The 72,089-nt window shown below is 33.1% G+C and overlaps 2 protein-coding genes and 2 pseudogenes across 2 annotated transcripts; 2 read left to right on the forward strand and 2 right to left on the reverse strand.

Moving 5' to 3' along the window:
• Nucleotides 1–24,912: 24,912 nt before the first annotated feature.
• On the forward strand, nucleotides 24,913–26,655 carry LOC143611081 (vacuolar protein sorting-associated protein 22 homolog 1-like; annotated as a pseudogene).
• Nucleotides 26,656–33,057: 6,402 nt separating this feature from the next.
• LOC143611089 (uncharacterized) lies at nucleotides 33,058–35,275 on the reverse strand. Its single transcript, XM_077085388.1, has 6 exons — nucleotides 35,155–35,275; nucleotides 34,969–35,039; nucleotides 34,463–34,860; nucleotides 33,954–34,157; nucleotides 33,354–33,877; nucleotides 33,058–33,251 (listed from the first exon to the last, which is right to left on the reverse strand). The coding sequence occupies exons 1-6, from the start codon at nucleotides 35,273–35,275 to the stop codon at nucleotides 33,058–33,060; spliced, it is 1,512 nt and encodes a 503-aa protein (XP_076941503.1).
• Nucleotides 35,276–47,776: 12,501 nt separating this feature from the next.
• On the reverse strand, nucleotides 47,777–49,060 carry LOC143611097 (pentatricopeptide repeat-containing protein At1g80550, mitochondrial pseudogene; annotated as a pseudogene).
• A 15,514-nt stretch (nucleotides 49,061–64,574) lies between these two features.
• On the forward strand, nucleotides 64,575–66,884 carry LOC143611104 (uncharacterized). The gene has a single exon (XM_077085400.1). It carries the CDS (start codon nucleotides 64,575–64,577, stop codon nucleotides 66,882–66,884), a length of 2,310 nt encoding a protein of 769 aa, XP_076941515.1.
• Nucleotides 66,885–72,089: the final 5,205 nt, after the last annotated feature.

Raw genomic sequence — 72,089 nt, forward strand, 5'->3', positions numbered from 1 at the left:
ATAATTGAATATAACATCTTTTTAGATAAGGTCTGGTTTTTCGTTAGTCAACTAACATGTTCATAGGTGGCGCAAAATACTTTGCTTTTGGACCGTTGATGCCATGTAAGTTTTTCTAAGCACCTTTTTAGTGGAGAATTTTCTATTTTGTTGTAGTGAAAGTAGTATCTCATGAGCAAGGCTTTGTGAATATCACAGCAGAAATGTATTTAATGAACATGGAACCATCAAGCGTTTACCTTTAACACACACACACACGACGGCTTTTATACCGGGTCCGCAAAGATTCAATTCAAATCTAGAAAAGGGAAACATCCAAAAACTTTATTAGTTTAACATCCATCCGGTACCAGTTTGACTTCCATCATCATCAACATAAAGACACTAAGCTGCAAGCAATAAATATAACTTTCAGACAATGCTACTTTAGAATTTACCATCAGTAGTGTTCCAACATCTGGCTTCTCTTTCAAGTTTTCCAAAATATCCTCAAGTTGTGTCCTAAAATAATACAAAAATAGCAAATAAGTCATCTAAGAACGATAATGTGAACAATAGTATTACAGTAATGATGTTTGTTTATGTATCATGTTGAATAAACCACAACATGTTTCACGTAAACAGTATAAAAAAGAAACCAAATTTACACACCTGGAGAAATCAAAAAAGGCATGAGACTTGAGAATCTGTTTGATGTTCTTGAATTTATCTCCTACCTCAGGTGCACGAACAATCTTTTTAGAAGTCTTGGTATCCCTTTTCTTTTCAGCCATAGAAGGTACACCAATCTCTTCGAAGATAAGAGGAGGACTGACCCACGCATAGCCCTTGTGACCCCAATCTTTTCCGCAAGTATTTTTCGTTTGAACACTTATTTTTAATGGCTTCACAGAAATAACGTATATGCTGGTAATAAGCACGACATGGTAATAGTCTTCTTCTTCGTCTATGGGCATTCGTGTTCTAACAAAGGGTTCTCCTTTTTGCCGCATCCGAATCCAAATCAAATATATTTATAACGCCAAAAACCGGGAATTTAACGTCACCTCTTCTAGAGAAGTTGTCTACGAGAACTTGTGCAAAATGTTTTCTTTGTCTCAAGCGATACTTGTCAAAGCCGCGAATTTTAAAGCATTCTGTTGATATATCTTTAGGCCACAGATCACGTATTCGTAGAAATTGTCGATTTTTTAGAGCAGATAATCCTTTCATAAGACAACATTCCACGGCGTCCATAGTGTGACATTGAGAGTTTACTAAATCATAAGGCGAAATTACAATTCTTTCATAACCAGGTTGCTGAAGACATATGATTGTCATCAGCTGTGCTCCTACGTGGGAACAGCAGTATGGAGTATCCTCCTGGTCCCATACTTCTTTGTAGATATGTGCAACTTACCTTTTGAATCCCGCATTGTGAAAAAACCATTCATAAGTTAGTCTGGTTAGTTACTTATTTGTACTCAATTCGGATGTTTGACCAGGTAGGGTTATAAATACATAGCCAAGCTGGTCAATGGTTATGTATGAGTGAGTTATTGTAATTTAGTTTTGAGATGGTTTCCAAGTTATAATAAGATTCAATCATATATTGTGTGATTATTTTGATATCAATTCTAAACTTGACTTTTAATGTAATGATCAAAGTGTTACTGATGTTGTTAAAGCTTGTTTTTTTAATATACTGAAGTGCTTATATCACCCTACTGATTTAATTGAAACAATTACATAGAACCAAATAGGTAACTATATACACAAATACATGAACCAAAAAAACAAATAGCTTTCAAAGACTCAAAAAAAGTCTTCCAAAAGTTCTTATTTCAATGACATGTACCAAAAAACTTTATTTCCAAACTTTATTCGTTCAATTTACCCGAATCTGTTCTTTGCCTATTTGAAATGCAAATTGAGATTACAAACAAACACACAACAAACTAAATACTTGTATATATAAACAAGTTTTTACTTTTTTTCTTTTGCTTTCAAAATTATGCTTATTTTTAAGTTTTAACTAAAAACACTTTACTAAATACAATTGATTTTTGGTTTAAACGTTTATATAACAAAGAGGATGCTTGTATTTGTTTACCAATAACTAATCACCAAAAAGCTTTCTTGGGTTGGGTTAACCCATGATCAACAAGACTGCATTTTGTTAACAAAGTAGTTGTGAAACCAAATATTCATTTCAGATTAAAATCAAAGCAGAATATCTCTTTTTATTATTTCCCTTCGAATTACACCATTTTTTCATCAAATTAACAATCAAAGAAACAGATATGAGAAACCAAAAAGAAAAACAATAAATTATATAAAATATAGAATAAAAGTTAACAATTACAAACATTAACAAAAAGAAAAACATATGAAATCTTTTGAATTCAAATTTCATTACAAATTTAGGATTAAGTCTATGGCAATTCAAACGAACACATAGTATAAACACAGCAAAATTAGGTTCAAACTCACACAAACACAAAGCATAATCAAAAGAGTTTTGAAAAATCAGGGTTTTGAAGCAACTAACCAAAAGAAAATAGATCAATCAAGCAAACAATTCAATAATGAAAAAAGATAATGTCTTTAAAGCTTACATATTAAAGCTTCAAAACACGTCATCGTTGTAACTTTCCTTCAAGTAGGTTATGCCGAAGAGGATTCCACTCATAGTTGGCTAAACAAACTCGTTTATACCTCATGCTTGTGATGAATCAATCTACAACATAAATGTAAAGTAATTATGCGTTAGGATTTTTAACCAACATCCTTTGTTAACCTTATATAAAAAAAAATAACTAAGACACGTTTTCAAGTCTTAACAAAAAAAATACACCCTAACATGATGTTAATAACTTTGTTTTCCATATCCTTTAAAAAAACAAAAGGTTCTTGAAGTAACAGTATGTATTTTTACATAATCATGATAAATTTTAATGCTAGGTTTGTATACTTACAAAAGACATATATCAAGCTTTCTACTCTATCTTTGAAAAAGAAAAAAAAAACTTTAAAAAAGAATTTCTTTATAGTTTATAGAAGCTTTTGTGTTTGTTGTTGAAAACTTGAAACAATACAAACTTTGTGGAAATTGGAGGAAAATATAAACTAGAGGAAATAATGGAGATTTGAAGTTGTGCTTCTATTCATTAAAATTATACTTATATTCATTTCCTTGTAACTTAAATTATCGCAATAAGAAGTTGTACTAGAAATACCCCTAGCTATACTTATAACCAACATAATTGCACCTACACATAGCACTTTGTGTTTTCATAAATATTACAAATTCATTAGTTATCAAGCAACAAAGAAATTCATAATTAACAAACATATTAGTGTGTTTTCCAAATGTTACAAAGATTATCACAACATTAACAAAAACTATCAAATTCTAATATATTAGGGCATGTTTAATAGCATATTAGTCGAGTTATTGATGTTTGTAGGCAATCAACGAAAAAACTACCGATTCCGTCACAACAAGAGCGAAACCGATTGAACTCTCAAACCCGTGTACCAAACGAAGACCCCAATTAACTCATAAACTAGTAAGAAACATAACAGCTGCAGATCTTGATATAAAACTTCACATAGGCATTTCATCGAACACTTAGTAGGCAACCAAAAATTAAAGCTTAAAAGTAAAAAAATCAGTACCTGGTTGTTTAGAATCTTGGAAACTTTGTGTGAATGTGTGATAGATAAGCCCCAATTCTCTTGATTTGAGTAATTAAGAAAAGGTTCTTAACTTTTGGAATATGTCAAGTTCCTCCATCGACAGTTAAGAGAGATGGATGGATAAGTCGACATAAAATACAAAGACACAACTAAAAGGTTTTGGTAAAAGTAAAAGGTGATGCAGTTTATATGAAGTAAAAGTAACTAAAATAGTAGTCCATCGTATGGGTTTTTTTTTTAATTTGTTTCAAAATCTATTACATTCTTTTCTATTATTATTCTTTGCAACAATATACACATTTTTATCAAGAGTTCAAATAGTAGCCTGGCCATGGTTCTCGTGTAAAAATTTTTTATTCGACCCTTTAGTTGAAAGTTTTAGTACCGCCACTGTTAACATTAACATCGTCCAACAATGGTGGTCGGAAAAAGATAAAGGTTGTTGGGAGTTGATTTGCAAGAGAGATGGAGAGGTAGTTATACGAACAAGAGAGATACGAATCAGACACCATGAATTGTCGCCATCAGTACTTGCCGATCAAAATTACCTTGTAAGTGAAAACCCTGCATTTAAACCACCCTCACACTGAAAATTCGCCATCCAGTTCTCATATTTATCGTCAGTCGTCATATTTTATCATTTATAGGCTCGAAAATCATTTTTATTTACTCATACAGGGCACACAAATAAACTTTTGTCCTTGAATAAACTTAGAACCACAAACAAAACCCCGTCAATAAGTGGGAACAATAGTCAATAGAACAACAAACAATGCGGTGGCATACTGAGATGTACAAACCATTAGTCCACTAGGGCAATGGCAGTTCTTTTTTTAAAAGAAAATGATATAAGTTTAGCTTGCCTTTATAGAAAATAATAATGATAATAACAAAATATGAAAGGACTATACAACGTGACAGAAAGCAGGTGAGTAAGCCACACACACATATGTTGTGTGCTGGAATGTCTTTACTCTTTGGTCTTTACTCTTTGGATAAAGATAGAGTAAAAAGGTAAAAGGTAAAAGCAAATAAAAGTTGTGAAAAATAAAGTATATGGTTTTGGATGGTGATGGTACGTATAGTATAGAGGTGAGAATTATTACATAAAACTATGATAATGTGTGTCCATTGTACAAATAGATAGATTAAAATCCAAAAATTGAAAATTTCACATGAAAGTTTTAATCATTAATTGATAAAAAAAATATGTTTAAATTACTGATTAAAAATTAAAGAATTCTGAGGAAATTAAAATTATTTTTTATAAGTGAAGCTCAAATGGTTTGAAAAATATATGATCTCCGACACACAATTATAATTATTCCATTTAATGCCTCCTTTTCCACAACTCCAGGCTTGGTGGTCTTGTGTAACTCTAACAAATCTCTAACCGAAAAGCCGAAAATTAAAGGAACTTTACACTAACGGCTTATATCCCAAACCTTCGCTACTATCCCACAACCCGTCATGCTATCATCCACCGTCTCCCCACCTACTTCGAACAAAGCACACGCACTATCTGAGACCCGAATGTTCCTCCATTCAAGAGCTCATCAGGAAGGCATCCATTATTTTCTCCCTTTACCAAATCCGTAGTAGCCTCGAAATCACATAAAAAAATTTCTTTAGAACTCTAAACGCTTTCAACCAGCAGGTTAATCGTTATCCTCCTCACTTCAAAAATAAGGTCGTCTTTCTTGGAAGAATAGGATAAAAAAAAATTTTCATTGCATTTTTGGTTGATTATGGAGAAAAATGAGTAGAAAGAGAGTTCTTTTAATATATTATAAGATATAAGTAATAACACGGGTGAGTTTTGATATATACAATAGAAACTCGATAAATTAATACTCGATTATTTAATAAACTCCCTAAGATAATATTTTTTGCCGGTCCCGACTTGGGGATAGGGTGCTAAATTAATAATTCGCTAAAATTATAAGATAATACATTTTTGATAATTTCTTTAGACCCCATATAAAATATAAATTAATAATTCATTATATATAGCATATTACATGAATGATTTATGAAGGTTTCTTGAAAAATGACTCAATTGTCTTTTGTTTTTTGTTGAAATCAATTTCCCCTTGAATCTCGTCTCTAATTTTCCTTAGCATGGTAAGAACTTCTGGTGTTGTTTTCTCATAGCTCAACAAGAAATTGTTCAATGTGATTGCCGCTTTAATAGCTTCAATGTGATTGCCAATTCTTGCAATTGCTTTTGAGTGAGACTTGGATTATCCTTGTTGTGCTTGCATAATGCTCTTCGAATCTCGTCTGTCGTTGTTGTTTTTTTCACACCTTTAAGATGGGAAGCCATGTTGTGTGTATGATTTGTTTATGTTAACCTATTTTGATCTTGTATTTATATAGAAAATATTTTTAATGTCCATAAAGTGATACATTGAACACAAAAAACATAATAAGGTGGGAGATTGAAGGTTTCTTTCAAATTGAGCCGTTCATTTGATATACATGCATTGTATACAATAATTAAGTGGAAGCTTGAAAGGTGTTTGTAAACTAAGTATTCTACTATAAATTAATAAAATATTAATTAATATATAAATTAATAATTATTAATTTATCGATGAATTAACTCTTTTAATTAATAAATTTTGGTAGTCCCAAGTGTATTATTTTATAGAGTTTCTACTGTATAGGAACTTTAATTTTTTTTATTGGTCCAACGATCAACAACACACTCCCCCACACATTCCCTTAGCCAGCGACTAGTTTTCTCACGCGAGTTGGGTCGCGGAGGCCGTTCACACCACACGCTGAAGCAGTGGTGTTGTGGTGTGCGCGACCCACCTAGATTGCGGTAGCCGTTCACGGCATGGTTGGCAGACCACAACAATCAGTCTAACGTATTAAGGCAACTATAATAACATATTAGTGCCCTTCCAAGTTCCAAGCCAGTTTAATAACATATTAGTGTACTTTCCAAGTTCCAAGTTATGACAAAACAGATTGTTAATTGCTTGTAGAAAAGAGGAGAATTTCTTCCAAAGTTCAAATCGTGAAGTTCCAAGTCTCGGTCTTTTCCTAGCACCCTACTATGGGTGGTTTTGTTTTTTCTTTTTAATAAAAGGCCGATGTTCAAAAAAAAATATGGGTTCGGTTTTATTTTTTAATCACTTGGCTTAGGGTTTTTGAAGAGGTAGGTCCCAGCAGAGCCCAGTTGGACCCACAGGACTCACTTTGAAGAGAGACGTCTGCGCAGAAACCAACTGGATCCGCAGGACTCACCATGCTCAGAGACTTGACGTCCTTACGCGCAGTACGCAAGCTGTTCCCGCAGGAAATACCTCCCAATGGTGAAGTACTCCGCCTGTTCCCGCAGCTGCGGATACAAGCCATCAGGGAAGGCCACCCGCGCAGCAAGGCTACACGCACAAGGCACTTAGCTCTCAATAATTCAGTAGTCACCTGAAGGAATGAGCAAAGCAGGGAACAATCCCGCACAAAGACGGTAGGGGGAATACTCCCGCCCAAATGAGCCAGTCCGTACGATACTGGAAGATCTTTTGTACTGTACCTGACGAGGTATGGGCAAAAGATTTGACCAGAGATACGACAGCCCATTGACAACAGTATGGCGAGCAGCATGCTCTTGTACTGTATGTCACTATTAGCCGCTACCTACTCACCAACTCCTGTCATACCACGTGCATAGCCTGCAGTTTGTGGAAAAGGAATAGTACACAGCAGGCCTGGTCACTGTCAGCTGCTGCCTACCCACCAACTACCAGCATGGCACGTGCGTAGGCCACAGTTGGTAGAACATGAATACTATTCAACCGGCTATACCCTCTTGGAAACCTACCTTCGGCTATAAATACCCCAAATGGTATGATCATCTCATCTTATCTTGTATCTTACATCTTATACATGATATCTGCTCTAGCAATCTCTTAATATACACTTATATTCAAGAGCAATCTAGTCTGATTCTCACGCCGGAGGGTGGTCACAAGGAGGTACCCCCCCCTTTCTCAGTGACGAGCTCACGGTGTCTGTTTTGCAGGTTATCAGAAGAACCATCTTTGTCGGGTCTAACCCCTCGTGGGAAACATCTATTTAACCCCCAGATTATCCGTAATCTGCCCGGAGTCGATTAGTGTTTCTTCAGTTTTGATATTTTCAAAATCATTACCAACAATTTGGCTTGTGTAATTAGATGTACATATAAGCTAGCTTCCATAATAAATGGAAACCGTACTCGTGTGCTCACATCTCTATTTAATTATAGCTTTGAGACAAATGTTTTACAGATGATAATTGATGTCACACCCTGGCTCGGGGTCTGGGCGTGACACTCGTAAGTTGGTACCTGTTTGTAAATATCAAAGTTTAAGGTTGTAAAGCGGAAGACTTTAATAAAATATTGTTATATTCATAAGACGGGATTTTAAAACACCCGTTTGATTTATACCAAAGTGTTTGGAAAGAAAAACCAAGGTTTATATTATTTTAATAATAAAATATCTATTGAGCCATCAGATCGTCTAACGACTATTCCTTGTCTCCAAACACCTATTCTCCATTACCTGTAAAATAGGTATAAAAATACGTCAGCAACACATACTGGTGAACACGCTGACACAAAACAGTTAAGTTACTTAGTTATCCCCTCGGGTATCTTATGACCCGGCCCATCGTGGCTTAGGAAACAACCAAGTTAAATATACTATTATAAACCTCCAGTTATACTTGAAACCTCTCAGCGATACCGCAGCATCGAGGTCTTAGCAACTATTCAATATACACGAGATAATCCCCTCTCGGACATTACTTAGGTCCGGCCCAACGTGGCGGAGACATTAGCAAGTGTGGTGCGGTGTGCCCACCGTCTACCCACATATGTAAGAATCCAGACAAACGTATACAATAACCTGAGGGCCAGCATTACTTTTGTGCATAAAGTTTTAGGGATATAGTCCCATGCAAACATTCACATACTTGTTTTAAAAAGTTTGACGTATTCACCTTTCTTCTTGGTTAGTGTTTCTCACCAATTTGTCTTGTTACCTCGGACCTATAGTACTAGAATAACGTTTTATAAGTACTAGATCAACGATCTAGCTTCAGACCTTTAGTCCGATTGCATAACCTTTACCTTGACATTTGTCTCTTTATAAATATAAGGACCTCTAGTCCTTTCTTTTGTTAATCACTTATAAACCTTTGTTTCTTCTTCGTGAAGAAACGTATTTTTCAAATTTCTTTTATTATAAGAAACTTTAATAAAATCTTTATATATAATAAAGAAGTATTATTTTATCTATAATTTCGACTTTATGAAATCTATTTCCACTTTATAAAATCAAGGTACGGGTTATATCCCTGACTAGGGTCTAAGCCACTTATAATATAATAATCGGGTAGAACCCCTACCTTGAACAGCTTAATATCAGGTATGCCTAAGCTTTACTTGGACAATACTTCTATTTGACGGTGGAAGATCGAAAGAGTATTTAGGTAGGGTTATGGCACGAACTTCGAGGCTAAAATTCTTGGGATATCGACATATCGGGATCGTGACACGCTTTTCGAGGTTAAGTAGGTGTTTTTGGAGTGTGAGAGGATGAGTGAGAACACCCCATGGCCGATCTATTTATAGAAATTTTCTTGCAACTTCGCGTATCGCGAAGCTGCTTCGCATATCGCGAAGCTGCACTAGCTTCACTAAGTCGCCGCGTAGGCTTGCCACGTGTCGCCACGGTCTCGCCACGCAATTCATTTTTTGTCCCCGATCTTTTGATAACTTGCCATATCATTATCCAAAAATACAAAGGCAGCTCGCCGCGATGCGAAGTGCAAAGTGCGCCATCAAAGCGCCACATTGCGCCCATTGCCCTTCACCCGAGCCCATGCGCTTCGGGTGCTTCGCACCCTTTGCTAGGACTAGGTAGAGTGGTTGGCTACTTAAGAACATTATCATAGAATGTCCTCTCCTTATAAAGTGCTTAATATTTCTTTCTTCCTCCGATGTGGGATGGAGTCTCCTTACTTCATTCCTTAACATAAGTTTATTTCCTTATTTTACCCATTATTTATATCATGAATATTTTTAGTCCTTAAGTTTTATTAGTTTGTCAAATTTGGACCAAAATTTTCGTGATGTTACAATAGATGATAATAATGACTAAGACCATTAATGAAACAAAAAGCTTACCTGGCTTTAATCCTTTTCTTGTAAGAAGATGGTTTTTAGATAAAGGAAGAGTAGCTAAAAACAAATAAAAGCCGGAACTCGTGATTGTATTGCGTGTACATTGTACAAAGCATGGATATAAAGGCCGAAACCGGCGTAAAAAGGCATGTTTATCCAGTATTATTATTTTATGTTGTTAAATTTATACTTTATTTTACAATTCGGTGAACTTGAGGATCAAATGTTAACAAATAGGTTATGGTTGGTTATCTTTTCTAATTGCATTATAATTAAAACTAATAATGTCTTGACTAGCAATTTTCACTTTTGTGTTATTCTATACAACCTATTATCTCTGGCTCAAGTGGTAGAGGTGAGACTCCCTAGTACATCAATTTAAAAGCGGAAAGGTTTTAAGTAAAAGTCTCACATGTGATAAAAAATAAAAGGTTTCAGGTTGGGGTAGTGAGTTTTTGACTTTTCTCATTTATGGTGGGTTTCCTCCCGAAGGTGGTCTTCGGTACTTGGGGAATGAAGATGAGTGAGCAGGCTAGTGGCCCGTCAGCGATTCAGATTAGTCATAAAAAATATGTTAGTCTATATAAACCGGTGTTGTGTAAGTTTGTGTTTTTACTCATATGGACTTTTGGAGTTTCGTCATTATAGTATGGTACCGACTTCAAATTTTTATTAAAGATATAATATATTTTTATATATATTCCGATTAAAATTTTATTTAAAATCGAGTTGCCGCAACACAGAAAAATAACCCACTAGATATTCAAACAACTTTGATTTGTAACCGTGTGGTTTATAAATACTTCACTTAATAATCAATATTGTAAAAGTCGTTAGGCGGTTGAATGGGGAGTTGCGAGTACTCGAAAGTAGTCGGGGATTACTCGGAAAATACCTAAGGAGTACTCTGCCGAGACAGGGAGTACTCGATCTAGGCGGGGAGTAATCGGGGAGTGCTCGGCCGCCTACTCAAGAGTTTTACAACATTGTTAATAATTAAAAACATAATATGACAATAAAAGTTGTGTTAAAACATAACCAAAATGCCAATGTGTATATGTACAAAGTTTGACCAGGAGGCATAAATCTATAATATATATAAATGAAACCCTTAAAATCTTATGTGTCGTGATGCGGTCGCTTCCTCCTTTTATGAAAGACACCAGATTACTTGATTTTTAAATGGAGATCTCTCATTAATTTAACCCAATTTCATGGGTATGGGTTTTACCAAAACCAGATAGCTCTTAAACGGGTTAAAGCGTCTCATTAAATTAAAAATTAATCTTACCAATTATTTTATATGAAAATCCTATAATATAGGGATATACTAAAATTTAATATCCAATTTAAAAAGAAAAATATATTTTATAATTAATAAACAATTTTATAGTAAAAAACATAAGCGGGTCATGGGTCACCAAATCCAGATAGCTTTTAAACAGGTATAACATATCATTATTTATGAAACCCTTTCATCATCAAACCCTAAGTATATTATTAACTTTCTTACAATAAAGAAAATTAAAATCCAAAAAATAAATATTAAAAAAAGAAAAACGTAAAACTACCATTCTCTCAAGCCATCAGATTGCTTTATTTGTAATGAAGGCTTCTCACGCATTTGACCTTAATTCACGGATAAAGGTCTCATCAAACTCAGATAGCTCTTAAACGGGTTATAACACCTCATTATATTAAAATTTAATCTAATCAAATATTTGATATGAAAAGCCATCAGATTGCTTTATTTGTAAATGAAGGCTTCTCACACAATTGACCCGAATTCACGGATAAATGTCTCACCAAACTCAGATAGCTCTTAAACGGGCTATAACATCTCATTATATTAAAAATTAATCTAATCAAATATTTGATATGAAAATCTTATAAAACAGGGATATACTAAAAATTAATATCCTATTTTATTTAAAAAAGATATTATTTATGATTAAGAAACAATTTTATAATAAATAAAATAAACGGATAATGGGTATCACCAAACCCAGATAGCTTTTAAACCGGATTATAACATATAATTTATTTGTGAAACCATTTTATCATCAAACCTCAAGTATATTAATTATTAACTTTATTACAATAAATAAAATTAAAATCTATATATATATATATATATATATATATAACGAATAATGTAAAACAACCCTCGTAATACGGGGGATAAAATCTAGTGAAATAATAAAGTAAATGAGGCATCACTTTTATAAATATTATTTTTTCTAACAATCTCTAAATGAAATTCAAAACTCAAATTTAGTGCACCAACGACCGACTTCAAGTTGATTGTTCACTTGCAACACACCAAACACTATTTGCAATCATACTTGAATTTATTCATGTCCAAAGTCAAAATCTAATTGTATTATTAATATGATATTATTATGAGAAAATTACTGTTTGCGTCCCTGTGGTTTTAAGGCGGAGGCATAATGAGTTCCCAGAAAAATTTTTTGAACTGATTGAGTCCCGGTGGTTTCAAAAACGAAGAATTTGAGTCCCTGTTGTTTCAGAAACAAACAATTTGAGTCCCTGTGGTTTCAGTAAAATAAAGTTAGTTAAGTAATAGCAGGGACTCAAATGGTTCGTTTCTGAAACCACAGGGACTCAACCAGTTCAAAAATTTTTTTGAGGACTCATTGTGCCTCCGCCTTAGAAACACAGGGACGCAAACAGTAATTTTCTCAATTATATTATTTTACAATTAAATATTTTAATTTGATTTAAAAAAAAGCAAAACACAAAAAAAAATTCTCTATTTATATAGCGATAGCTTTTTTTTTTTTTTTAAGAATACAGAGATTTGACTAGCTTTTTTATTTTTTTTTTCAATTTTGTAATATAGATGTTATTTGTGATTAGCTTTTTTTTAATGAAATAATAAGTAACATACTAACATTCATTTTGTTAAAAAAGTAATTGATGTAATTTCATAAACAATTGTTTCTTTACAAACAGTTTAACATTCATTAATAAAAATAGTAATTAATTATTGACAATTGTTTTTTTAATGAAATAATGAGTAGCGTACTAACATTCATGCATCAAGTAGCTACTATCATTATATATTTACTTAACAAATTTGTCAATAATTAATAAGAAACTACCTATCAACTTCACTTAGCATTGAATTATTTCTACAACTTTGTTTAGTATATGTCAAAGGTATGCAGCTTTTTGCAAGCGATAGTATTTCCTTTAATAAAGTATAACCTTTGCTTGTGTCAATAGAGAAATTGAACCATGGTTCTACCATAGTTTTGTCACAACATGCCAAAATCTAAAAAACTTAAAGATGACAGTTTAAAGAGTTGATAGTTTAAATATGAAGTTTTGTTCGTTTCTGAAACCACAGGGACTCAACCAGTTCAAAAAATTTTTTAGGGACTCATTGTGCCTCCGTCTTAAAACCACAGGACGCAAACAGTAATTTTCTCTATTATATTATTTTACAATTAAATATTTTAATTTGATTTAAAGAAAAACCAAAACACATAAAAAAAATTCTCTATTTGTATAGCGATAGCTTTTTTTTACGAGTACAAAGATTTGACTAGCTTTTTTACTTTTTTCTTCAATTTTGTAGTATAGATGCTAGATATTAGCTTTTTTTTTAATGAAATGATGAGTAACATACTAACACATTCATATTGTTAAAAAAGTAGTTGATGTAATTTCATAAACAATTGTTTCTTTACCTACAGTTTTAACATTCACTAATAAGAATAGTAATTAATTATTGACAATTGTTTTTTTAATGAAATAATGAGTAATGTACTAACATTCATGCATCTAGTAGCTACTATTATTATATATTTAATTAACAAATTTGTCAATAATTAATAAGAAACTACCTACCAACTTAACTTAGTATTGAATTAGTTATACAACTTAGTTTAGTATATGTCAAAGGTATGCAGCTTTTTGCAAGTGATAGTATTTCCTTTAATAAAGTATAACCTTTGCTTGTGTGAACCATGGTTCTACCACAATTTTGTCACAACATGCCAAAATCTAAAAACTTAAAGATAACAATTTAAAGAGTTGATAGTTTAAAGATGAAGAGTTATTCGTTTCTGAAACCATATGGACTTAACCAGTTTGAAAGTTTTTTTGAGAACTTATTGTGCCTCCGCCTTAGAACCATAGGGAAGCAAACAGTAATTTTCTCTATTATATTATTTAACAATTAAATATTTTAATTTGATTTAAAGAACAACCAAAACACATAAAAAAAATTCTCTATTTGTATAGCGATAGCTTTTTTTTTTTACGAGTACAAAGATTTGACTAGCTTTTTCACTTTTCTGTTTTTCAATTTTGTAATATAGATGTTAGATGTGATTAGCTTTTTTTAATGAAATAATGAGTAACATACTAACATTCATATTGTTATAAAAGTAGTTGATGTAATTTCATAAACAATTGTTTCTTTACCTACAGCTTTAACATTCATTAATAAGAATAGTAATTAATTATTGACAATTGTTTTTTTAATGAAATAATGAGTAACATACTAACATTCATGTATCAAGTAGCTACTATCATTATATATTTACTAAACAAATTTGTCAATAATTAATAAGAAACTACCTACCAACTTGTGACATTCGTTAATTTCGGGTCTTGTTTGTATTCGTTTTTGTATTTGTTTATTATGTAAACCGACCCGATTTGTAAACCGAAGCTTATGTTATAATCAAAATGATGGATTTATGTTACAATATTGTTTCACACTTGTTGGGTCTTGAAAACATCCTACCTTTATTTTTATTTTTATTTATTTATTATTTTTTTTGTTGCTTTGTGTTTTTGTCTTGATCCATTTTGCATGAAAACTCTTGTGTCTCACACCCATATTTGACCACCAACATTACCTATATATACACCACATTTCCTCTTCATTTTCCCTTGCTACAACTCAAAAAAAAAAAACTCTCTCAAACATCAAAGATTCAAGGTTATCTTCTTAAGTGTTCTTGAAGGTTTTTAGTCTTTCATTTTAATTAGTTTATGTAGCCTTATTAATACTTGTTTATGGTTGTGCAACATATATATAATATACACCCCTTGTTTACCTTTGGTAGTTACTTCTCCGATTCCGGTCGGTGAGGTTTCGGACCTTATAAGGCAAGGCTTCATGGAGGACTTCGTGTCCTTGATATATATACATCAATATAACTTGTTCATACATATTAATCTTGCTTATTTTAGTTTGTTGGTCATGTTTACAAGTTCCATGGTTATGGGTTTTTAAGAGTCTATGCTTCGGTTTAACCGTAAATAGCTCTAAACCGTAAACCGAACTTTGTTACTAGTTTTGTTAAATAATTGTTTAAACATGCTTATTGTTAGATCTAAGTTTCTAAAATCATTTTTACAAATTCTATGGTTATGGTTTTGTAGAATCTTACCTCGGTCTTAACCCGAAACACGATCCGAACCGAAAACCGAACTTTTGTTTAAAGACTTTATTGTTAACTTTTGGTTGTAAAACTTAAAGTATTTTTTTTATTTGTACATTATTATACAAGTTCTTTAGTGGTTGGACATGTGGAAACCAAACCGATTCTTACTCGCTTAAGACAACAAGTGTGTTTTTTTTAGCCATCAAGACTTGTATATTTATTTAAAAATAGTTACAAATTGATTTTTAAATATTTTCTTAAGTACTTGAAAATGTTGGATCCAACTTGATCTCATAACAAAGTTTGGACCAACAAAACCGAACACTCGCTTAACGTGCGTTGTTAGTTCTAAAACAATGGAACTACATACTTGGTTAAGTCTTATTAAATTTTATTGAGTTATCTCATAACATTCAATATTTTGGAAAGTTGACTTTGGGTTTGACCAATTATCAAGACCCGAACCGACAACCCGAACACTTGATAAAAGAAAACCGTTTTAGTATCTTTATTCCAAAGGGATTTGCATTCTTGCATTTTATCCACCTTATTACTTAACATAGATTGAGTAAATATTAAGGTTAGATACTTTAACCCGGTTTCGAGCAAACTTACATTTTTAAAGGGTTATTAATATAAATTCTTAAATAGTTACATTTTAAAACTTGAACTTTAATTATTTACATTTCTCAACATTTATTTTGTTTAAAGACTTTCAAGACAACCTTTCTAAATTCAAGACTTCTTTTTTTTAGGCATTGTGCGTTAAACTCGTCGTTCTGACAAATCTCCAAGTTATCATCTTTCAAGTTTACTACTTGAAGGTGAGTACTTCATACCCCATTTTTCATCTTTTATTTTGGGGGTGACATTTCATACTTATTCAACAAAATGCTTTATATTTGAATCTTAAACCACAAACGTTGTTGTATACTTTACCTAAATAATTGCTCGATTTGGTGTTCTATGCTTATATGCCTATGTGTTTATCGCTTTTGGTTGGTGGAACTATAAAATCCTAGACTATTTGGCACCCCTTTATAGCAAGGTGTCGTTAACGTAATGCAATTAACGATAACTATAAAATCCTAGACTATTTGACATCCCCTTATAGCTAGGTGTCGCTAATGTGTTTAGCGATATCTATTTATCCAAATTACCACTTTTATTTATCGTTTCGTATGCAAGTTTTGTGGCTATCTTTATTATATACTAATATGATTAAACTTATGAATTGCTCACCGACCTTTGTGTTGACAAACTTTATTTTATGAAATGTTGCAGGTTTGCATCTTGGTTGATTTATGATTGTGAAGAAAACGACATCAAAGACCTTAGGATATTAGTAAAAATGAACAATATCAAATTTGCCATATTTTGTGATATCTTGTTTATGGTTATTTTATGGATAATTGTTATGTGACATTTTCGATGTTGTGAAATGAAATGAGTTTATTAAATACTGTCACTTTAATTAGTGTCATGTGCTTATGGATAATCGTTACACCTCGGCATGTTCCGCCGCCTTTGATCGGGGTGTGACACCACTTAACTTAGCATTCATATTGTTAAAAAAGTAGTATATGTCAAAGGTATGCACCTTTTTGCAAGTGATATTGTATTTCCTTTAATAAAGTATAGCCTTTGCTTGTGTGAGTAGAGAAATTGAACCATGGTTCTATCACAGTTTTGTCACAACATGCCAAAATCTAAAAAACTTAAAGATGACAGTTTAAAGATGAAGAGTTGTTTGTTTTTGAAATCATAAGGACTTAACCTGTTCAAAAATTTTTTTGGGGACTTATTGTGCCTCCGTCTTAAAACCACAGGGACGCAAAAAGTAATTTTCTCTATTATATTATTTTACAATTAAATATTTTAATTTGATTTAAAAAAAAAAACAAAACACATAAAAAAATTTATCTATTTATATGGATAGCTTTTTTTTTACGAGTACAGAGATTTGACTAGCTTTTTTACTTTTTTTTTCAATTTTGTAATATAGATCTTAGATGTGATTAGCTTTTTTTAATGAAATAATGAGTAACATACTAACATTCATATTGTTAAAAAAGTAGTTGATGTAATTTCATAAACAATTGTTTCTTTACCTACAGTTTTAACATTCATTAATAAAAATAGTAATTATTGACAATTGTTTTTTTAATAAAATAATGAGCAACATACTAACATTCATGTATCAAATAGCTACTATCATTATATATTTACTTAACAAATTTTTCAATAATTAATAAGAAACTGCCTACCAACTTCACTTAGCATTGAATTATTTATACAACCTTGTTTAGTATATGTCAAAGGTATGCAACTTTTTGCTAGTGATAGTATTTCCTTTAATAAAGTATAACCTTTACTTGTGTCAGTCGAGAAATTGAAACATGGTTCTACCACAGTTTTGTCACAACATGCCAAAATATAAAAAAACTTAAAGATGATAGTTTATAGAGTTGATAGTTTAAATATGAAGAGTTGTTCGTTTCTGAAACCACATGGACTCAACCAATTCAAAATTTTTTTTTGGGACTCATTGTGCCTCCGTCTTAAAACCATAGGGACGCAAACATTAATTTTCTCTATTATATTATTTTACAATTAAATATTTTAATTTGATTTAAAGAAAAACCAAAACACATAAAAAAAATTCTCTACTTGTGTATCGATAGCTTTTTTTTACGAGTACAGATATTTGACTAGCTTTTTTCCTTTTTTCTTTAATTTTGTAATATAGATGTTAGACGTGATTAGCTTTTTTTTAAGAAATAATGAGTAACATACTAAACATTCATATTGTTAAAAAAAGTAGTTCATGTAATTTCATAAACAATTGTTTTTTTACCTACAGTTTTAACATTCATCAATAAGAATAGTAATTATTTATTGACAATTGTTTTTTTAATGAAATAATGAGTAACATACTAACATTCATGTATCAAGTAGCTACTATTATTATATATTTACTTAACAAATTTGTCAATAATTAATAAGAAACTACCTACCAACTTCACGCAGCATTGAATTATTTATACAACTTTGTTTAGTATATGTCAAAGGTATGCAGCCACTACAAGAAAATGAACCTAACGCAACCCTGGTAAAATGTTGCATTAGGCCTAATGCTGCATTTTAAGCCTAATGCAACATTTTTAAGGCCTAATGCAACCTTTTTTTAAAAGTGTTACATTTAACCTTAAAATGCAAATTTTTTAGTATGCAACCTTTTTAAATTCTAATACAACTTTTTCTTCCCATCAAATGCAACTTTTTTAGAAGTCAAATGCAACATTTACTATATTCTAGTTGCAAAAATGCAACGGTTTCTATATTTAAATGCAATCTTTCTATACTTAAATGCAACCTTTATTACAATTTAGTTACAAAATTACAACTTTGTTTAAGACATAATACAACCATTGTTAAATTTTAATAGAAAAAAATGCAACCTTTTTTCCATTCAAATGCAACTTTGTAATATAAATGTAATTGCTATTATTTAATATATGCATTCATTCACACGACCAAGAGAGTAATAAAAAAACACAAATTTCATTGTATTCAAATAATGTACTTTAACATGCATCTCCAAACTCAAATTATAACATAGTCAATACAAAGTGTCAATTACAATAATATAGAGAAATTAAAATGGTCTATATCTTGATCTCCATGTGTTAGTTGTTTCATCACCTTCTGCGTCATAGCTTCCTAATTTTTTCGTTGGATGTCAATATCTTTACGCATAGTTTCAAGCTCGGATTTTTTTCTTTCATGATCCTCTTCAATCTCATTGCGCATTTCCAACAACTTGTGGCTTTCAACTTCAACGTTTTCTTTGAATGATTCCATTAGCCCCTCTGGAAACACGTATGACATGCAAGCACCATCGACCTTTTTAAGCAATGTATTTGTAACGCCTCTACCATAAAGTCGGCGATATCCATGGTTCTCCTTGTTCATTACAGCCAAAAAAGGATCTACTGCATAGCTTCCATCATTTGTAGGCTTGTATTTCTTCATTTGTTCCTACAATTTTTTCCAAAAAAAAAAAAAAAATTGTCAAAACGGTTTTTGAATTACCAAATTCATATTTCCTGTTAAACATTATAGAATAACAAACTGCAAACATATTCATAAAAAGAAATCTAATTGTAGTATCAAATGTCTAGGAATCACAAATCTAAAAAGTCTTAAATATCACAAATTACAGACAAAATTCACAAAAAAAGAATCGTCAGCTAAAATTGAAATTATACAAGAAGTAGATTTCAAAACTAGGAATCTAATCAAGAATCCAAGCATGTGAATTGTCAACATATATAAAGATAGATTCTACAATAATCTAAGTATCAATGTCAACATATTTCTAATCAAAGAATTCAGATTAAGGTGTAGTAGTGTACATTCAAGTTTCAAATAGCAAAACGGGTCGTATTAAAAGGGGTTATACAAAAATTTGATTTAAAACGGGTTAAAACTTATCACTACAAAGTTCACTACTAGGTAATTCAGTTCAAATTTAAGGATACATATAACTTTTTGTTGTGAAAGTTAAAGTGTGCATCAGCAACTTAAATACAGTTCAGTTTTGGAAATTGAGGTTACATGTTGTGTTACGGGTGAAAGTGTTTCATGAGATTCAAAGATTGGCCAAAGCGGCGATTTAGGATACTAAAGGATTTTTTTTTCCTCACTTTGATTCGTTATCGGGTAAAAGTGAATTTGTGCAGATTTGGTATAATAATATTTTCCTCACTTTGATACTTTTGTACTAATATTTTGCTATTATTTAGTTAATGGTTTAAGAACTAGACTGTATGTTTTCAACTAGTTACGGGTCAAGGTCATTTTAGGAACTAGGGAAGTTTTGATTACATTTGTGTGAAGAGTTGACTTCTAATAGTCAAACAGCATATTTCTTATTAGATGAGCTGATGCAAAAATTGATTGGAGTCAAATTAACATATCTGGGGTGCAGGGGGTTAACACTTGAAACGGGTCACGGTATCAACAATTAGTTTCGAGACATTACATGGAAATCGTCAAGGGTATTTTGGCCACATCATTAGATAACCACACAGTTTTGAAAGTTGCAAAAGTTTCCAAAAAAAAAATCTGAAATACACAAACTAAACTGAAGATATCACAAATTTCAGTTTGTTTGCTGTTACCGGTCAGTTTACGGGTCAAAAGGGCTGCGTTTTTATTTTGGGTAAATTTTGCTACAGATTCAGATCAAATTTCTGATAACAGGTCCTTTCGGGTCAGGTTTGTTAAACTCAACGACAGATTTAAGTTGTGAACGGGTCAGGTTTGTATTTAGAGGTAGTTTAGGAATCAAGTAAGCTTTGGTTCAAGTTTGCAAATTGGTTAACATCGTTGTTACTGGTCAAAAGTGTGCATAGTTTATTACGGGTTTCAAGTTCAAAATCTTGGTTCCTGTTACATGTGAGCATTGGATCAAAAGTGATCGTTTTGGCTTCCAAGGGCAATTTTGGTATCTTAAAAAATATGAGAAAGCAGATTGATTTTAAGTAACAAAAATAACATCAACTCAAAACGGGTCAAAGGCATTTTGACTTGTTTTGAATCGGTATTAAAGTTTGACTTTGAATCAAACAAGAATTTCTGAAACTTTTGAAAATACCGAAACCACCCTTTGAAGCCATAACGATTACTTTGATATGATAGTCTCCTGTAGCCGAAACCAAGAATTTGAACTTGAAACCATTAGCAAACTATGCACACTTTTTCCAGTAAATATGTATATAACATAGTGATTACAAAGTTAATACTTTATGACTAAAATTTTTTTTATAGGTTAGTGCATGCATATGCAATCGGGTATTATGTAAATTGCTAAAACAACGGTCAAAGTTTCAACTAAAATTCAGAATTTTAACCTGATAACTAAACCGATGGTTTTGACCCATTTACCAAAATGACAGTTTTGTCAAAAACTGTCAAAATGGTGGTCAAAGATTTGACCATTACTAAAATCGGAATTTTTGGCCCGTTAAGGAAAACCGATTAGAACTCTTATTGTTGCTATTATTTAGTTAACGTTTTATGAATTGGATCATATGTTTTCAATTAGCTACGAATCAAGGTATTTTAGAAACTAGGTAAGTTTTGATTACATTGTGCAGTGTTACAATTTTCATTTTTGATCATAACATTTGGTTGGAAAATTTTAAGCTTCTGTTAACTTTTATGTAAATTTATAATATATTTTGTAATAGGGTCGACGAAGAACCAGTTGACCATTGATCAGAAGAAGTAATTTGAAGATTCTTGCAAGCCCAAGTGTGTTAGAGCTTGGCTCGAGTATTAGGTTAACCGTTGAGTCATAAGTTTAATGTTTTAATCTGCTAGTTGTGTTTCTTTTATATTTCAAGTTAGGCATTGAGGCTTTATTTATATAATTTATTGACAATGTTATTAGCGGTGACATAAAGGTTAATGCAACTCGTATTAGCACTTTCACTTTTAGTTAGTTAACACTTGTAGTTACTATAGCTCGTTCGGTTCCCAGGGCCGGTTTGAATCGGTTCGCCGGTCTGATTGGGGAGCCGGACCGGTTGAACCGGTTTACTATGAAAACATTTTTTTTGGAAAGTCTTTTTTCAGCCTTAATGTCATTTTTGGAGCAAAAGTTGTACGGCCGGTCCAACCGGTTCGACCAGTTGAACCGGTAAACCAGTTACCCGTCCAATTCGTTGTCCGATCCGGTTATGAAAAATTGCATTTGTATGAAGAGTTGGCTTTTAATAGTCAAACTGCCTGTTTAAAGTCAAATTAGAATATTTGGTGCAGCAGGTTAAGACTAGAAGGGTCACGGTATTAACAATTTGTTTCGAGACATTACAAGCAAATTTATATTGTCAAGGGTATTTTGGTCAAAACATTAGATCGTTACATAGATGTGAAAGTTGCTAAAGTTTCCAAGAGTATTCTGAAATGCACAAACCAAACATGCCACAAATTTTAGTTTGTTTGCTGTTAAATGCCAGTTTACAAGTCGTAGTACGGGTCAAAAACAGGTTAAAAGGGCTGGGTGTTTTTTTTTCGGCCAACTTTATTACTGTTCGAATTAAGTTTCTGTTAATTGGTCTTTTCGGGTCAGATTTGTTTTTAGAGGCAGTTTTGGAATCAAGTAAGTTTCATTGTCTCTGTTTTCGGTCCAAATTTGAGACAGTTAACATACTACAACTAGATGTGTACACGAAAAAGCGCCGAAAACTAATGGAATTTCATTAGTTTTCCTGTACATTTCATTGAACTAGTAGTATATAGAAGTGCTTAGAAAAAAAAAACACAATTATAGACTATAGGTTAGTGGGGGATTCGGGGCTTTCATCAAAACTTTATTAATCCTATGCATACTAGCACACATGAAACATGGATATTTACATAAGGTTAAAGTAGAAAGAACTTACAATTTTGCTTGCCGTGTCATCATATGAGTCAGCATATACACGTCCTTCTGTCCTTTGACGTGTACGTTCAAACATCTGGGCTAAAGTAGGTAATTCTTGGTTTGGATCATTATTTTTCTATAATCATAATAAATAAACATCAATAAAAAACATTAGCATATTGAACAACAAAATGATACAAATAACGAGAGAAAAAAAAAGTAATTGTACCATCTCCTCACGAATCCTAGCAAAACTTTTTGGGCCGGCTGTGTGCATATTTTTTTGAGACATGCGTGATTCCGTGGCTCGTACAAAACGTTTCTATACACACATTAATATATAATATATAACTCAGCTAATAGATAACTGTAAAAACTAAATACTATTAATGGAAAAATTGTAAAGAAAAATACTGCTTCATCTTTATCATTCCATAAACGCAACAGTTGTAAGAAATCATCTTCTGGAATAATGTTAGGTCGATTCTTCCACCTTGTTTTGTTATCCTTAAATTGAGAGAAGTGTTTATTCTTAAACCGAGATTTGTGTATCTTATTTGCATGTCCAATACTCTTTAAAACCCATTTCTTAGCAGCCTCAGGCACATCGTATTTTTCCTTTAAAAAGTTAGTATTTAGTTTAAAATGAAAATCTAACAAATAAGTAAAGGGAAAAAAAACAGCCATAAACTTTACCAGGACATACTCCCACATTTTTTCTTTATGTGGCACCTTGTGCCATGAACGATAGATCAACGATGCATAACTATAATTACGACCTATAGTACCCAAAAATCGAGTGAATTTTCCTACTACATCCTTCTCCTCTGATGTTGGTCCAACGGGTTGTCCAAATTTATTACACAGCCTCACGCTCGTCAACTTTTCGTGTGTGCACATTATGCAACATCGTTGGTCCTCTTTTCTTGGTTTTAGTAACTCCTGTACTCCGATATAGATTAGTACATATATATCGTTAATCAATAACACGCCAAAAGTGGCATTACTAGTTAACTCAAACCTTTTGCTTTTTCTAATTCGGGGCATTGCAGGTCAAATTCGAGGCGATGCACATCATCCTCGTTTTCTAATTCCTCACTGTGATCATCCATATGTATATCATTGTCGTTATTTGCAATTGTCATATCTTCCATGTCTTCATACTCTTCATCCTTATCAGCCTTGTCTTGTTATTTGAAACAAAATACCGTCAATAAATAACAACAAATATATTGAAACATTAAGTAATGATATGCTTAAATCACTAACAATACGTACCTTGAGATCTCATTATATCCCATTCATTCTCATCATTTTCCAAACCATCTAGTTCAGCATCTAATCCTTCAATATGTAAAGCATAATGAGAAAATTAATATAAAAAATAGTTTTAACAATTTAGCATCAACAAAATAATACCTTGAAATAGCCCATCATCCTCATCATAATTCTCATCAACAAGAAGAAATTGTTCTTTTGACCCCCCTTTAATACAATTAGGCTCGTCGCTTTTTTATTCAATACCTCCCTTTGATTTTTTGAGATTAGTTCACCCATGGTAATTGCTGATCGACATTGATTCTCTTTCGCTGCATTTGAATCCAATGAAAACTTTGGAGCAGTCACTCGATTGTTCTTCGCTAAACTAGCAACCCTATTCATGGATAGTGGCGGAATATATTGGGAACGTCGTTGCTACAACAAATATCATGTTCATTAGAAAATAGGTATTTACAAAATAAAAAAATATATATATTTAATATTGAATTACCTTTTTGGATACTTTAACCGTTGTATCAATTACTTGGTCATCTTCTTCACTATTATCACCATTATAGGGAATATAGTCTACGTCTTTCACATTTTTGTGTGTTGATCTGACTTTTTTTTTCTTCACATTTTGGGAATCTACCAAACTTGTCATCGAATTTGCCATTCTTTTCAATCCCAAATCTTGCATTATCTTTTGATTTTCTTCAACCCTTAATAGCCTACTTCTCTCATAATCATTGACTGATCTTTGTATAGAATGATTTTGCTTGCTATTTTTCACCATTAGACTTGTAAATCTTGAATTTGATTTGTTCATTGTTGTTTAAAAGATGTTGCTGATGTGTTAAAAAAAAATTATATGTATTGATGTCTAAGGGGGTGTTTGAAAAGGGCCTGAATGAAACCCTTTATGAACCGATCTTATGAAAGAACAACTCTCCACCTTTCGGTCTCAACTAGAAGACTTTGCTCGCAAACACAAGGTATTATTATTATTATTATTATTAATTCTATTGATTTCATCAACATGATGAGCTATAATATGTTTTTTTAATGATTCAGCTGTGGAACATTGACCTTAGTTAGGTTACAGTTTAGTTTAATTTTGCTTGGTTAAACGAAACGAACGTTTGAGAAGGTTGTTTATGCTCGTTTTATTTAATAATAACTTGGTTTTAAAAAGCTAGAAACGCGCAAAAACGACGGGTCGTTTATGTTCGTTCATTATGTTTGTTTAAGTTTTAATTAAGACATAAGTAGTTATGTTTGTTGAAAACAAATCATCATGATCATCCACTAGAGTTTGTATTCGTCAAGGAATATGATCCATCAAATTAAAAATTTGTTTGTTCATTTCGGTCAATTATGTTCATTTATGTTCGTTTATGTTTCATTAAGTTTGTTTGTTTGTTTGTTTGTATGTTTATGTTAATGAACTATTTGCTTAGGTTATAAAGAATGAACATGAGTGAACAATAACAAACCAGTTTTCTTAATGAACGACATGAACAAAAGAAATTGCTTGATTATAAGTTCCTGATCATGTTCGGTTAAAGTCAAATGAACGATCACGAACATGCCCCTGTTCATGTTTGTTCGGTTCGTTTGCAGGCCTAAATACGAGTAACTGGTTGTTCACAATGGAAAGAAAAATTAACAGCAATTGTGAGTTGTTTGATTGTTCATACTCTATTATGCTATCAGCAAAACGACATCCGCAAGAATCCTGCTTTTACATCACAGTTTCATGAGATATGTGCAAAAGTAGGAATAGATCCATTAGCATCAAATAAAGGGTTCTGGGCAGAACTTTTAGGGATTGACGATTTCTATTATGAACTTGGTATGTTATTATTTCTGCTTCTTTTGATTATCTGCTTTAACATGTGATCATTAACATTTAGGGTTTAGAGATTTATGTTATGCACTTTGGATTTTCAGGGGTGCAAATTGTTGATATATGCTTGGCTACTAGACCGATTAATGGTGGTTTGATTAATTATTGGAACTTTGTAAGATGCCAAGTCAGAGAAGAAAAGGTGCTCGTGAAGCAGTATCTGAAGACGATTGCTTGCGTGCGATTAGTAAATCAAGGGTACTATCTTTGTGCTATAAACAAGTAATTAGAATGGTGCTGATCAACCTTGTTTTTTCTCAAATGTTGTAATAACATGAGCATGATTGTTCAGGTTTTAGGCAGTGGTTTTGAAGTGATTACTGTTGGAAAAAGAAAGCTTATTCGTTCTGTGCAGGCTGAATTGAAGAAAGATCACAATGAGATTTTAGAGCTTGCCCAGGTTAACTTTATTCATTGATCAATGTTCCATCATTATTTTTAGTTTTATTTTAGTCTTTGACAATTATCATATGTTTTAGTAAGAATAATCTTTTCTGACAAGGTATGCAACATCTTGCTTTTTAGGCTCAAGGTTTTGTAACAGCTGAAGAAGTAGAAAGACGTCTATCGTGGTCTAACTAATGGTTTGTGAGATCTTATGTTCATTTATTTTATTTATTTCCGGGTCTAACTAATGGTTTGTTTATATGTACAGGAGGGTCTTGCAATGATTGATGTTGGCCACAGAGATAGCAAAAGGCGTTATTGGTTCCCTTGTGTGTCGTCTGTCTCTTCCATTGTGGCATCTGAGACGCTTTGACTTTCTCCTCGTCAACTGTGTAATTTCATGTGTTTAATTATTTGCGGATATTCAGCGTACACTAAACAATTGATGAACTTTATGTTGTGCGTTTGCTATTCCTTTGTGAAAAGACAAAACTATAAGAAACAATATTTGGTGAATGAATTATGGATTTTTGCTCTTATTGCTCGATTTATTACAAATCAATTAACATCTGTAATTAATGTTTTGAAGTTTCCTTTTAATTTTAGTTTTCCTTTTGTCGTTGGTTGAGAATGTGGTTGCTATGTCAATGCTTTAGCACTTGTGTTACTTTTGATAGATTAGAGATATTAATTGAGAATGGATTTTTAGTTGGTTTGGTGTATTTTTTATACTTGATTTGAAACCTAGAGTATCATGTCTTTCTATTAAATCTTATTTGTTATTACAAACTCTTAATGAATGAACTAAAGTTTATTAAGAAACCTAAAATGTTAACATCCTAATGCCCATCATCATATATAAAAAGGTTTAGCATGCATCTGCAGTGCCTAAAATGGTCACACCCAAGGGCGATTAGGTCAAAATGCGTTATCACATTTATTTTTACCTTGGCGCGACGTGACAACACGTATGTGTAGGGATGAGCGAATTCGGTACCGGTACCGATACCGATTGGGTACTGTCGGTACCGAATTGGTATCAAAGTTTTGAGTTTCGGGATCGGTACGGTATTGGTACCGGTATTTCCCGAATTTTTACCTTCAATACCGGTACCGAACCGAATATTTCGGTACCGGTACCAAGAATTCATGATTTTCGGGACCGGTATTTTCAGTACCGATACGGTACCGAGCTCATCCCTACGTATGTGTGTCTAAGAATGAAGGTGATTATTACATAGCATAAGTATTAGCAGCAAAGAACAATAAATATCATATTACACACAAAAAGTAACTCATGATTTCATAAAACTTGGTGATTCATCCAAACAACACATCCATTTCACAATTCGATAACTTAAACATAACGCATTTCAAATCAGTGTAAGTCCATAAACAAATGCAGAATTCGATCCAGAAAAACCATAAACACATTTGGAATACAATTAATGGAAATTTCATAAAACCCAATTCGTCATACAAGAATTAACAATTTCAAGCATACAATGCTCACGAACATCAAATTAAACGCACGTCATGTATACCTTTAAGAATTAATTTAGCTCTAACATGAATCAATTTCAAGTTATACAATTTTGCTCTCGTATGTGTTCAAAGAGGCCTTCAGTTTCAAATTTCTAAAATTGAGAGGGATGCAACCGTCTTTTTCGTTTTTGACATCACGATCTTGGGGAAGCGGGAATATACTAAACTACCTCCGGGATTTCTATGAAATATTTTACCTAAAAACAGCTCCTGGGTTGGTATATATTATAAAATCAATAAATAAATAATAAATCAAAGTGTATATTATAATAGAGGTAGAAGTTAAAATTAAGGCGGTTCAAAAAGCCTACCGCTAAAATTTGGGCTCCTGACTGACTTGATAAAAGCTCGAATAAAAATAGCTAAAATAACTTTATTTGAAACAACCTGAGCTGAGTTGACTCATTTTTGTAACTGAGCCAAACTAGAACTAAGCTCGGGTCGGGGTCATGGCTTGGCTCATTGGCTTGAACTTAGGCTCGTCTAACTTCAAAATCGAACTCGAGCCTAGCTGAGCTCGAGCTCAAACCTACTTTGGCTTAACTCAGGCTTGATTTGAGAATAACCCTAGTTAAAATACAATGGGAGACAAAAATGAAAAGTGTGAGAGATTTGTGGCAAAAAAAAAAACCTCAAAAAAATTCATGAAATATAATAAAAAAATTATAACTAAAAATATAATTAAAAAATAAAAAAAGTAAAATATTTCACACGTGTTTCTCGTTCAAAAGCACGCGCACGCACACACACACACTAAAGACACAATGTCGAGGAAAAAAAGACACAATGACAAAAAATAAACAAAAAACCACAATGATAAATAAAAAAAAGACACAATAGATCGCAAAATATAACATAATGCCGAGAAATGTTGAGTAATATAATACAATATCAAGGAAAGCAGACACAATGCCAAAGAAAAAAAAACACAATCAATGACGAAAATAAATTAAAAAAAGGACGCAATGATCTTTTAGCCATAACATTGTGTCTTTTTTTTAAAGGAGAAATACGGGGGAAACATTTTAGTTTTTTAATTTTTTTTTGTTTTTGATTTATATTTTGAGTTATGATTTTTAAAAATTTTTTTAGAGGGTTTTTTTTTGTCACAAATCCATCTCATCCTTCTTATTTTTCCCCTTTTGTATAATAACTTGACCCTTATAATATATTCAGTTTAGTTATGTGTTAAAAACTTTTTTTAGAATTATGCTTTATAAAGAAAAATATATACTAAAAACATAATCAAAGTGATTGATGGTTAATAACAGACATTTAAGGTCTGATAGTCCATTAGGGTGATTGATGATAGTTTAGCGTAATATGGGCAATTCGGGTGATTAATGGTCGTTTAAGGTTAATATGGGCATTTATGGACAACTAGACTCAACTTTGGTCACTTACAATCAATAACGGTCATTAACTGTTGTTTTAGGATTAATGTCAGACATTCTAGGTTAATGGCAGTCCATTAGGGTCATCAACATTCAGTTAGGTGGATTGATGGTCGTTTAGGGTTAATGTGGGCAATTCTGATGGTTAACGATTGTTTAAGGTTAATATGGGCATCAATGGACCACTAGACTTAAGTTGGTCACTTAGAATCAATAGTCATTAATTGTTGTTCTATGGTTTAAAGTGAACATTAACGGTTAATGACAATCGATTAGGGTAATTAACATTCAGTTAGGTAATTGATGGTCATTTAGGGTAGATATGGGTAATTCGGGTGATTGAAGGTCGTTTAAGGTTAATATGGACATTTATAGACATCTAGACTTAACTTTGGTCACTTACAGTAGAAAAGGGTCATCAATTGTTGTTTTAAGGTTAATGACAAACTTCAATGATTGTCCATTAGGGTCATTAGCATTCAGGTAAGGAGATTGATGGTCGTTTAGTGTTAATATAGGTAACCCGGGTGATTAACGACCGATTAATGTTAGTGTAGGCATTTGTGGACAACTACACTTAACTTGGTTAAGGGTCATTAATTGTTGTTTTAGGGTTAATGATAGACATTCAAAGTTAACGAGGGTCCATTAGGGTCATTAACACTCATTTAGGGTTAATATGGTTTAAGGTTAATATGGGCATAAATGTAATTTGTACGCTAACTTTCACCATGACAGACATTAGGGTGATTGATGTTCGTTTAGGGTTAATATGATATATAGGGATGTGCGTGGTGCAGTTCAGTGCAATATTGGGCTAAAACCAAAAACCAAAACTTCGGTTTTTGAAAATTTGAAACCGTTCGAATTCGGTTATTTCGGTTTCGGTTTTCCGGTTTTCGTTTCAGTTCGGTTACAGTTTTTGCAATTTCAACTTGACAATTTTTGGCCGAAAAAAAAGCTAGACCGAAAACAATGAATCTAAGTATAAATAATTTTGTTGATTTTAACTAAGTGACTATTATACATTTTGTCAAAAATATTTGAGTTACATATTTATTAAATTCTTGTAACTTATTTAAAATGAAAAAGTAAAAATGAAAATATAGAAATTCGGTTCGGTTTCTATTACATGCAAAACCAAAACCAAATCAACAGTTCGGTTTTACAAAAACATAAAACCAAACTTTCGGTTTTTGTTTCGGTTTAGTTTTTTCGGTTTGGATTTTTTGGTTTCGAATCGGTTTTTTCAGTTAATTACACACTCCTGGTATCAATGGACAACTAGAGTTACCTTTTGTTTTTTTGGATCCATAAGGGTCATTAACTGTTGTTTTAGGGTTAATGATTATCCATCAAGGTGTAACACTCCGATAACGAGGATCACGACGTAAACATTGGTTCACAACAATATCGAAGAAAACATACTTATACAACCTTTCTTAACAAAGCGTCTAAAAATCATTGTCCTAGTCAAAAAGTTTCCTAACAAAACAACATTACACAATCGGTAACATGACTAAATGCATTAAACAAAAAAAAAATCTTCTACATAAGTAACCTAAAAAAATAAATGGGTTGGTATTAGTTAACTGGCCAAAATGGTTGTTTTTAGTTTAGGGGTAAAATTCAATTATGTAAGTGGATGCTATTTAACGGGTAGATTTCAAACAAAAATGAAATTACCGAAACGACCCCGGTAACAGTTAGATTTGCAAATAATTAATCCAAACCTATTAATAGGTAAATGAACATGAAAACAGATGGTGGACGATAGTTAACGGGCCAAAACGTTTGTTTTTAGTTTACGGGGCAACATCTATTATGTAAGTGGTTTTTTTAACTGGTCGATTTCAAAAACAAATGAGATTACCCAAAAAGCCCCCGGTAACAATTAAATTTTCAAATATTTAACGTATTCAAACTGACTAATAGGTAAATCGTTATAAAATAAATTGGTCGATATTAGTTAACGGGTCAAAACATTCGTTTTTAGTTTGTGAGTCAACGTCCATCACGTACGTAGATTTTAGTTAACGGGTCGGTTTCACACAAAACTGAAATTACCGAAACGCCAATGGTAACAGTTAGATTTACAAAAAATTAATCCAAACCTATTAATAGGTAAATGAACATGAAAACAGATGGTTGACGATAGTTAACGGGCCAAAACGTTTGTTTTAGTTTACGGGGCAACATCTATTATGTAAGTGGTTTTTTTTAACACGTCGATTTCAAAAACAAGAGATTACCCAAAAAGCCCCTGGCAACAATTAAATTTTCAAATATTTAACGTATTCATACCGACTAATAGGTAAATAAATATAAAATAAATTCGTCGATATTAGTTAACGGGTCAAAACGTTCGTTTTTAGTTTATGAGTCAACGTCCATCACGTAATTAGATTTTTGTTAACGGGTCGGTGTCACACAAAACTGAAATTACCGAAATGCCCCTGTGAACATTTAACTAAAAATAATCAACGTATTCAAACCAATTAAAGGTTAAGCGAGCTGACGAAGGCTATTAGTGTAGTGGCAGCAAACAATTCAACTGTTTCAGTTGACTTTTTTCAGGTCAACTGAATATTTGCAACAAAAAATTACCTGTTTCCAAGGCTGTTGATGCAGTGGCAGAAGTGGCAAGTGAGGTAATTAACTTTTGGGGTCAAAATTGATTCATTTTTGCACATAAGAGTTTTATTCTTTTTTCCAACCTTTCGAAAATGGCTATAATACCCTTTTCATCAAAAGGCAACCAAATACAAAATTTTGTTTTATAATATATATAAGCAAAGTGGGATCAGTAAATTCAAAGTTGTCGATTGGCGCAGCGGTTAAACTGCATGTTTATTAATAATTGTTAATGGATTTGAGACATAAGTGATCCTTTAATAACAGATCTTGGTACAAGTTCAGAATACCCTTTGCTTCTTAATTTATGATATTAAAAAGCACCCGGTGATTACAAAATTGATGGCGGTTTTAGGAGTTGTAGACATCATTCTATTATGCTACAAAAATGTGTATGAATTAGATAAAAGGTATCAGAAAGTCAAAAGCTTTAACTAAAAATAATCAACATTTTTCACACATTAGATTTGACTCAAAAAAGTCAACATTGACTAAAATTCAAAATACTCCTTATTCTCCTGTCCAGATATTACAAATGACTAATACGCCCCTTCTATCGCATATGTTTCAATTCCATCCTACGGGCCTTCTCCAATCGGATCACTAACCAAAGACTCAAATATGAGAAAATAAAAGGCTGACTATTATTTTCGAACATTACCAGAAGTCAATGTTGGCCCACAATTGGTAAAAAAAAATCAGAAAGTCAATGTTGACCAAAAAAGGTTAACATTTTCCAGACTTCGGATTTGACTCCAAAAAAGTCAACATTAACTAAAAAGTTAAAATATTCCTATAATCTCTTCTGTCCAGATTCCAAATGACCAATTTGCCACTTGTTTCACATATCAATAAATTGTATTCTGCGGGCCTTCTCTTTGTGCTATTCTAGTGATTCTTATTGCATTGTCGGTCCGGTTAACCAATATATAGGCAAACATATGTTTTAGAAAATCATGAACCAACCACAATTTGAGAGTATAACCATTTGTATTGACAAGTAACACCCGTGTACTAAAAAAACATAAATTACTAAAATACCCCTATTAAGGAGAGTGACTAAAACTGATATGTTCTTCAAATGTTCTTCAGAAAAACTGAAAAAGAAAGAAAAAAACCACTCATCGATGACCTGTTTTTAACGAAAACAAAAAAAGAAACTGAAATTATTGTCTTTAAAGTTATTTTTGTACCTTAATAACTCAATTATCGTCATCATCATCAACATGCATCCAATCCCATAATGTATCATCATAATCAGAATCATCATCATTCTCAGTATCAACTACATCCGTTGCAGCTAATTTTGTATTTGCGTCAATCTTAAGAGGAGGGATATCTTCTCTTAACAAACAAGTCTCTTGATCACTAGCTTGTGCAAAAGAACTCAGCCTATCTACATCAGGATCACACTAATAGGAGCCACCATCAGCTTCATTAATTTCTTCATCAAAGTCATAAACATCCCTTGGAATCGTGTTGAGAACATAATGCAAACCATCTATTATAGGGTCTGGTGCATAGAACACCTGTTTAACTTGGGAAGGCATGACAAAAGGATCATCTGAATAACATAACTTCTTCAAATTAACGCATGTTAAACCATAATCATCTTTCTCACGTTGGTACCACTCACAACGAAACAATACAACTCTAAACTTTGACCAATAATCAAGTTCAAATATGTCCAAAATTCTACCATAGTAGTCAACATTCCCAACGGTTGGATTTTTGTCCCAAGAACTTGCAAAGCTAGGAGTTAAAGCTGTAAGTGAAACACCGCTATTTTGAGTTATACATTTGGAATCTCGTGATTTGGAATGAAACCTATATCCATTGGCATAATACCCATAGTATGTTTTATATGTAGGACTAGGACGCTTAGCAAGCCAATAAATATGATCCGGAACATCATTATGTATTACTTTGTTTTCGAACCAGCCGGCGAACTCATGACTATGGTTCTGTGCTCGTGCCCATCGACTTTGTCGGGGTTGATTTTCAATATAAGCTTCATGCTCACTGCATCATTTAGACAAAATATTACATGAATATGAGATTAATAATGACACATAATCTGAAGGAAATTGTCACTTACTTGATATAATCGTTGACTTGTTCACAATCAGAATTGAATAAGGCATAACGATGCGCTTGTTCAATTAAATGAACATCGAAAGATGTAACTTTGCCTTGTCTTCGTTTTTTACCTCCCAAAGGATGGCCACCATTCACGAACATTGGTTCATTCGATTCGTTTTCTCCTTTAAAACCATCGTTATCTTCTACACCCTTATTAAGTCTGCCATTTACTCCATGCATATAATGTGAGCAAAAATTCAAGCATTCTTCAATTAAATAGCCTTCTGCTATGGACCCCTCAGGTCGGCTCTTGTTCCGCACATATGACTTTAACTTGCACAAGTATCTCTCCATAAAAAACATTCATCTATATTGAATAGGTCCTCCAAGCCTAACTTCATTTACTAAGTGGATAGGTAAATGCACCATTATGTCAAAAAAGGCTGGCGGGAATATTTTCTCAAATTCACACAACGTTTCTGTAATTTCTAACTGTAATTTGTCAAGGTCTTCAGGCTTAATTACCTTGCGGACATCGAAAAATGTGCCTTCTCCATGATAACATGCTTACCGTCATCAGAAAGTTTTGGTTGCAACTTTTCTTTGATTTTGAGATCTAAAAGGTCAAATCGGGCTTTTGGGTGATCTTTTGACTTGCCACTAATATCCAACAAAGTCCCTACTATATTATCACATATATTTTTTTCAATATGCATCACATCAAGATTATGCCGACATTTATTGAATTGCCAGTATGGCAAGTCAAAAAATATTGACCTTTTCTTCCATGGGCAAGTGCTATCATTTTTCTTCTTTTGTGTCTTTCCAAATATATTTGTAACACTAGACAACTCACTCAAAGCTTCAACACCTGATAGAGGGTTTGGAGAAAGCCTATTCTCATTTTTCCCATTGAAAGCACTCTTATTGCGTCACCATGGATGTTGAGCATTTAAAAATCTACGATGATCCATATAACATGCTTTCTTCAAGTAAAGTGAGCTAGTCTCATGATTACAACATGGACATGCAAAATTACCCTTTGTTTTCCACCCCGACAGCATAGAGTAACCAGGAAAATCACTAATTGTCCATGTTAAGGCTGCATACATTTTAAAGGTCTCATCTTTAGATTTATCATATGTCTCCAACCCATTAACCCACAAATCTTTAAGCTCCTCAAACTAATGGTTGTAAATAAATATCTATGTTGTTACCTGGAGATTCGGGTCCAGGAATTAACAAAGACAAAATAAAGTATTCTGGTTTTAGTGACATCCAGGGAGGCAAATTGTAGTTAACCAACACCACAGGCCAAGTGCTATGAGCAATGCTCATTGTTCCAAAATGATTAAATCCATCACTTGACAATCCTAACCTCACATTTCTTGTTTCTTATGCAAAATGAGGATACAAAGAATCAAATTCCTTCCAGCTTTTCCCATCTGCAGGATGTCGTAAATTTCCATCTTTAGGGCGTCCTTCATCATGCCATATCATATGTTTAGCTATTTCTGAACACATGAAAAGTCTATGTAGCCTCGGTTTTAAAGGAAAATGTCACACTACTTTAGCCGGAACTCTTGAAGTTGTTTTATAATGTTCACTATTATGATTGTTCTGTTTCTCGTTCACTTGTTTCCACTTAGAGGTGTGGCAAATGTGACACACTTCAGCATCTTCATACTCTTTCCAATAAAGCATACAATCGTTTGGACATGCATGAATCTTCTTATAATCAAGCCCTAAATCCCTTGTGATTTTTTTAGCTTGAGTAAAACTAGCTGGAAGTTTTGCCTCTGGAATCATCTTTTGTAAAAATTGTAACATTTCATCAAATGCCATATTACTAAGCCCATGATCGGTCTTGTACAGAAGAAGTCTGACAATGCAAGATAGCTTTGAAAAACTTTTACAGCCTGGGAACAACTCTTCATTTCCATCTTCTAGCAGCTGATACAACTTCTTTGTGTTTTCATTTAAATCTTCTTGTACCGTACTTGTTTCGTCTAAGGTGTCTCTAAACCAATCATGCAATAATTCATCAAAATTGTCATGCATACCATCACCATCATCATCTATGCCAGCACTTAATCTTGTTTGTGAGGGACTTTCTCCATGAAAAACCCATACATAGCAGTCTTCTATAAATCCGTGTCCTTTTAAATGATCGAATACTTCATCTCTTCGAAACCAATAACGGTTTTTACATTGTTTGCAAGGACAACAGATTTGAGATCCTTTTGCTGCCTTAGTAAATGAAGCATCAAGGAATTCAATAACTCCAGCTTCAAATTCCGGTAATCGTCTAGGAAAATACATCCAATCTCTAACATTCCCCATGTCTTCTGCTTTCTGAATTTAATAGAAAAAAAAACAAAAGTAGAAGCAATTGTCAATCTTTAATTAATACATAATGAAATGTGAGTAATCTGATTATTACAAACCCATCATTTAACAATACCATGATATGATTAACCGCATGATAATGATTAATATAAATTAGCTCAAACGATCTGTAAAGATTTCATGATCTGATTATATAACAGTGAATCACATGGAAAGTAATTTTGATGCTTAAACTTGCATATTACAGTGAAACTAAATTTGGAAAAAGTTCATGATCATAGTGAATCGCAATATGAGTAGTCTAATTATTTAAAAAAAAGATGCACAACATTGATAACATTAGGGCTTAGAAATATGTATTTACATGTAATGCGATTATATTCTGTTTGAAATATGTAATGCGATTACATGTATTATCGATCACATGATTATGTTATAAATTGAAAATAAAAGTTATAATCAAACACCTGAAAGATAATTGAATCTATCAGAGATAAAAAAACACATCTGCTATTCTAAGGAAATTAACCCCTATACCACAAAATCTTTGAATTATCGAATACAAAAACTGAATACCTGAATACAATTATGAATGAAAGAAACTTACATTTGAACCTTTGAATGGATAATGTCTTTATAATGAAATTGACATGTATGAAGATCACCAAATGAATGTCTGTGGCTTCACATTGATTGAATATATTAGTGTAATTGGAGTTCAAATTATGTTTAGAATGATTGAGAAACAATTATGTTTCAGTTTAAGGATGATGATCGTGGATTAAAGGGTTTGGCGGGGTTGTGTTAAAACCGTTAAGACCCCGCTAGTATATATATCTAACTATAAAAACAAGCTTTTAGGAGCGAAATCAAAGTTAGCTGCTAGTGTAGTTGGTAGGTTCTTTGTTATTTGTTTAGAGCTTCTCAAGTTCAAAACTCTGCATTTGTACTATTTTTTCCTTTTTTTTATGTACAGAAACAAGATAAGTGAATAAAATAGCAATGATGCTGCAACTTTTCATCACTCAATGGTAATGGGTAGGGTTTGGGAGGAGTTTAGGTAATCCCAAACCCAGACCCAATTATGAAAGCCCGTCCCAAAGGGGTATTTGTTGAGTATCGGGTAAATCCATGGGTTTCGGTTATACCTGGCTAAAAACTCGTCCGGCTTTTAGCGGGGTCTGACAAACATAACTAAGCCTTACCTTTTCTATGCAACCGTAGTTAATGATAGGAAGTCGAAATACTATTAAAATAAAAGAAACATATTTGGTGTCAAGTGCTAATCGTACCGTTCATGGATTTTTCTATTGAAATTCTATTTTCAGCAATCTACAACTCGAATGGGACGGGTCTTACCCGTGAATGGGACGGGTGTTACCTGTCCCAAATGTTTCGGGTTTCAGGTTTTCCCATCGGATTTAGATTTCATTGTCATCCTTAGATGAGATTTATGGTTGAAATTTGTCAGGTCCATCACCAGTAGCATAAGTAGCACAACCTACTGTATACCCCGGTGTTTCACGAACCTGAAGTAAAACATGATAATAATTAATTAGTTGTAAATATTTTAGTTGAAGTCTTAATTTTTATGTTTTCATACCTCCAAATAAAGATCACCAAACTGAATCTTGTCACCAGCTTCAACAAGAATATCAGCTGATGCTTTGCTTGCTTTGGAAATGATAGACTTGACACCGGGAACTTTGGACTGCAATGATCATGTCAAATATGATCTTCAGATTTAGTTATTGATAAAAAAGAGTAAACATTGTGAAGTCTGTTTTATTATACCTTCTTGATCAGCCCACTCCCAGTGACATGATCTGCATGCACATGTGTGTTGATTGCGTATACGAGTTTCAATCCCAGATCATTTACAAGAGAAAGATCTCTATCCAGATCAAGTATAGGGGTGTAGCAGACATTAAAAAAAAGGTCAAAAAAATAGTCTCTAACAGCTATAAATCCGTTTCTAACGGGCTGATTTGAAAACCTGCACATCCCAATGGTAATACCCGGTTATACCCAGTTTTTGGGTATTTACAAAACCTGGGATAGGGCATTAAAAATCCTGGTCTGGCCTGTAGTGCAAAACCTGTGTAGTGCTGTTAGCTTTTCGGGGCTGCACGGGGCTGCACTATTTTTTTGACTTCAAACTCAATATTTTTTGCATTAAAACAAGATGGTAATATATAATTAAATAACATAAAAGTGTATATATATTAGAAACTTGAAAATATTACAAAGATCCATCATAAAAACTAGAAAACAAAATAGATAAAAAAATAATTAAAAACAAAGATAGTTCACTTCCGGCTTTTAACTTTTTGACCCGTTAAGGCATTAAATCATCTTCCTTTGGTAATTCATTGTCTTCGTTTAGTTTCCTCTAGTGGGCTCGATACTCCCATTTCGACCTCTTCCTTGTGGTGGCAGACCCATGTGTGCGTGTGCTTCCTTTTGCGTATTGGCTACTTCCTAGTATCTTTCTAGAAAAATATCACAAATTATGAGACTTTAACTAAAAAAGGTTTTATAAAGCAACAATTATAAAAATCATTCAAATCTTTTTATTAAATTTCTTAACGGAAAAAAAAACCCTACTTACATCTGTTAACTATTAGATGATTTCACTGCCAAAGTGCAAGCTTCATGTGATCTTTATTTTATAAAACTTTACAGTTGCCCACCTAAGTCAATTCAAATTGTAGTTGGAGTACCAACAGTTCCTGCGTTTTATGTTTTAGTTTTTGAGGGTTCGGTTTAGGACTAGGAAACGGGTCAGGTTGGAGGGGTCCGGTCACGAGTCAAAACGAATGAAACATGTCGATTCAAAGTAGTCAAAGCACATAATGAATTTTCATTTATTACATAAAACTCATTTTACAAAAATAAGATAAAAAATTAAACAGGTTAAACTGTTCAACACGTAACCTGTTTAGCTAAACGGGTTCACAGGTTGGCTCCAAAATAATCCGAGCGTGTTTATAGCAAACCCAAAGCCATGAATTTTGAGTTAGGTACATGCTGGAATTTCATGTAGTTGATTAATAGGGAAGGGCGAATTGTTTCATGAAACATTGGGGTTCATCGAGTTGAAAGTAAACGGGCCAAAACAAAGCAACTACTCAACTGCAAGCCAGAGTAAACCATTCAAAACAGTTTTTATTAGTTAGTAACAAAAATATTTTATTTATTTAAAATTATAAAATTTATATTGATTTATCAAAAACGTTTTGACTAGAATTACATTCAACTACTAACAATGCAACCTTTTAAAATAAAAGTTGCATTTAATTTTTCTTAACGCAACATTTGAAGAAAAAGGTTGCTCTTTGAGTAAAATATGCAACCTTTCAATAAAAAGGTTGCAAATTCAGTATAATTTTGTAACCTTTTATGAAACATGTTGCATTTGTAACACCCTTGGCAAACACAACATCGTCCCACTCTTAGGCTATCTCACATCGGCCGTGGACAAGAGAGATCACTGGTTCATAAGTAATGTCCTGCCCTTAACATCACCAACGCGTTTTGGGAAACCATAAACAAATCCGTGAGTTCTTCGTGGGCAGAGCGGACAATATTGGTGGTGCGAGGGGCCGGAGGTTACAGTTGGTATCAAAGCCACTCTTGTGCCGTTCGGGATGTTGGGACACGCCTCATCGAGGACGATGAGTCCAAAGGGGGGTTGTCTGTAACACCCTTGGCAAACACAACATCGTCCCACTCTTAGGCTATCCCACATCGGCCGTGGACAAGAGAGATCACTGGTTCATAAGTAATGTCCTGCCTCTTAACATCACCAACGCGTTTTGGGAAACCATAAACAAATCCGTGAGTTCTTCGTGGGCAGAGCGGACAATATTGGTGGTGCGAGGGGCCGGAGGTTACAGCATTAAATCTTCTAGTGCAACCTTTGTGTTCATCGAAGTAGCATTAGAGTCAAACGCAACTCATTTGAAAAAAGTTGCTTCTAATAAGTTGCATTAGTCCTATTTTCTAGTAGAGCTTTTTGTAAGTGATAGTATTTTATTTAATAAAGTATAACCTTTGCTTGTGTCATTAGAGAAATTGAACCATGGTTCTACCACAGTTTTGTCACAACATGCCAAAATCTAAAAAACTTAAAGATGACAGTTTAAAGAGTTGACAGTCTTAAGATGAAGAGTTGTTCGTTTCTGAAACCATAGGTACTCAACCAGTTCAAAAAATTTTTTTGGGACTTATTGTGCCTCCGCCTTAGAACCACATGGATGCAAACAGTAATTTTCGCTATTATATTATTTTACAATTAAATATTTTAATTTGATTAAAAAAAAACCAAAACACATAAAAAAATTCTCTATTTATATAGCGATAGCTTTTTTTTTACGAGTACAGAGATTTGACCAGCTTTTTTACTTTTTTTTTTCAATTTTGGTATATAGATGTTAGATGTGATTAGCTTTTATTTTTTAATGAAATAATGAGTAACATACTAACATTCATATTGTTAAAAAAAGTAGTTGATGTAATTTCATAATCAATTGTTCTTTTTACCTACAGTTTTAACATTCATTAATAAGAATAGTAATTAATTATTGACAATTGTTTTTTTAATGAAATAATGAGTAAAATACTAACATTCATGTATTAAGTAGCTACTATCATAAACCAGCTGGGCTAGCCCAGGTGGTCAGGCAAGTGATGGGAGACCCGGGTGTCGTGGGTTCAATCCTTGATGCCGACCGGATTTTCCCAGAGCATAAAAACCTGTCGTGCCTTCGGGCGGTGTGAGCCAACTGGGTTTTACCAGGAACGCCAAGCCACTTGGATGCCAGCGTGAGCCCCGATAATGTCAACATAGTCTGGCCTGAGTGGTGGTGGGGCCGTATTGCGGTTGCGATACCGCTTGACTGAGAAAATCGTCGTTCAAAAAAAAAGTAGCTACTATCATTATGTATTTACTTAACAAATTTGTCAATAATTAATAAGAAACTACCTACCAACTTCACTTAGCATTGAATTATTTATACAACTTTGTTTAGTATATGTCAAAGGTATGCAGCTTTTTGCAAGTGATAGTATTTCCTTTAATAACGTATATCTTTGCTTGTGTCAGTAGAGAAATTGAACCATGGTTCTACCATAGTTTTGCCACAACATGTCAAAATCTGAAAAACTTAAAGATGACAGTAGATAAATCTAAACATGCCTTAATCAAAAGAGTTGACAGTTTAAAGATGAAGACGTAGAAATCATTCACAAGAACACTCAAGCAAGTGGACTTGCATTGATTTCAAACGCGGAAGAACCCCGTATCTTTTTGCATTTGAAATGTAGTGTGCTTGACCGCAGAGGTCAACATTGTTTTATATCTATGTTAACAAAATAGAGGGTGTATGAGCTAACGTACACCTCTCGAATTCTCAATTCTAAAGCCCAATTCTACCCTTTACAATTGTTTGATTCTTATTGCTATGTAGAAATTGATTGATAGAAGATGAGAATGTTGAAAATCATAAATATTAAAAGGTTTTAATTGTATGCTGTTAATACCTTCTAACATTGTTTTAAAAGGAAAAAAAAATACAGTTTTATATTGATGAATATGTGATCCATATTTCTTTGTAATTTGAGACACCATTGTCGTTTAGGTTTTCTTCTCCATCATATAACATTGATATGAGATAAAAAAGACAAGTTTGTGTGTTCATTTTTTTCGTCTAAAACATATCAATCATCACTTTCTCCCTTCACTAGCTCTGGTCTCAACTTAGCCGATAACCCTTTCGACAACATCTCTTCGTCGTATTTGATAGTCATATCAATCATACCCTTTTCCACCAATGCATCAATCAAAGCATTATATGCAAACTCATTCGGACTCAAACCATGATCTTCCATTTTCTTCCAAACGATAAAAACAGGTCGGAGAAAATCCCATTGCTCAAATTTCCTCATAAGCATTACATGCATGTTAAGAGTCGGACTCACACCACTTTTAGTCATTCTATCAAGGAGCGCGATAATCTCATTAGGCTTCTCTAGGCACCTGAAAACACAACGATAAGTAATAACATTTGGGGCACATCTCCTCTTATACATTTTATCTAGCACTTTGTATGCCTCCCTAACCCGCCCATTTTCACACAAAAGCTTAATAATTATATTGTAAGTCACAACATTCGGCTCACAACCCAACTCGACCATCTCACAACTAAGATTGACCGTCGAATAAAGATTCGGGTATTTAAACCTAATCGGTGGACAGTGGTTCGGTTTTGATGGCTTGCATTATTTACCATAGTTTCATCTTTTCATTATACATTATTCGATTAGTTTATGTTAACTTCTAGAAACAGTATAATTTTTGAATGCTTCATTAACAAGGTGTTGATATTGTTAATTGATCAATTTTCATTATTGGAGTTTTTAACTTATTTAAGGATTATTATTTTGGATTATGTGATTTGTTATTTGCTTATATAAAATAAAAATTGAAGTTATATCTTCTTGTATTATCATATATACAGTTTTTAGTTTTCTAGGTCAAATTCTCGAAACCCGATTAACTCGTACTCATAAAACCCAAGCCCTAAGAACCAGGGAAGATTAGGGTCAAGTATAAATATTCTCAAACATGAAAAACCCGAAACCCAAATAACACCCCTAGATGTAGCTTTCATAACTGGTCAGTTCCGTTTTGTTTTATAGCAAAATAATAATAATAATAACTAGGTATACCCGCCACGTTGTGGCGACGGGTCAGTATCGGTTAAGTTCATTACGCCAGGGATGCCAAAACAAAAATATAAATCTGTAAACGCCCGAAAATTGATGTATACGTACAAGTTATGATTGAACCGACACGAAATGGGTCGGTATCAGTTAGGTTCATTCCGTACCGATACTAAACCCACCAAAAACTCGTAAAAGGAACATATTAAAAAAAACAACCAAAATCGATAAACTAGGGCGTTTGTAAAATTCGAGCATGCGGTACGAAAACTAAACCCAAAATATAAATTCGTAAAATAAATATATTTATTTAAAAAACATATATTAAACAAAAAGTAATTCAAATATAATATTCTAAAAAGAACCATTCTAAATGCTGAAAATTTGCATGTTGTAAAAATATTTAAAAAAAAAACAATTTGCATGTTGTAAAAATACTTAAAAAAAAACAAAAAGATGGCTTGAATTGGACTTGAACTTGAGCAACTCTACAAAAGTGGACACAATATAAACAATAAGAGCCAACTTGCAAAACAACAATTATGCAATTTCATCCATAAATACATCTTATATACTAACAAATTGCTATAGATAAATATCAAGTTGTCGGTACCATAGAATTCAGTGCAGCCAAGCTTCACTATTTATCTATCCAATGTAACAAATTAGTCATGTTGAGTTTGTTACAACACCAAGACTAAATAAAATTAAGTTTGTAAAAATCCAAAAGAGTATCAGAACATATACAACTTATAATCAAAGTGACATGAATTTGGTCGCCATCGACTAACTTCGTGCCGATATATGCATTAAACCCTAAAAGTAAATTAATAGACGCTCAAAATAATATTGAAACTCGTATAGCTGATACGAAAAAAAAAACATATTTAAAACGATACTTATTTACAGCAAGTCATGCGAATTCGAGCGACATCGGCTACGTTTGCTACGATACCGAAACTAAACCTAAAAACCAATTTCCTCAAGTTAACATATTTAAAAAACACGGGCGTTGCGTCGGCGAGTTGACGCGAATTCGCTCGGTATTAGTTAGGTTAATTACAAGTATGGAACTAAACCTAAAATCAATTATCATATTTAAAAAAAAACACATACTTTTATATACATAAATAGATAATAAAAAACAACTAAAAAAAACTTGTAACCAAGGGACTTGAGAAAAAACCGCTAGAAGATGAACTAAAAAAATGCTGAACAAATTGATGACAAGGTGATTCGAACTCAGGACACACTCTCTTGAGGAGTTATCAAAAGCTCCGTAAGCCATCAGACCAAACTTATCAATTGATTTAATATTGTAATTAGTTGTAAAAAAAGTTAAACAAACGGTGCTACAATGGATTCTTGTGGCGCCGACAATTTGATATTTATCTAGTACTAGTACTGGTATATATAATAATAATAATAATAATACCAAAACTTTTGTGAAAAGTAACATATGTTGCTTATTAAAAAATGAAAGGTATAAATGTTCAAATATATATATATATATAATAAAAATATTCATTCTTTGTAAATGAAGAGAGAAGTCTCTTCCTTTTCTACATCTACCCCCTCATTCAAACCATATTCACATCTCAAATTCACAATCTAATCGTCTTCCTGAAAAAAAAAATGTATGTATATAATATTATTCATCTAATCCCTAGTATTACTTTGTGCTTGATGATGCCTGCAACCTGTTTGTTCATAATATTTATGGTCTTTCAGAAATTGCAACTTTGATAAATGACACTACACTAGCCGAGCCCGACCTCGACTCGTTTCGAGCTATATTTATAAAGCTTGAGCTCGGCTCGTAAGTTGTTTTTTCAAGCTTGGGCTTAGCTAATTTATTATTTATTAATTAATTTATAAACATTTTTTCATATTTGTATATTTTGAGAAAAAACCTTATACGAGCTCGTTGTGTCGTACCTTAAACAAGCCAAAGCTCGACTCAAGCTCGGCTCGAGCTTGGCTGTGAAGTCATAACTGTAGGGGTGCAAACGAGCCTAGCCGAGCCCGAGCTCGACTCATTTAACTTGCACTTAGCTCTAGTTTGGCTCATTTCAGGCTGTCTTTTCAAAACTCGAGCTTAGCTTGTGAGTAGATTTTCAAGCTCGGGCTCGGCTTGTTTACTATTTATCAATTATTTTTTATATAAATATAATAATTTTTATAAATTTTTTCTATTATTATAATTTTATGTATAAAATAATATATATTATTTAGTTATTTTTATTTATTTTTCATAACATTATATATATTAATTAATAATTATTAAATATATATATTTTAAAAAAATTATATAAACGACAGGCTTGTTTAGGCTCACGAGCCGGCTCGAGCTCGATAAGTGAAGCTCAGGCTTGGGCTCGTTTGTTAAACGAGCTTACTTTTACGCTTGAGCTCGGGCTCGATTAAGCTCGGCTCAATCGAGCTTTTAACGAACCGATCTCGAGTAGCTCGGTTTGTTGCACCCCTAGTGAAGTGTATCTAATCTTAATACATAGAAGTCCAAAAGTGGTAATACTTAATAATACACAAGGCTCGAGCTCGGGCTCGATAACTAAACGAGCTTTATTTGAGGCTTGGGCTCCGCTCGTTTCGAGTTTTATTTATTAATCCAAGCTCGAGTTACCTCAAAAAAGGTTAGGAAATTCGCATATCCATTAAATTATGTGAATCTGTATATCCTAACGATTTTGAACACCCCTAGCTACAATTACACTGTTGCTTAGTCAAATACGCACAAAAAATAATAAAAAAATAATAATTAAAAAATTAGGCTCATTGTTGGCAGCTTTGTCTTTGAAACCTGGATGTATTCTCTAGTGTTGTATTTGGTCTTACTGCTACTGTTATACAAAATTGCCTGCTGTTCGGTTTCAGCCTTATTTGTTACAAAACCGATTGTTGTTTGGTCTTGTTTTCACTGTTAAATTGTTTCGTGTTGGTCTCTTAACTTCATATGGTCTAACTATCTTTCTCTATCTTATTTGGAGCAAGTCTACAGAGATTAAAGTTTCAAACCGTTATAGCAATCATGTCTACAAACTTGGCGGGGCAATCATCTGGCGAGGAACAAGTATGTTTTGTGATTTGAGTTTTTTTAGTGTTACTTTTGCTGAATTTAGTGTATGTTGTTGTAGTATAAGTGTTCTGTTTTTGTGAAAAATATACCCTTTTTTACTGCAAACTCTACTTTGTAAGTTTTCTCAGCACCTTGAAGTGGTTATTTTTTTAAGTTTAATACTTATAGAAGTTTGATCTCTAAGTCATGACTTTATGAATCTTATAGGAAAAGTTATTTTAGTGATTTTGGCATTGTAAAACAAGTTAGTTTCATACATAAAAACCTTGACTATACAAGGAGCGCAGAAGTTGAAATGGAATCATCAGAATCGGTTACAAAGGTTTAATTCTTCTTTTGAATAATCTTTTCTGATAAAGTTGTGTTATATTTATATTAGTGTTATTTATCTTTCACTTAGATTTTGGAAAAAAAAGACCCACATATTGTTGATGGGAAACCGATTCAAGTTATGAGTTTCCGTGGGTAAGCTAATTATTTTAGGATCTAAAGATATTGGTAATCATTGTCCTGACAAATCGTATTAAGGGTGGTAGTCATTTTTTTTAACAGGACGGGCGTACATGAAAAGGAATTTGTTTCAGGAAAATACCATCTAAACTTTGAACGCTTGTTCGAGCCGGGTCCCTTTGTAAAATCTAACCTTGAGAACAATAACAGATCAACTCAGACCGTAAGTTTGCAGAAAGCCACTTTCGACATTATTTACAATTTTTTATGTTTTCTTTTAAAAAATCATAATTGTCGAATACTTATTACACATAGGCCTATATACAGCTAGAGAACGCATTTCATCAATTTGAATACACAACAATTCGCTTCTCGCATCATCAAAAAGGGTGGTTTCATGACGGGTTTGCATATCATTATTATTTTCTCAAACTATTTATTTATAGTTTTGTTTTGTCCACTTGGTAACGTTTAACTTTTTGTTGTAGGCGTGCTGTAGTAAGTTTCAAAGATGGTGAAAAAAAAGGAGAGATTCTAAGAATAGCTAATGAAAAGTTTCCGGGTTGCCTTGTAAATTCAAGATATAGCTACTAAAATGTTTCCTAGAATGGTTCAAGACGGGCATCTTAATTTGATAATTTATGTGTTTGTTGAAGACATCTTTTATTATGGTAAAGACGGATGATTATGTAATGACTTAGATATTCTGCTGCAATCTTTTAATTGAAATTAGGATTTTAGAGCTATAAACATTGGTTTAATGTTGGTTCAGTTTCTTATTAATTTACGTCCCATAAAACAGGAATCGATGCAGAACAATAGGAAACTGAAGCGATTTCCGACTAATTCATTTCCCTCAAAACATTAAACATACTCGCTTGCCTATTTATAAGTTTAAAAAATAATAATAAACAGCCAACCCGGACCGTTAACAAGACACGCCATGGTTAAGAATCATTAATTTAGAGATCCAGCCGGTTCACGGATTCACACTAACAAATACAGAAATCAAATGACAGTTGCTGTCAAATGCAGTTACCAGGTTGAACCGCTCTGCGGATGTGTTCAATTCCAACTATCTGATCTTCGAGCTCATTGGAGTGAGCTCGAAAGCCTAGCTCGTGCTTGTAAAGGCTCAACTTTAAATCTTATTGAGCTTTCGAGACTTATATAAACCGCAGATATAACAATACATGTACTTTCATTGTAAAGGCCCATCAATCATCACATTCGCCCTTCACTAGCTCCGGTCTCAACTTAGCCGACAACCCTTTCGACAACGTCTCCTCGTCGTATTTCCTAGCCATATCAATCATACCCTTTTCCACCAACGCATCAATCAAAGCATTATACGCAAACTCGTTCGGACTCAAACCATGATCTTCCATTTTCTTCCAAACTATAAAAACCGGTCGAAGAAAACCCCACCTCCCAAATTTCCTTATGAGCATTACATACGTGTCAAGAGTCGGGCTCACACCACTCTCGATCATCCTATCAAGAAGCGCTAGAATCTCGTTCGGCTTCTCCAAGCACCTGAAAACACAATGATAAGTAATAACATTCGGCGCACATCTTCTCTTATACATTTTATCTATCACCTTGTACGCCTCCCTAACCCGCCCATTTTCACACAAAAGCTTAATAATAATATTATACGTCACAACATTCGGTTCACAACCCAACTCGACCATCTCACGACCAAGATTCACCGCCACATCAACACCTTCTGAAACACCAATCGCTTGAATAACCGTATTATACGCCACCACGTCCAATTTAATCCCTTTCTTCTTCATCTCCTTATACAACTTCACCGCCTTCCACGGCTTCCCACTCTTGCATTGCACATCCATATATATCGAATACGAATACAAATCTTTACGAATCCCATCGTTATCCATTCGTTCCCAAAACTCTCGACACCTTCCCCACCACCGCATCTTAAACCACCCGCGAAGAATCACATTATAAACTTTCGTACCCATTTCAAAACCCGCGATCCTATCTTTCTCAAAACACAACTCTTCCACTTCGATCACATGCTTATACTCGCACAACGCGTCAACAAGATTCAAGAAAGACGTTTCGTCTTTCATGTTATACTTTCCCAAGCTCTCGAAACACCCGAGGGCTTCTCGAACAAGATGTGCCGCAGCGTACCGCTTGAACATGACACGGAACGTGGCGTGGTCTCTTTCGGGCATTTTGTCGAGCAGTTGGTGTGCAAGATCGAATTCGAAAAATTTACCCAAGATGTCAATCATGTGGTTGTAGGTTTCGGTGGTGTGTTTGAACCCGTATTTGGATTCGACCCAATTGAAGAAATCCATTGCTTGTTTCCAGTCGTTGTTGTAGCATGCTAGTGTTTCGAGTATGGTGGTCTGGTTAAGGTTAACAATGGGTTCTTGAGCATCCAAGAATTTAGATTGTAAAGTGTGAAATTGGAGGATCAGTGTTGGTCGGATGGTGGTAATGACACGGGACGTTAACGGATGCATTGAATTGAATCCGGTGAGACTGAGAGCTGCTTATGGGCTCCTGTTCAGGTTTTTTGTTATTAAACTTGTTTTGTTTATTATTATTATTATTATTATTATTATTATTATTACTCTTGATAAAAATTATCAAGTCATTTCAAACGTGATGTAATGGTAAGAGGTCGGGGTGATATATAGTCCAATGGACATTGTTGTAGCCTATAAAATCGTCCCACTCCCAATATTGATCGACACGTCATCAACCTTCATAAGCTAGCTGGCGGCAAATACATGTCGCCCCCCCCCTCCCCCAGTCGCTCCTCTTATCGTCGGGGGAGGGGGTGTTCTTGCCCTCGTTTCTCTTGTTGTATAGCATTTACCGCCCCCTACACATTGCCTAAGAAGCATACTAAGATTGTCCAATGTATAACACCACATTGATTTCACCATAACATCACAAGGATATTAAGAGGTGATGACCATATAGTAGTAACCAAGTTTTGGCTATTAAAGTAAATCTGAATTTTTTTTGAATAAGTTTAAATGTGATCTTCGTTGTTACGAGTGCTAGCATGTTATAAACCGTCAAGGCTTAGGGCCCTAATTTTGGCTATTATGAAAAGGTAAATCTGAATTTTTTTTTTTTGAATAAATTTAAATTTATTATTGATAAATAAAAGGATCAAATTACAATAGAGAGACGGATAAACGGGCAACAAGCTGCGCCGCGAGCCCTTTTGAATAGCAAAATCAATCCTACTAAAAGCAAAGTTATCGTTCACAGCGTCGTCAAGTTACTGTGCACGACCCACTGAACTCTTTTCAGAAATGTAGCAATACCAGGGGGTAAGAGACCCAAATGTATTAAAAGCAAAAGCAATGAAGGTGTTTTGATTCTCAATACACGTTTTCTCGTGCTTAGCAATTTTTCTTGTTTCTGCCTTTAACACGGCCTGCCTAGCAACAAACCCGATGTCCCTAAACCCGACAAGAGGGGACACTCCATAAGTTATTAAATTTAGATGGGAAAATATGCTATTAAAATTTTCAGTTGTGTTACTTGTGTATATATGCATTTAAAAAGGTTTGGGTTGTGTGGGTGGGTGGGGGTATTTCATTGATCCTTGTGTCAATGAATTTTATAAATTATAAGCATTATGAGATAACAGTACTTGCGAACATATTTGTGGTCGTGAATTGGTATCTAGAAGCTAAATTTAAGGCTTTTTGGATCGTTTGTAGAAACGAATTCGGTCTAGAATTTCGATATGAATTCTAGATTCACATTAGGTTTTCAAGTAAGTTAGAATTCGAATTTGATTTGAATTTAGTAATCGAATTTCGAGTAGAATATTTAATAATCAATAGAATGATAAAACAAAATTGAACTCAAATTAATTCGAAAACTGAACTCAAATCGACTCGAATGTGAATCCAGCATCAAATTTTAAATTCGGATAATTTGATTAATTCGTATACTCGAACACCTCCTATTTAACGTTGGGTTGATATTATGATTATATCTAGATGTCAGTCAAATAACAACCGAAGTTGATCAAAATTTTGGTATTCTCTTTGTTTAAGATTCGATTTAAAGGTCATTTTAGCCAGAAAATAGTAATGAAGTGGTTGTCGCTTCATTACTAACTTTGGAGACATCATGATTTAATGAGCCTGGGGCATGACTCTCGAAATCAGGATTCATGTTAATCAGTTAATGTTAAAATTATTGTGAGTAAATGAACTAAGAATCACTTATTTATATTTTTTGGTTGAATTACTATCTAATCTAATCTAAGTCATTATTGTGTGAAACAAGTCTCGAACTCAAGACCTCATGTTTCAAACTAAAGATGCTTACCAACTCCACCTAAGTAGTTATTGTGTTGAATTTCTTAAATTCTAAATTATATATTGTTAATTCACTTATAATTAATGTATTACATATAACAATTTTTTATTTTTATTATATTTTTCACCTGTATGAAACACGGGCTCTAACCTAGTTATACAATGAATTAACAACGTAACGCCTTTATGTTTAAAACCTTAGAAATCATACTTTATGATAGATTATCATACCAACTAGACCATTTGTCTATTTGTATTACCAGCTAGTCTTTATTCTTTTATATATTCATTAAGAAAAACATTCATTGTCAAAACCATTATAATGACTATTTTGTATAGTTTAATTAGATATAACCATGGTTTGACTATAACCTCGTCTAAGATCGTATAATAAAAATAAGGCCATTGTTATGTAACATTGGAAACTTTAAGCTTTTGCCAGAAACTTAAAAAACGCCAAAAGTGAAATCTAATAGTTTTTTTTACACATTTTGTTTGGTAACAACACTTGTAAATTTAAAACCAGGTTCAAAAAGATTTATTTTACTATTTGATTTTTAAAGTTCAAAACCTCATATATGTTCATATTTAAAAGTCAAATGCAGATGCCTAAAAAAAGGAATGAAAAATAAACAATATAACATATAATTTTTTTATATTCTTAAAATTCATGACTCTTAACTATCCCAAACACATACACAAACATTACCAAAATAACACTTTCCCGTCCCCACCCCTCTTCTTTCACGACATTGATTGATAAAAGTATTAGGATCACATGGATAAAGCCTCCACCCTTCAGAACGACACGCTTTGCCCATCATCGGTGTGCTACCTATACTAGTTAGATACATACAAAGCAATACAAATAAGTAATATGTCAGCACAAGCGTATTACTCATATGCACGAAGTAATGTATAACTTACTAAAAATTGCAACTATGAGTAAGACCATAAAACTAAATTTTATGGAAAACATGATTATGATATTTTGATGTATTAAAATAAAAGGATCGTTCAGTGTAGTGTTTTCTTTATACTAAAAAAAATGTGTTAGATAACATTAAAATATATATTATGATATTAAATTACTATATTCACATGATATTAAATAACAATACATGAATTAATAATATTGAATTGCAATAAATACTTTTTTTTAAACAACTAACAATAAATACATCCCCACTTGTAGCCTAATGGTAGGAGGCTTGGGTTCTCTAGTAGAGACTCAAATTTGAATCCTACTTGTGTCATATTTGGGTGGATATTGGCAATGGATTATTTGAGCTAAGCCTTGTGTAAAGGTTGTCAGTTCGAATACTGAGCCCACCCGGATTTTTGTCCCACCGTGTGTTACGCCAGAAAGTTCTGCTCTTGCGGTGGCACAACGGCTATCCACAAGTAATGTTATTTTGTTTTTAATTTGGTTGTTAGAATATAAAAGGAAAATGGCGCGGGTTTATGTGGCAAACGTAACGGTGGTTTTACCATATGGGTTCGAAGTTGCTATGGAGTGCCATGTCCTCCTTATAACGATCAAAACAAGTTTTATTGGTACATGCTCATTTATTAATTTATTCGTTTGTTTAACTTCAACTGAACACAAACAGACAAACGCTTTTTTCTTTTTTTTTTTAGTCTGTTCTTTAATAGAGTAACTAGCTTTTGAATCCGTGTATTACACGGGATTTGTCAAATAATAAAAATAAATAAGGTCTGTTATTTTAATTATGATTCTCAAAATTGTGAAGGTACTAAAGTTGTGTAGTTGATCAAACCTCAGGTTTAAAAATGGTATTTGACTAAATATTGAATAAAATTCACACTATGTTATAACCCAATTGACAAAATGGTTTTGACCCATGACCTATAAATAGTTAGAATGATGAGATGAGAGATTATGAATTATAATGAATGTAGGCTTGACACCTAAGGTTTAACATTTTCTTTTATTAGTGTAGTAAGAAGTAAGATATGGTTACAAACGTGACTACCTTCTCAATTCTCATTGATACGGTATTAACTATTGGCTACCCTCAACTACACAAGAATGTTATTATGAATAATCTAGTCTAATATTAATAATATAACCAGACAGTTCACAAACGTAAATGAACATAAACAAATGAATATAACTAAACATAGATGAACAGATATAACGAAACACAACTGAGCAAACACCAATTAAAAGTAACAATATGAATGTCAATCTTGGACCTAAAAATTTAATAAAACTAGACTAAATAATAATGCGTGATATTTTAACTTAAAAAGCTAGACAAAATTTTAATGAGCCTAACAATTTAAATGAATACATAAACTAACGAGCGTTCGCGAACATTGTCGAATGTTGATGAACGAACGCTCTAACATAAATGAATGAACGAGACATCTTTGCATGTTCATTTGTTTAACTGAATGAACAAGTTTTGTTCATGTTCTCACGTTTATTAAACGAACAAACTTTCCATTGAACAGTTCACAAGCGGTTGACTAAATGCTGGTTTCATTTACAAGCTAGTGTCATGCCTATTTTTTACAGATAGTTTTCTTGCATGCTTCATCAGTTTCTACCAATGCTTGCTGACATGTGTGGTGGCTCCTTTTTATCAGTGCAATTGGTTTCGGTTTGTCAAACCTTTTTGCATCTCTATTCGATGACCTTCTTGAATCAATGATCAAAAGAGATATGTTTAGGTTTAAAGTCTAGACATGGTCAAGTAAAGATTGCATCTTATTTGATAACTTTGTTTTAATTTTTTTTTTTTTATTAATAACAGTATAAATGTGAAACAAAATGGATGTTAATTTCAGTTATTGGGCCAGTTCATATTTTGGGTCTAATAAGAAAATATAGTTTCGGGTCATCCAAGATTCCAAGCTATTTTTTTTGGGGGGTATTTGACTATAGTTTTGGAAATATAATAAAATATGTGGATAGGATCGAAATGGTTGGTTTCAAGCTCGCACTTGAATCTAAATCACCCAAAAATTGGTTGCAATCCTCAATATGGAAATAAACATATACATTTAAATAGTATAAAATGATATAAAACTTAACATAATATATAATATTCTCTAAATAAGATATAAAACAAATTGAAGTTTATGGTTAATAATGTGTGTTGTATAATTTTATATTAAGTTTGGCATGCCGTTTATTGTGAAGAGATGTTATCTAACAAAAAAATTAATTTATATGTTAAATCATCTACGATATGGGTTTCAAATATGATGTTTTAAACCTTGTACAACAATTCTCCTTACTGATAGTTACATTTAGAAAAAATGTATCATTTTGTTTAATTACTCACACATTCAAGTCCACATCGGCACATCCCATACTCCATACCCAAAATAATATAAAAGCTAATTAACTTGAGTAAACGTCCATATTTAAGGTTCCCTATTTTAGGAATACATGTTATTTTTGCTGTTAAATTATATGGATAAGAATGTAAATTACATTGTGAATGGTCTACATTCCAACATATATTCTTTAATATTTTCCGTGATTTATTTGAGAGTTAAAAGAGAAAATATAATGAAAAAAGAATTGATAAGTATTTCTTAATTGAATAAAGATAAATATATAAAATTAGTTTTTATCCCCCGTGTTACGGAGGTTGTTTAACATTATTTGTTTCTAATATTTATATATTTTCTTGGATTTTAATTTTATTTATTATAAAGAGATATTATAACCAGGTTTAAAAGCTATCTGAGTTTGTGAGACACATGACCCGCTTATTGTTTTTTATTATAAAATTGTTTCTAAATCATAAATAATATCTTTCTTTTAACAAAATCGGGTTATAATTTTTAGTATATCCCTAATTTATAGAAATTTCATATCAAATATTTGGTGAAATTAATTTTTAATTTAATGAGGTGTTATAACCCGTTTAAAGGATATCTGTGTTTGGTGAGACCTAAACTCGTGAATTCGGGTCAAATGCATGAAAAGTTTCCATTTACAAATAAAATAATCTGGTGGCTTGAGAGAAGGTAAAGAGCGACAAAAAAGCTCTTAAAGATTTCGTTTATATATATTACTATAATATTTAAAAGTATTTACAATGAGAATCTCTATAAATATCTTCATCTTTAAAATTTAAAGCATTTATCTATTTATCTTCTCAATCTGAATCTTTGTCTTTACATTTAAGATTTAGGATTAATAAATCTTTATACATAAAGATTCACTATTTACATCTCTAAAATTTAACCTACATTTTGGTTTATATTATGTGTACATGAAGATGAATAAAAGGATATACCAAATTACGATACCTAAATCTATAAAGAACTTGAAACATGCAAGGAATAGGGGAATATAACAAACGATGTTGGTGATTTATTATTTATTTTACCATTGTATGATTTCAAGAATTAATATACATTATTACTTTAAATTCAAAACCCAAAACCTTTAGCCGAACACGCACACCCATGTAGATATCGGCTCACTTTTCACCATAAATTTTTCCTCCTTTACGGCTTTTCTTTTGCCCCATGCATGTCCCAACAAAGACTAATCATCCTATGTGTGCTCATATCAATTAAATACAACACATAATACATTGGTTTCATTAATTTAAATGCTCAAACGTACCTTTAGTCCTTTATTGATTTTGTAAATATTATTTTAACTTTTGTTATCTGCCAATAACTCTTTACTAGATTGATGTTTTTTAACAACTATGGGATTTTATTAAAACCAACTATACCCGTAAGACGTCTCGTGTCACACCCCGACCAAAGGCGGCGGAACATGCTGAGGTGTAACGATTGTCCATAAGCACATGACACTAATAAAAGTGACAGTATTTAATAAACTCATTTCATTTCACAACATCGAAGATGTCACATAACAATTATCCATAAAATAACCATGAACAAGATATCACAAAATATGGCAAATTGATATTGTTCATTTTTACTAATATCCTAAGGTCTTTGATGTCGTTTTCTTCACAATCATAAATCAACCAAGATGCAAACCTGCAACATTTCATAAAATAAAGTTTGTCAACACAAAGGTTGGTGAGCAATTCATAAGTTTAATCATATTAGTATATAATAAAGATAGCCACAAAACTTGCATACGAAACGATAAATAAAAGTGGTAATTTGGATAAATAGATATCGCTAAACACATTAGCGACACCTAGCTATAAGGGGATGTCAAATAGTCTAGGATTTTATAGTTATCGTTAATTGCATTACGTTAACGACACCTTGCTATAAGGGGATGCCAAATAGTCTAGGATTGTATAGTTCCACCAACCAAAAGCGATAAACACATAGGCATATAAGCATAGAACACCAAATCGAGCAATTATTTAGGTAAAGTATACAACTACGTTTGTGGTTTAAGATTCAAATATAAAGCATTTTGTTGAATAAGTATGAAATGTCGCCCCCCAAAATAAAAGATGAAAAATGGGGTATGAAGTACTCACCTTCAAGTTGTAAACTTGAAAGATGATAATTTGGAGATTTGTCGGAACGACGAGTTTAACGCACAATGCCTAAAAAGAAAAGAAGTCTTGAATTTAGAAAGGTTGTCTTGAAGGTCTTTAAACAAAATAAATGTTGAGAAATGTAAATAATTAAAGTTCAAGGTTTAAAATGTGACTATTTAAGAATTTATAATAATAACCCTTTAAAAATGTAAGTTTGCTCGAAACCGGGTTAAAGTATCTAACCTTAATATTTACTCAACCTATGTTAAGTAATAAGGTGGGTAAAATGCAAGAATGCAAATCCCTTTGGAATAAAGATACTAAAACGGGTTTTTTCTTTATCGAGTGTTCGGGTTGTCGGTTCGGGTCTTGATAATTGGTCAAACCCAAAGTCAACTTTCCAAAATATTGAATGTTATGAGATAACTCAATAAAATTTAATAAGACTTAACCAAGTATGTAGTTTCATTGTTTTAGAACTAACAACGCACGTTAAGCGAGTGTTCGGTTTTGTCGGTCCAAACTTTGTTATGAGATCAAGTTGGATCCAACATTTCCAAGTACTTAAGAAAATATTTAAAAATCAATTTGTAACTATTTTTAAAGACATATACAAGTCTTGATGGCTAAAAAAAACACACTTGTGTGTCTTAAGCGAACAAGAATCGATTTGGTTCGGTTTCCATCTCACAACAAGTTCATAGATGGTTTCCACATGTCCAAACACTAAATAACTTGTATAATAATGTACAAATAAAAAAAATACCAAAAGTTAACAATAAAGTCTTTAAACAAAAGTTCGGTTTTCGGTTCGGATGGTGTTTCGGGTTAAGACCGAGGTAAGATTCTACAAACCCATAACCATAGAATTTGTAAAAAAAATTTTAGAAACTTAGATCTAACACTAAGTATGTTTAAACAAACAAAACTAGTAACAAAGTTCGGTTTACGGTTTAGAGCTATTTACGGTTAAACCGAAGCATAGACTCTTAAAAACCCATAACCATGGAACTTGTAAACATGACCAACAAACTAAAATAAGCAAGATTAGTATGTATGAACAAGTTATATAGATGTATATATATCAAGGACACGAAGTCCTCCATGAAGCCTTGCCTTATGGAGTCCGAAACCTCACCGACCGGAATCGGAGAAGTAACTACCAAAGGTAAACAAGGGGTGTATATTATATATATGTTGCACAACCATAAACAAGTATTAATACGACTACATAAACTAATTAAGATGAAAGACCAAAATCCTTCAAGAACACTTAAGAAGATAACCTTGAATCATTGATGTTTGAGAGAGTTTTTTTTTTGGGAGTTGTATCAAGGGAAAATGAAGAGGAAATGTGGTGTATATATAGGGTAATGTTGGTGGTCAAATATGGGTGTGAGACACAAGAGTTTTCATGCAAAATGGATCAAGACAAAAACACAAAACAACAAAAAAAAAGAAATAAATAATAAATAAATAAATAAAAATAAAAATAGGATGTTTTCAAGACCCAACAAGTTGAAAAAATATTGTAACATAAATCCATCATTTTGATTATAACATAAGCTTCGGTTTACAAATCGGGTCGGTTTACATAATAAACAAATACAAAAACGAATACAAACAAGACCCGAAATTGACGAATGTCACATCTCAAGACGAAGAAAAATCGATATAATTAAAACTACACCAAAATGACCGGTCTAAGGAGACTATTCAATTTAAAAGCAACTTAATCCTTCAATCATCATTTTATAACTTAATAACATAGCAAACTTAGCTAACTGCATCAAAGATCATCAGTTAATGGTACCATAGCGCATAATGGTATCTAAACTGAAGTTTAACTGCAATAAATTATAAACTAAACCGCTCCAACGTCAACTAGGCCCAACAAACCCTAAATGATAACATAATAAGTTCCTACATTAGGAGAGTAAGCATGTCCTACTTTTTTTAATCCATAAGAACATATTTTCTATAGGAGAGTAAGCATTAGCATGTCCTACTTTCTTTTTATCCATAAGAACGTATTTTCTATAGGAGAGTAAGCATGTCCTACTTTTTTTTTTATCCATAAGAACCTATTTTCTATAGGAGAGTAAGCGTGTCCTTAATGTTTTCTATACTTAAATCGTATTTTCTATACTTAATGTTTTCTATAAGTATCATTTTATGAAGATATGTATGTATGATAAGTATTACTGATCAATGACTCGAGAGAATCATTGATGCAATTGAAAGTGGGTTCGCAGCCCTTCTATTTTTTCTCATTTTGTGGTTCTTATTGGCGTGTTGTCACTAGCTACTTCCGCCTTTACACCCCATGTTAGCCTTTTCTTTTCCTTTTAAAAAAAACTATCAAGGACATATCTACATTTAGTTACCTATTTAAGAACAACATATATAAACGATTATTAATGAAGTCATATAATTGAAACTACCGTGAAAAACCTAGATCTATCTAAGCATATCTTTCGAATCTACGCGGCTAAGGTAAGTTATCATAACAAAGTTGTTTTGAATAAAGAATTTACCTTAATCAAGTTATAAAGACTTAGAGATGGGCGCTAGACAGGATATCTTTTTGCATGGCAAAAAGGCTACAAGCAAATCTTGATCTTTCAGATTTTAATGATCTAAATTGCACCCCATAACCCCCAGACTCTTTGGAGGCTTCTTCATGACAAAAGTTGTAAACCTAAAAAGTTGATTATAATTATACTTTTCATAGAAGGGTGGTTTTCTTGTAAAAAGTGTGTTGCTTTATTATGGGTTGCTCTATAATGTTGGTTCAAGATGCCTTGATGCTCTCTTCTATGAGGAAAAAGATTATTACTTTTTCAAAATAAATCTTGAGATAAATAACTAAAAAAGCAATTTATAAGGTTTTGTTTTTCACATTTCATTGAAGTACTAAATTGATGAATTATTCGCACGACTTATTATACTGGTGTCTATGCAAGCCGATGAGTGAAATAATTGTCGGACTAGTTTGGGAGGCGTGCTGTAATTTTTCATATATTATCTTTGTGTTAATTGATTTGTAAATTGTATTCGGGTGTAATATTGGTGTATTGTCGTGACTAGTAACATGCTAGTTTCAAGTTTCTAACAAAATTGGCCTTTTAAAAGAATCTAATATATTAGCATGTTTATTTATACATAATATAAGTTGATACAATCAATATAATATACAAACATATTTTATGAGGTGCGTAGAAAATGGATAGCTACAATTTGCATTTTCATAGTGTTTTCTTTTTTCTTTTTCCGGGAAGAGTGAAGAAAAAGCCCCTTTTCATTTATCAGAAAATAAAGTAAATTAAAAGGAAAGGGTGGTTGTATTTTTTTTTTGTTCGTTACACATTTGCCAAGCCTTTTCAACAAACACGAAAACTAAACTTTGCGCAAACGTACCCTGAAACAATTCGATGCATTAAAGACATTGGTTGGAACTTTATACGACTCATACAAAGGGTAAAATATGAACTTAACTATCTGCCAATGGGTCAAACGTCAAACACTCTTAATTAATCATATCATGTCACGATGATGTGTATAAAGGACTAGTTTAATGAACTCATCAAGTAAAGCTAAGTGACCTCGACTCTTTGCCAATGGGTCTAACACTCTTAATTAATCGTACTGTCATTCTCGAAAGATAAGCAAAGTAGCAAACACCCAATGGTTCCAACATATTCTATGTAGATGCGAATTTCAAATATCATACATGCACATCCTTCATAATTACAAAACCCCATAACTTAGGCTTGTAAAGGAACCGAACATTCATTGAATTGTTCGAGAATCGCCCAATGGGATGTTTGTTTATGCCCGTTTATTTAATAAACGAACGGGCATGAACAAAAAGTTTGTGTTCATTTGATTAAACGGACAAACATTAATACATGTTTCACTCGTTCATTTGTGTTCGTGAACTTTTGTGCATTTATTTTCGTTTATGTCTGTTCATCTACTTAATGTTTTATATTTGTTCGTTCGTTTTCATTTTAGTGTTTTCAGTTATGTTTGTTTATGTCCGTTTATGTATGTTCGTACATGTTCGTTTATTTTTGTTCAATTATGTTTATATATTAATTATGATGAACTGTTCGTTAAGATTTTAAATGAATGGACATATATAACATGAACAAGTTCATTTTTTAAACGAATAAACATGATCACAAATATTTGTTCGATTAAGTGTTCATGTCCGAGTTTGTTAAATGACGAACATGAACGTGCCCTTGTTGCATGTTCGTTCGGTTTGTTTACAACCTACCTAATCCGTTGAACAATATTAGTTGCATGAGTGATTCTTGATCGGTGGATGAAAGAAGAAAGAAACAAACATAGAAACAAATGAGTGAGCTCATGTTTCTTAATTACAGTTCATTGGTACCATGCATATAGAAACATACATACAATAATGGCCAAAAAGAGTAGGAGACATGAAGGCTTCCTTTAGGTTTAAAGTTATATATTATTCCTGATGTTTGTTTCAGAAAATGACTCTTCATTCTTCAACATACATACACATATATTGCTTTTTGTACGTAAAGATGTTAAAATTCCCTTTGCTCTTGAACCACTTCCATCAGACTATGATCTTTGTCTCTTAAAGACTTGGTTGGAATAGTGTTTCAAAACATTTCTAGTCAAATCTCAAACATGTATGATCTTTAGTTACTCCAACATAACTTAAATCTATAATATATATAAACGAAATCTTTAAAAGTTCTCTGGTTGCTTCCTAAATTTTCTCAAGTCACCAGATTGTTTTATTTGTAAATGGATGTTTCTCATGTATTTGACCCAAATTCACGGATATGGGTTTCCCCAAACCCAAATAACCCTTAAACGGGTTATAACATATCATCATATTAAAAATTAATTTCACCAAATATTTGATATAAAAATCCTATAAAATAGGGATATACTAAAAATTAATATCCAATTTTTTTAAAGATATAATTTATAATTAAAAAACAGGTTTATAGTAAAAAAAAATAAGCGGGTCATGGGTCTCACCAAAACCCAGATAGTTTTTAAACAGGTTATAACATCTTATTTATTTGTGAAACTCTTTCATTATCAAAGCGTAATATATTATTAACTCTCTTACAATAAAATAAAACTAAAAATATATAAATATTAGAAAGGAAAAATGAAAACAACCCTGTAATACGGAAGGATAAAACCCATGTAGTGTTTGGTATGCAAGAATGATAGGGGGGATGAAATGATTCATTGTGTGGGAATGAAAAATGTGGTGTTTGGTTGCTCCATGGAATAGAATCATCCATTACATATGGAATCTCATTTCATCAAAACAATTCCTTCTCATCCTCCTTCTTTTTTTACATTCCATTCCTCATTCACACTACTTTTTCAACACCACCACCACCACCACTACCATCACCATCACCAACACCTGACCACCACCGTCGCCACCACCACCAATGCTACCACCACTTGACCACCCCCACCACTACTGTCGCCACCGCCACCACCATTTTCGTTGCTGGAGCTACCACCACCTTTGTCATTGAAAGTTTCTTTTTTTTTTGTAAAAAAAATATTTTGAGATATAAATGTTTTTATTATTTCTATTTCATTCCTACAATTTTTTTTATACCAAACAACATAAAATAGCATTCATTTCATTCCCATAGGTTAATCAAACAAAACAAAGGAATGGTAATTATCCATTTCATTCTTTTGCCATTCCATTCCTTTTCCTATTCGATTTCCCTTCATTTCATTACCTCCAACCAAACATACCCCTAGTATACATATATAAAAACTCTTTTGTTGAAATCTATTTATGAAAAGAACTCTTAACAATAACTAACATATATTGTATTTAGTGTACGTGTTTATAATATTTTTGTATCATTTATTTGTTTATTATTACATGTTTTGTGAGAAAGATACATACAATATGAAATATTGAAAATTCAATCCGAGGTTTATGATGAAAGTAGTCAATACACCACACACCGCTTATATTTAGAAACATATATAAGAACACCGAGAAATATACAATATGAAAAATATATAGATATATCTTTTTTTTTCGGGTTATTAGTTATTTAACGAGTGCGTATGGATGTCAAAAAGAGCAAACTTGATAAGGATGAACGGGACACTATACTTGCTCCATGCCGGCTCGCCTGAGTAGGACTATCGTACACTAACCCCTGAGAGCATTCAATCCAGGTGGTAGAACTCGGGCGTGTTGGGCGGATTTTGTGACCATCCAACGGTCATTAGATCGTTAAAATAAAAAAATCAATACTGTTTTATATAAATAATCAATCTTAATTCATTCATTTTACACACAACCAAATTAAACCACTTTATATTTTATACTAATCCTTTATTCAACCTCATAGTTTTATAATTCAAATGCCTCAATCCGATTCAAATGATTTTGGATTGCCTTCAGGCTTATGCGATCCTAGCAGCATGTCGCCATTATCCAACTCATCTAGCATGAATGATTACTTCGTCAAAGACACAAAGCACAATGTCGAGACGATCAGAGTGAGATTTTGTTTTAAAAATTGTTAGGGATATTTCTGGCCGATCTTGAATTGTTTTATGAAGGTTAAGACAAAGGTCTAAAAAGATTTTCATAGCTTTACGGAAATGCACATCAAGGTGGGTTAAATCAACCAGCTAGGGCAATGAAGCTCAACAATATAAGGAATGAGGTGTATAATGTTTATACGATATGATTTTAAAAGATGACGGAGATGCAATATCACCCGATGACGTGATGGACTTTTTGATATTTAAATTAATACTCTTTTAGACTAATGGCCAAATGCATACTCTTTTAGACTAATGGCCAAATGCAGCTAAATATTTAAATTAATAAATAAATATTACACTGTCAAATCAAAATTGACATAATAGCTCAATTAACCAACGAGGAGTCATGGATACCCCATATTGTAATATAAAAAAATCTTGATGTCATTTTTGTACTTTATTTATATAATCGTATGATGTATGAATGTAGCACTTCTGGTACTAATGTTTTTTATAAACTTATGAGAGAGACAAAACTCATTATTTTAATATTATTGCCAAATATAATAATGCATGTTTGTTAAGACCGGTCGTTATGAGCGTCGTGGAGGGGGGACAGGGGTGCGGTGGGGCTCAGGGACGGATTTATACACATGAGTACCGGGTCAAGCGAACCAGGTGTTTTTCGAACCGTAGTGGAGCATTTAATAGCGACTTTTTTAGCGAACCATGTGTTTTCTGGGCTGAACCATATATATAATTTGTTTCAAATAATGCATGTTTGTTAAGACCGGTCGTTATGAGCGTCGTGGAGGGGGGACAGGGGTGCGGTGGGGCTCAGGGACGGATTTATACACATGAGTACCGGGTCAAGCGAACCAGGTGTTTTTCGAACCGTAGTGGAGCATTTAATAGCGACTTTTTTAGCGAACCATGTGTTTTCTGGGCTGAACCATATATATAATTTGTTTCAAATATATACATAAAACATATACTGGCTTAGTGGCAAGGCGTTCATTGTGTTTGAGTGCAGACCCGGGTTCGAGTCTCACACAACCTTATTTTTTTTTGCCTTTTTCTTTTGTGCTCTATTACCTTTATACTCCTTTCTTAAAAACCCTAAACACCCCCAATTTCCCTCCCTGCTCCACCTCTACCGCTTCTGCGTAGAGAAAGAAAGAAGAAGGTGCTATTAAAACTCAAAACAAAATATAAACAAGAGATCCACCATTGGGAACTTTTGTCGAGCACCTTAAATGCACTGCAAAACCTTACATAAGACCCGCTGCGCTGCCGGTGCCAGATCAGACGGTCAACATTGACACATTGTGCACGAGAACTCTTCGATTTCTACTTACCAGAAACTCGCCGTCGCCGATACCCTCCGCGTTCAGGTGCGTTCCCGCCCCTTTTGTAGTTCGTTAGTTAACCCTGAGAAAAATTGATGTGGGTAATTGTCAAATTCCAGATTTTTTTGATGCCAAATTTCCACCATGAATCTTATACTATTTTTCACAAGTTGTCGATTTTTCATTATAATTCAAATGTTCAATACAATTTCAAAACCTACTAGAATGAGACTTTTGATAATTGAGTGTTCAAAAAAGATGTTAGTTTTTTAGGGCTTTGAATTTTATTTTTGTTTTTACAGAACTTAAATTTGATAGATTATGGACCGTTTTTTATCGAGAAGGCCACGAGACCCTTCACCATCTAGTAGTAATAATCTGGCAAGAGTCGAATTGGATGATCTTCCATGGGATCCTTCAGATCGAAAGCCGATTTCATCATATCATCCTAATCAAAAAGATGAAATTAGAAGAACATATTTGCTAAGAGGGCCATGTCAACCTATTGGGCATAATTTTCCGCAACGAGATTTTAGTGGTTGCTTAAGAAAATTTCGTCCCGAGTGGTTTAAGACACATGAAAATTGGTTGGAGTATAGTGTTAAAACGGATAAAGCATATTGCTTGTTTTGTTATTTGTTTCCAGAAACTGGTCAAAAAGATGCGTTTGTGACCGATGGATTTGGTAATTGGAGCCATTCTGATAGAATATCCTCACATGTTGGTGGTATTAGAAGCCTTCACAACAAAGCACGTAAAAAAGGTGAGGACTTACTTAAACAAGAACAATCCATACATGTTGTCTTTGACAAACAAACTAATAAACAAAAAAGGGACTATAGACTCCGTTTGAGTACCTCAGTTAGACTTGCAAAAGGTTTGTTGAATGGTGGATTACCTTTTCGTGGTGATGATGAATCTGAAAGTTCACTCTATAGAGGACATTTTATAGAGTTTTTGAAATTGTTGGGAGAAATAAATGAAGATATTGCTAAGGTTATATTAAGTAACGCTCCGGGGAGATGCCAAATGATCGCTCCATCCATCCAAAAAGAGATTTGCAATTGTTTTGCACAAGAAGTATTAAAAAAGATATTCAATGAACTTGGTGATGATGTTTTTGCAATATTGGTTGACGAATCGAGAGATATTTCTAAAAAGGAACAAATGGCCATAGTTTTAAGATACGTTGATCAATTTGGAATTGTAAAAGAACGATTCATTGGCCTTGTCCATGTCAAGGAAACAACCGCGTCGTCTCTTAAATCTGCAATTGATGATTTATTTGCTCGTTACAACTTGAGTTTGCGGAAGGTTAGAGGCCAAGGATATGACGGTGCAAGCAACATGTCCGGTGAGTTTAATGGATTGAAAGCTTTGATTTTGAAAGAAAATTCTTCGGCATATTTTATTCATTGTTTTGCTCATCAACTTCAACTTGTTGTTGTAGCTCTTGCGACAAAGCATCATGACATCTATAAGTTTTTTGATGAAGTGTCGGATTTAACGAATGTTGTTGGTGCTTCTTGCAAACGAGTAGATTTGATTAGAGAAAGTCAAAGAGAGAGATTACATTTGAATCCGGAAATTGAAACAGGGCGTGGAAAAAGTCAAGAATTGTCACTTGCGAGAGCTGGAGATACACGTTGGAGTTCTCATTTAAAAACTCTTTTGCGTTTGCTTGCTTTATATCCTACCGTTATTGATGTGCTCGAGTACATAGAAAATTGGGGAGAGATACGTGCTCAGAAAAGTCAAGCACATGGCCTTCATGTATACATGAAATCTTTTAATTTTGTATTTTATCTACATTTGATGAAGTACATCTTGGGAGTTACAAACACATTGTCTCAAGCTCTTCAGAGAAAGGATCAAGACATCATGAATGCAGTTGAGCTGGTTAGATCAACCAAAAAAGCTCTTGAAAACTATCGACTTGAAGGTTTTGACTCTCTTTTAAAAGATGTTACATCTTTTTGTGACAAATATGAGATTGAAGTTGTTAACATGGAAGATGAGTATGTTGACCCAAAAAACCGAAGAAGAAAAACAAACATCACTAATCGTCACCATTTTGTGGTTAATAATTTCAATACGGTTCTCGATATGCAAATTCAAGAGCTTGGAAATCGTTTTAATGAGGTAACCACGGATTTGCTTACGTTTATGAGTTCTTTGAGCCCGTGTCGTGATTTTCGCGCCTTTCATAAGCTAAACTTGCTAAAGTTGGCCGAGATGTATCCGTATGATTTTAGTTTTGATGAAAGAGACAAACTCATGTTTGAACTTGGCCACTACATTGCTAATGTGAAAGAAGATTCGAGGTTTGACAATCTTAAAGGGGTAAGTGATCTTGCAAAAATGATGGTGGAAACAAGAAAACACATTGATTATCCGTTGGTTTATCGTTTAATAAAATTGTCACTAGTTCTACCCGTTGCAACGGCTAGTGTTGAAAGAAGTTTTTCTTCAATGAAGCATGTGAAGACGGAACTACGTAATAGGATGGGTGACGGGTACATGAATGATTCTTGCATTTGCTACATTGAAAGAGAGTTTTTACTACAAGTTTCGATCGAAGATGTAATGCAACGCTTTCAAAAGATGAAAACTCGTAAAGAACAACTATAAGGTTAGTTTTTTTTTTATTTCGAAAGATTATCGTTTTTAAGTCCCGTGTTTTTTTAGTTTCTAATGATGATGTTTTTTAGTTATTATATCGTTTTTTATTATATGATTAATATTACTTGACCCGAACCGTTAAACCAATCCGAATGTCAACCCGACCCAATTTTTTTATACGCGTTCTTATATATTTAGAGCATCTTAAAATAGCGAACCAGATAAAAAAAAATTCTAAATCCGTCACTGGTGGGGCTTCAAACACCGCCGGGGCACACGGTTGGGTGGGGCGTGGAGGGGGTAGCGGTGGAGGAGAAGGTGTGCACGGAAGGGAGGTAGGGGGGAGGGGGGGCACCCCAACGGTAAAAACTAGATCCGTTAAACAAAAAATTTAAAATTAACATTTCTATATAAATTCAAACATTTTTCTCAATTTTACTCAAACAACTTTCATCTTCACACCAAATTTAACCATCTTCACAACTTTCCTTTTTATATCAAATCATGAATCCTAACTCGAACCCGAACCCGAACCCAAACACGAGCTCAAGCTCAACACCGAACCCAAACCCGAGCCCGAACCAAAACCCGTGGGATCCGAGTTGTATGTGGTGGGCTAGTTTGCTTGGAAATAACGTCGACCTTAGCAACCCATTCTATGCAAACTAACAACGACCGATGATTCCTCCACCCATGCCACCGTTTTCCCCCGCTATGTTCTTTCGCATCTAGATCATGTGTCGCGGGCGGTGATGGAAAACAGAAAAGTCAAGATATTGGCCAAATATGCAAACGAGGACGACGAATAGTAGTTATATTATCATTTTTTTAATTGTATGTTTTTTTATTTTTATTTGTATGGTTTTTATTTTTATTTTGTATTTTAGTATTATTGTATTATATATTATTGTATTGGTTTTTTTGTTTTATAAAAAAACAAAAAAGAAAAAAGGTTGGGCTTCGAAGCCCCCTCACCATAGAGAGGCATTATGTCCTGAGGCTTCGATGCCCCCAGTGCACACGTGACGCTGACGTGGCACTGTGGATGGACTTCGAAGCCCTCCACCATAGAACGCAACCTAAGAGTGATTTAGGTAATGAAATTAACCCAAAAGGAAAGGTTTTTGAAACTTTTCTTTTATTATTTTTTTTTTGGGGGTTTGTTTTATAATCAAGAAGACATTAGTGTCTTACAAATATCTTATGAGAAGTGTATGGTATATGCAAATTAGGGTAGAGAAACATAGAGATGAATGAATGTAAAAATAGAAATAAAGTGTGCAGACATAGATGTGAAGTGCAGATTATAGTGTATTTTAGTTAACATATTTGTTATATGTGTGTGCGTATAACTATATATCGACATGAAATCATGAACCCCACCAAATATTTGATATAGCTATCTTCCAAATAAGAATAGCCATGAAAAAGATACATTAAAACAAAGATTTATTAATTAACAAATTACAAATATTACAAACAAGAAATAAATATTTTTTCTAGATTAAAATTCATATGTTTTACATACAAAGATTTATCAATGTTTTGGTCTGGAATAAGGAGATGAATAGATTGACGACAAGAGAAGGTTTAGCGTCTTGATCCATACATGCAACCCGGAAAATGTTGGGCAGCTCCTCCCTCCTTGTCATCTTGCCATTATTATTTGGAACATTAGTTCTTGGTGTAGGATTCCTTTGATATTTGCTTTTTCAGTTCGAGACCTTGTCACGCTTCATAGTTCGGTTCCGAGTTGTTCTAAATTTAAGGTGCTGAATGGAGTTATAATGACGAATTGTTGGTGTATTTGGAAAAAGATAAATGATGTAATTTCTCTGGTAAGGCCTTGCCTGATGAAGAATATTAACGCTTTGGGGTTACCTTTGAATTAAAAATAGATCCCCATTAAGTTGTTGACTTGGAGGGATTGATGTGATTTTGACGTTTTGATGTTTGGTTTGTTGATTTGTTGGCCTCTAGCAGGTTTATATCATTTTAATAAAAGTTGCTGTTTAAAAAAGATTATCATGAAATAATAAAAATAGGAAGATATTGAATGAAAAAAATGAGCATATGCTTGTTAAAAATCATCTTTGTTGAAAGAATTGAGTTAACATACAAAAGTTTTTAAAAGGTTATTTTTAAGAGAGTATATGTAGCATTATCTTTACAAATTACAAAATAAAGATAAATATCCAAACACAAAAAACACCATTGGATAATTGAAAGCAAAGGTATTGTACGAACCATCCATCCATCATGAATGAGTCTTTGTGGGGTTCAATGCATTTATTATTGTAGATTTTGAAACTCAAGATTGTGTGGATGATTTAAGTCCAAAATTCACAATGTGACAAATAGTTGGACAGCAAGAAAGGGTTGTTACTTTTCAAATTAATTGATCATACCCCACATATACCCATCCTTAGGTTGAGGGGTGTGGGGGGCTTTAATGGGGGCTTTAGTGGGGGCTCCAACCAATAATATTATGACGTGTGGCAGAGAAAGAAACTGGATAAGGGGGTTGTTGGAGCCCCCGTTGGAGCCCTGGCCCCTGGTGTGGAGGGGCTCCAGCAGGGGCTCCAGCGAAAATTTTTTTTTTTATTTTTTTATAAATATATTCAAACAACGACATTTTTTTTTGTGTTAGTTTTGAGAGGATTTTAGGAGGAAAGGTGTATAATTGTGAAATGAAGTATATTTTATAAAGGTATATATTTATAGTTTAAGAAAATATTTTTTTTTAATTTAATATGAGCTCAACGGCTCTTTTCCGTAAACCTATATAGAAAATATATTTTTTTTTTGTTTTCTTCGGCTCCCAACGGTCCAAAATACCTCAAAAGGTGTGCTCATCTCTCTCTTCTCCCGCTAACCAGCTCACGCCTGCATTGTTTTTCGCGTTAGCGCCCCGTTAGCGCCCCGATGGTGTGGTGTTAGCGCCTGGGGACGCGAGCGGAGGAACTCTAGCGCCCCCGTTGAAGCCCCACACCCCTCAACCTTAGGCATTGCATATTTGGTTTTTATGACCAAAACATACATTCAAATTAACATGTGTTATTGCTTTTTTTTTTCTTCAAAATGCTTGATTGTGATGTATTTAGAATTGAACTCAATCAATCAGCTTTAATTGGTTGTAAAAACATAAAAGTACAACAGCAAGAAAAGGAATGCATATATGTATAAATATTCCAAAAGTGCTTTATAGTTCCATTTTATTACCTATAAGAACTATTTAAGCCATTCAAACTTAAGAAAACTTATGTGATTTTCTTAATAAACAACTACACTTTAGAGACAAAATTAATCTATTTTGGAATGAGAGAGAAATATCAGATTAACTATAAAAAATCAAAAGTCGTTTTTTAAATTGCGTAGATGGTTTCAATAGTTAAGACTTTAGTCCACATAACAAATGGTTTTAATCTTGTTCCAAGCATCGCTTGTTACCATTGGAAGTTAGACTTGTCAGCTTAACTTATTGTTAAAGTCTTGTCAATTTGTATGAATAGAAAGCTAGACAATCCTAAACCAAGGTATGAGTCAGGTCCAATCATAAACCTCGTCGTTTATACGGACATGAAGAGGAGTTGATCAACCACTACCTTATCAAATATATGTCTACTAGTCAATTCATTTCCGAATGCCTAATTTTGAGCGATGCAAGTGCCACCTACTCCTAAAGTGGACGTTCTATGTACAAGAAAACAATTTTCAATCTGGAATCAAATTCACTATTCGAATAAAATATACTTTTAGCCACACAGAGCCAAAGATACATCCATACGGTATATCTTGAAGATCGATGAAAAGAAGCCAAGAACCATAATTTATGTTATGCTTTGTCAAAACTGGCAAGAAAATGCTCAATAGAACTACAAGAGCAAGCTTTGAATAACAAATGTTGGCTTTTATATGAAGCGCTACAATTAAGCATTATGATACAAGTCATAAATTTATACATTTATAAGTCCATTTCTCTCTTTTTTATCCCTTTTGCTTTAAGTTGAAAGGGTGGTTCAAATACTAATAAAAAGTTGGGTTGTTCAAAAAGCTCAAGGCTCAAAGGCTCGGGCATGTGGTTCGCCAAATAAAAGCTCGAATAAAACTAGCTAAAAAAATTGATTTGAAATATCCTGAGCTGATTTGGATCATTTTGTAACCGAGCCAAAATCGACCCAGGCTCATTGGCTCAATCTTAAGCTCATTTTACTTCAAAATCGAGCTACAGCCTAGCTACGTTGTCTTGTTTAATTTCGAGCCCGAACTCAAAACCACCTTGGCTTGACTCGTGAACGGCCCTAATAAAAAGTTACCCATTTGGCTTACTTTGATTGATCAGATTGTACCTATACTTATTACTTTGATCTGATCGAGAGTTTAAATCCTGCAGTAGACAAATTAAGAGCCGTTCGGAAAAAAAAGTTGAATGACTGAAATAAAACTCAATCAAATTTAAAGGTCTAATTGTAAATTGTGAACAACATTCCATTTGTGTTGAGGCTTTGAATTGAAAGGACAAGTGTTGTCTGTTATGGCACCCCCACATTAAAGATTGTGGTGAGGCAGGGATGGGCCATTAACATCCGTAGATGTTTGGAATGGATCTGATCGATATTTATAAAGCTATGGTAGGTGTGGTGTACCCGCAAGATGAACACATCAGGCCATACACGTGGTAGGATCCGTATGATGATGACAACACCTTCGGTGGGTCCCACACTCCAACACAAGTTGGCTTTTAAGGTTGATCTGTTGTCTTTGTCATCTGAATTATGTTGTATTAGAACTTGGCCCTTTGACCATGACACTTTTGGAATAGTTAACTTGTAACTAAGTTAACATGATTAATTTTCGGTCTCTATGTTGGGGACGTTAAAACTTAAAAATGATATGGCGCTTTAAAGATTGATTAAATCACTCTTCATTTATGTTATATTTGTTAAAAATAGGTTATTGATTATGTTTTTTATGAGTTAAAAGACAAAACACAATATATTAAATTAACAATTAACAGGGTTGAAATGGAGTTAAAAGAATTAAACCATTTCTTTTGATTGAGATGTAGTGAAATAGAGAAAAATGAGTGATTTGATGCTTATGTTGAGTTAAGAAGGATTAAAGTATATCGTCATGGTCTAAACACTTTTAAATCCATCAGTACCTATGCTGCATCATTACTATTAGGGGTGCTAAAACTAAAATAGGGGTAGG

This window comes from Bidens hawaiensis, unplaced genomic scaffold (assembly GCF_021521415.1).
Source record: "Bidens hawaiensis isolate Kalapana, Puna unplaced genomic scaffold, B.hawaiensis_p1.1 tig00002236_1, whole genome shotgun sequence".
Classification (NCBI taxonomy): domain Eukaryota; kingdom Viridiplantae; phylum Streptophyta; class Magnoliopsida; order Asterales; family Asteraceae; genus Bidens; species Bidens hawaiensis.

What these genes read in the sequence shown, in the direction of transcription:
- LOC143611089 (XM_077085388.1), bottom strand. Translation starts at nt 35,275, where the DNA reads ATGAGCATTGCTCATAGCACTTGGCCTGTGGTGTTGGTTAACTACAAT. An exon ending in GGAAAACAAAGGGTAATTTT is followed by an intron (nt 34,861 to 34,968) that starts GCATGTCCATGT and finishes TGACGCAATAAG; the next exon opens with AGTGCTTTCAATGGGAAAAA. An exon ending in ACCAGACCCTATAATAGATG is followed by an intron (nt 33,252 to 33,353) that starts GTTTGCATTATG and finishes ATCCTGATGTAG; the next exon opens with ATAGGCTGAGTTCTTTTGCA.
- LOC143611104 (XM_077085400.1), top strand. Translation starts at nt 64,575, where the DNA reads ATGGACCGTTTTTTATCGAGAAGGCCACGAGACCCTTCACCATCTAGT.